The sequence below is a fragment of the Corvus kubaryi genome, unplaced genomic scaffold, assembly GCF_017639235.1.
Source record: "Corvus kubaryi isolate FWS band 111438036 unplaced genomic scaffold, C.kubaryi_AGA036_p1.0 65371, whole genome shotgun sequence".
Lineage (NCBI taxonomy): Eukaryota > Metazoa > Chordata > Aves > Passeriformes > Corvidae > Corvus > Corvus kubaryi.
In genome coordinates this window covers 1-62140 of record NW_024581952.1, presented here as the reverse complement: position 1 = coordinate 62140, position 62140 = coordinate 1, and the positions used below count along the sequence as shown (strand labels likewise).

Genomic DNA, 62140 nt, shown 5'->3' with positions numbered 1-62140 from the left:
AGGTGGAGTGTATGAGTAAGTAAAGTGCATGAGTAGAGTAGTATGTATATGTATAAGTAGTATAAGATAAGCAAGTGAAATGTATAAGTAGGTAGAATGTATAAGTAAGGTATTATGTCAAAGTTGTGAGATGTGTGAACACAGGGGTATTTTAAACAATAAGATGTTTCTGTGTAATCATATTGATCTGTTGATGAGAAGGTGTGAGTTCCCACAAATATGGTTAGGAACTAACACAAGAAAAGGGAACTCACAAAGTGGTATTTCATTCTCTGGTGATACTTCATACTTGAGTGATAGTCACTTTCCAGAGACACAGGAGCTTCCAGTGTCCAACATGGTGTATCTTTGTCTAGTAGTTCTTGATGGATTTTTTTCTTGCATGTCTATTATATCTATTTTCAAATCTGTGTATAGTCTATCATTTACTGCCTGCAGTAGCAAAGATAAATTTACAATGCACTATGTGAAAAGACATTTCATTTTCAACTAATGAGTCTTCCACTTGTTTTTGTTTGATGCCCTCTAGCCTCTGATGTACAGTATTCCAGTCAAATACTTCCTCAGAGCTCTCTCTTTCCTAGAGTGCCTGTTATTACTTCCTATGTTTTTCTGTCTTTGTGCACCTGTAGATGTAGCTTTAGAATCAGATCAAAGTTTCTTTCCACTGAGTAGCTCTATTTCAAGTGATCTCCTTTTGCAAGAAAATGTGGCAGTTTAACTAACACATCTTGGAAAAAGTCATTCCCATTTATATTCCTTATAAACACCTTTTTTTTGTTGGGTTTTTTTTTGGTTTTTTTGAGGTCAATAAGAGCATATGAAGTTACTAGGATAGAATTTCTGTAACATCATTTCTTCGAAGTTGTTTTCTTGTTAACAAGAATTCAAAATATCTAGGCCATATTAGAAAAAGCACTAGGAAGTCAGTCCTGCATGCAGCTAGGTTGCTGATGCTTTGCTGGTCCTGTTTTTCACAGATTTCATTTTTTGTTTCCCCTTTGTCTTCATTTGCTCTCCACAGACCTCTTTTCTGGTGAGGCAGCTTAGTGTTTGAAAGCAAGGTGTTTACAGGGGAAGTCCAGGCCAGCCAGATACAGTCCTTATTCACCAGAAGACAGTTCTGACATTACTCCTGTTAATACCAATGGGTCTCACTGCCCTGGTAATGCAAATATCATTTTGGCAGACCTATTAATAACTCTTTATTTAGTGAGGAGCAAAACTGTACTCACACTTTATGACCCAGTATTACTTTTCAGTGGGATGAAGCTTCTCTTCCCCTCTGCTCCCTTCTCCCCTGATTCGTGTTAAGTAGAACCAGAGCACATGGTTGACTACTGCTTTTAATTGATACCATGAACAATGACAGGTCAAACACTGGTAACTGGCTTTTCAAGTACATGGCTCCAAAAGCTATGTTGAGTGATACCTCAGAAGTGGCATTTTGTCTGTCAGTAGAGGAGGAGTTGGAAAAGACAGGATTTGGGATGCTGAACACGTTTGGTCAGAATACATTGCCAGAGCCCTGTGCCTTTCACCTAGCACCTCCAGGAATTCAAAAGATCCAGGAAGATGCCAATGACAATTTCAGCAGTTGCATCATTTCCAAATTATGTGTGCTGAGGCTTCAGAATTAAAGTGGGAGTTTCAGCATGGGGATTTTTCTTGAACATATTGTGTGAACAAGGTGTTATAATGGGTGTATCTAATTTAAACACACTTGGCATAAAATTTTATATATGTGAATTTGTGTGTGAAAATCAAGGAGCATTTTGAAGCCTAGTTAGAGTTACTTGCCTCCGGAGTATTTTTATTCTGAGAACAGTGCTTGAGGTAATTCTAAGTGGGAAATAACTATAAAATGGAATAAAAATGAAAAATTACCTTTTCATTATATCTGATTCCATGTGAATGGATTTTTAACAACTGGCAGGAAAGATAAGTGTCTAGCACATTTCATTAACCAATGAACAGTACACTAATGGTTCCACACTGAAATTTATGTACTACATAAAATGCATAAAATCCTTCTTTTCATCATAGAGGGAAGATAGAAATGTCACAAAATTCAAGTTGGTTCCCCCATTCCTGGGACATATGCAGAACATTTAAAGAGGCATTATTTCAAAAGTAGTAGTCTTTACGGAGACTATGTCTATTTCTAGAAAACAAACCAGCCTTTCAAGACTGGAAAATACGGTCATCTGGAAAACCACTCATGCTAGACTATTTCTTTTTTAACAACTAGGAAAGTTTTGAAAGTCTCTTGAAGGCTGTAGCTTCAAGACACCATTGTTGTTTGAGGTTTTTTTCCTACCTCTTCCCTCATCTGTCACATTTTTTAAAAACAGCATCAATGGATCACAAATTCTGGGTGGTATGTTTTATTTGTAATGGTGAAATGAACACCTGACTATTAATTCAGAAGTTGCCAATTCCTGGTATATACAATATGGTATTATCTGTCAAAAAATCTCAAATTCAAGAGAGTTTCTCCTGGATGAAGTTTTTATGGTATAAAATAGGGACCTTCGAATATTCTAGCCAAAGATCATAATCAAAGCAGACATTTTTCAAGGAGGAGGGATGGGAGCCGTATTTGCTTTGAATGTGTAAATAGCAGTAACAAAAATGTAAATGTAAGCTTCTGCTGCTTCATTTATATCATCAGGGAATAAAATGCTTACCTAGCTTTTATATCACTGGGAGATCATTTAATCTTTATTTTTTGTTTTATTTAGTTGATAGCAAAGGAAAATGCAAGTGCTTGTCAGGGCACACAGATGATTCTAGATGCTCCATCCTCTGAACTAAGGGAGAGTCCTGCAGCAGTTTGGAATGAAGGGCTTATGTAGCATTGCTAGTTCTTTTCTTAGCAGTTGGGAGTCTTGAAAATCCATGCTGAGTTTGCCTTTGTGCCCTTCTGTGTGGCAGAGGTCTGCATTGCCTTTTCTGAACTGTGTTTTAGGCCCATGGGAGCTTGTGAATCTTGTGTACACATGCTAATTAACTTCTGCATTCTTGAAAAAAAAGTAGAGGCCTGGCCTTTGCATGAGAGTTAATTCCTGTTCATTAAAAAGAGCTAGCAGCTCAGAAGAACTAATTAATTATATTTTTACTGCATTTTTTTGGTACCTGAGTCTAAGACAGTCACTTCTTTTCCACTTAGAATTCAGAGAATGTCTCCTTTTTATAGTTTCTCAAGAATGAATCAGGCACTCTTTTAAAAACGTGACAGAAGATGAGGAAGCCTGCAGGATTTTCCTGCATAATATCCAATGAGTGGGAGCACTATTTCAGAGTAAAGGGAAAATTCTTACACATTCCTCTTTAAAGAATCAGCCCATGACCACAAGGACACAAAGAAAACAATCTCCATCCCTTGTGAAAGGGAATAAGAGAACTCAGGAATCTAGCCCTGGCTAAAATTTCATCAGCAAACTTGTGTGGGAAAAAGGGCAGCCAGTAACATCAAATTATTTCTGTTTTCATCTAGTCCAGCCAAGAAGGTTTCTGAAGTAGTTTGGATCAGCCTTTGTGATCTCCCGATTAGCACTTGTATAGGTTTGCCTCTGTGTGTCCTTTAGTAAAATAAATCTTCTATCTGAATTTCTGTACTGGAAAAATACTGTGAAACTCCAATGCATCTAAAACTCAGGCCACTTATGTCAAATTAAATGTTCTGCCTCCAGTTCAAAATGAACAAACCAACCATCCACAAAAAGGCTAAGGGGCAGCTAATTTGTGCAAAGACAAAGTCTCTCCTGTTTAAAGAGATGTCCTGGATTATAGCCTAAGCTACATCTGTGAATTTTTTCTCAACTTCAGTTATGTTTTCTAAGTAAGGACATCTGATTGTAGAAATTACTCTGCAGTGTGGATGGCAAATACTCAAATCTAAGTTATACTAATTATCTTCTCAGAGAATCTAATAGAGCCCAGTAATGATTTGAACAAAAGTAGAAGTTATTAGGAGATGATGTATGCATTTGCACAACAGTAAAACTGAAGAGCATAATTATCTGTTGTCCTGCAATTAATAGTTATCACCAAGTCATAGAACCATAGAAAAGTCTAGGATGGAAGGAACTTCTGAAGAGCACCAGGTCCAACCTGCTATTGAAAGTAGTCTGTTAGATGAGGTTACCCTCATCCCTATTAGGTCAATTCCTGAACGTCTCCAGTGATAAAATTTCCTTGGTTTGTCTAGGCAACTTATTCCAGTGGTTGTCTTCATAATGAAGAATTGATTTGTTCTATCTAGAGAAAGTCTTTTTTGTTAAACAAGTGGTATTCTTTGCCTCCTGTCCTGTGACTAGGTCTCCTTGTGAAGAGTGTTCCTTTATATTCTCTAGAACTACATTACAGATAAAATTTCTGCAGCCCTTCCACAGACCCTCTCCAATGTGGCAATCCCAAACAAACCTGATTACATGGAGATCAGATCAAGTGTACAGCCATGTGCATATTTAGCTGAATACATTTAAGGAAACAAGTACACATGATAATGGTGTTTATAATAAAAGCACTTGGAAGAAAGTTTACAAAAAGTACTGTGCACTGTGGTTGACATTTGCCTACCTCTGTAAGACCAAGAATAATGAATTCATTATCACATTTAGTAGTTATGTTATCAGATTCTTAGGAATATTTATCTGGTGTTTCAACTGAATTGTGTTCTGTGTTTCAAATGAAACATCTTTGTCCTGAAAACATGTTGTCCTAAGGATGTAGGTCATCCTTTTTGTCTTTGTTGAGATCATTTATGTTAGAATATACTGTAATATTGGCCTATGCCAGCAAAGTATCCATTCACAAGTGTCTAAACACACTGTAGCACACCTAAAAAGAAGGAAACACAGGCTTGCATTGCTACAGCCCGCAGAAACAAAATACCGTCTGCTGCACAAGCACTTGCATCACAATCTGTGACAAATATTTTTCAGCATCTACACATAATTGCTTCCACCTGAGAGAGTGCTCACAAATTCATATGGATTGCATAGGTTTGCTTTGAAATCTGGAATTAGGTTCACATAGCAAAGGTGTTTGTCAAGGTTTAACCCCAACCACACAGTTGCTCCCTCACTCCAAGAATCAAAAGAGTAAAAGCAAGAAAACTCACGGGTTGAGATACAGACAGTTTAATAGGTAAAGCAAAACCCATACATGCAAGCAAAGCAAAACATGGATTCGTTCACCATTTCCCATGGGCAGGCAGGTCTACAGCCATCACTAAGAAAGCCATCTTCCATCACGTGTAACAGTGACTTGGGAAGAGAAACCCCATCATGCCAAACATCTGCTCATCCTTCTTCCTTCCTTGGTTTTATATACTGAGCATGATGCCATATGATCTGGAATATCCCTTTGGTCAGCTGGGGTCAGCTCCCAACCTCTTGTGTATCCCCAGCCTCCTCGCTGGTGAGGTTGGGTGAGAAGTAGAAGAGACCTTGACTCTGTTGAAGTGCTGCACAGCAGTAAGGAAAGCATCCCTATGTTGTCAGCACTGTTTGCAGAGGGAATGCAAAACACAGCCCGATGTCAGCCACTACGAAGGAAATTAACTCTATCACAGCCAAAACCAGCCCAGTGTTTCCTACCCTGCAGGTGAAACTAAGTAGTAAGTCAAGCTGGATATGCCTTCTGTCCCGACCAGTTTAGAGGTGATCTATGTCATGTAATACCCCATACAATGCATAGAGCAGCCTATACAAATCACATGGAATAAAAGTTTTGCATGTATGGGAAAAATTTCAGGCTTTCTATACTTAGATACTAAGAGGACCTAGGTAAAAGTTATTTTCCTTTGTTAAACTATGGGTAGGGATGTACACATTCTCTGCAGATTGAGTCATTTATTCCTATGATCTCTCTACTCTTCAACATTTTAAATATCTCTGGCTATCTGTATCCTGATAGATAGTCAAGATGATGACTTCCTCAGTTAATCATGACCATCAGGCTCACTGAGTTTCTTCAGCTCTTTTTTGCATGAATGGGAGCTGCCTGTGGTGAGAACCTTTGAAAGTCTGCCCATAATTATAATTTCCCAGACTGGCTCTGTTTTTTTGTGATCCTGGCAAGGCAGATGAAGATGTGTGCCTCAGCTACATTTAGGTAAAGGACCATTTGCAAAGCTACCTCTAGAAATCTTCCTTTGTGTAGAAAATAGAACAGGAAAGCAAACATTAAGAGTCTCTGAATTGTCTTGCAATGGTAATTCCTTTGCTTCCCATGCAGAAGCACCCTTTCAGGTTGTAATGAATTCACCCTGAATCTTGAAGATGAATGCATTGTAACTAGTCAGTATTGAAAGTTTACATTTGTGCAAGAGCATAATTCATGCATCTTGTGCTTTTGTTCACTTGAAAATATTTTAGTTACTTGTTGTTCATCGCAAATGTAGTTCATAACAAATAATGATACCTAGTTTACATGAAGTTTCAAGCAGTTTCCCCTGGTGAAATGGAGCATGTAATGCATTTTTTATTATAATGGATATTCTTTTGTAACTCACTAACCTTTGTATGGAAACAAAAATGTTTCTGCTACTTATCCCAAGAGAAAAATAATTAATATAAAAATGGTATTTTTTCATATTCATTATGTCATTTATACGTGAGATGGCTATGAAAAAGAGTTATGCATGTTAGCGTAAAATTTTCATTTTCATTATCTATTTTAAACTATCCATCAAAATATGTACCTACCCCTGAACTGTTTTAAAATAAAGGGGGGTTTATCTTATCTAGCGTTAGGTTAATGGTTTGACTCTATGGTCTTAGAGGGCTTTTCCAACCTAAACGATTCTGTAAATCTATTATCTATTTCATCTTCCTTACACTAGAGCATCTTCTCAAAGATAGTAATTTGGCCAATCTGTATCAAGAGAGAAAGCTCTCCAGGACATGCTGTCTGTCCTTAAAGCTGGCCAGCTGCCACAGCCTGGCTTGTAAATACAGCAGTTATTTTCCCTTCCCAAAACTACCTACCGTTTAAGTAGGAAGGGTCCATACTGCCTACAGGGAATGTACCCAGTTGGGCTAAGTGCCAAACTGTGCTCAGGCATGATCAGGGGGAGTGCCAGCTGGCCAAGGCAAAAAGTGAAACTTGGTCTCGTTAACAATATAACACAATGGGCAATCTTATTCCAGTTCTTAGGCCCATACCCCATTGCTGGGACAGGTGTAGCTGTACGCTGCACCTGTATTCAGTGATGGAGTTACCCTGAGGTGACAGTCCATCTTGCTTGTCTTGCTTATGTGTTGGTATGGGATGATTCAATATCTGGAGATAGCTTTTCCAATTAAATATAAGAAGTGCCTAGATGACTGTACAGTTTAGTTCCCATTTGGAGAACTGTCATTAGCTGAGATGAATGCCATCGTAGATGCTGTGGCTTGGATTCATCCTGCCACTGGGAGTCAGGTATCTGATTTGAAGAACATACTGGATTCAAGTTCCCAGTTTAGTCAATGGAAAAAAATAAGCATGTGTGAAGTATATAGCCAACCCAAGGTCTGAACTGACCTCTACAAGTGTCTCTTCCTCCCTTTTGGCTATGAAAGAGACCCGAACTAAAGTAATTCAGGTGGTTACTTCAGTCTAAAGGCAAGAAGGTTGACTCTAGTCTGGTAAGCACACTCCTGGGGCCTGATTGCAGACACAGACTGCACAGAACCTTGGATTGCCCATTTTTTAAAATTATATAATACTTGCCCCTGCAGAGGCAAAAATATTTGGAAATATGGCTAAAGTGTAAACCATGTAGCAATGCTTGCCAGTTTGTAGTCAGTATGAAGTAATACCTCTGAAAAGTTCTTTTTATTTATTTCAATCACAGGGAAACTATGAAAATTTGGATTCCTGTCTTCTTTTAGATAAACAGACTATATCTTAGCCAAATTTTGCTAGATAAGTTTGAATTGGATTCATAGCTTGTCAGCAGCATTTGTTCCTGAAGAGCTGATAGGAGCTACAATTATTGGAAGGAAGCTACTAAAAATCCCATATTTGTGAAATCTTCCTCAATATCTGTTAAATTTGGAAGACTTAATGCAAAACTAAGAAAAAGTTATCTAAATGAACAACTAGGGAATAGCAGTCACAGCACCAAACCGTGCTACACACAGCTTATAAACCCTGTGACAGAGAAAAGTTGTTTATTAAAAAAACAGATCTTGTGCTTATGAGAAATGCATGTAGTCTGGTTCCTCCATCTGTCAGGAACTTTTGCAGTTTATTTTACTCTTATATTATCAACAGTGCAGTTTCTACTCTGAATGCCAGCACCACTGTAATAATAGCTTCTGGTATATTTCACTGAAAATTCCTCATGGCAATGCTGATTGTGGTTAAAATCAATTTAGGTTCTGTTTTACCATACCTACATGGGAGAATTTTTTACTGCTTGCAGTGTCCCCTTTGTTTAGGTGAACCCAAAGGGCAAAATTCACTACTGGTACATCTAAGCAGTTAAAGAGGACAAGAGAGCAAGTTCAGACATTGAGCCCTTGTCTGTGCATGCTGCAAAACTCATGCTGGGTCTCTCCTGTAGCTCCTGCTACTTTCTTCCAGACAATACTTTGATATAGTTCAAGTAATATTTTAATTGAGAGACTGCTTTCAAAGAAAGAAGAGAGAAGGCTCCACCAGGTTGGACTCTAAGACACTGTAGTGCTCTCCCACCTCCTACCAAACTGCCTCTCAATTAAGCAATGCACAACCCAAATGTCATCCTACAGAAGTGCTGTGCAGGAGAATTGCACGCAAAAGCTCACATGTTGTTTCAGATGCCTTGAAGAATTGGAAAACCCATAGAAAAATAACTGGTGTAATTATGTCTCAGGGCCACCACACAGGGCCTAGAAGAACCAAGAGGCAAATATTATGGCTTGAATTCACCATGTACCATGTGACTTTAGGCAAGGGATTAGGCTTTTGTCAGTCTTTTATATAGCACTGTAGAGATACTGATAAGATCTATGCTTCATAAATACTTCTTTTTAACACTGCAAGTATTAGTTTAATTACCCAAATTCTGTTTATCCAATTTTTTACACTAATTTCCAGGTTGATTTTGCCTTCCCTTTATTTCATGATGCAGAGTGCTCAAAGAAAATCAACATTTTTCTTCATTGCAAATGAAATTGCAGGTGTAAATAATAGTAACTGAACATCTGATTTGTGTTTAATTTTAAATCAAATGCAGGTACAAAAATGTTGTTACAATTTGATGCCAAAGCTGTGTGTGGGATGTGACAGCTTACCCATATGCATATCTTCTTTTAATATGGCTCATTCATGTTGAAAAATCTGCCAGGTCCTTAGGATTTCAGAATAACAGGAAAAAAGGGGCTCATTTAATCTGCCTTTCTGATTTTTAGTTTTTTAATTAATGTCTTATACTGCTAATTACTTAGGTTTCATTCAAAGCTCCTTTTGACAAGCCAAAGGTGATGGCAAATCTGAGAACTTGGATAAATAAAAAATTCTGCAAAGCTGTTGGTTGGGTGCTGGTATCAGTTTTTAATGTCTTTCATCCACGTGCAGTCTTGTGCCCAAAGTGTTTGGGGTTGGAGCACACGGCATATCCTGCTAAGCATGCAGCACAGATTATATGGTCATTTTATTCTTCAAAAGCCCCTAAAGAAGATTTGCAGTGAAAAATGTTCATATTGCAGTGCACTGTAATGTACCAAACAATATTGATTTAAAATCATCCGCTAGTGAGGCCTCCTGAACTTTGGCAAAAGGTTTGAACTTTTCAGTCACCATGAAATTATTCTGGGCAGCTGGCCAGGTCCTAAATAGGTTGTGTGTACATCAGTGGCAAAGCTTTTAATTTGGAATGATTTATTTCAGTCCGTCAACTGAAATGAAAGAGTTAGAGCACTGCTGTAATTTTTTTAATAATTTGATTTCATTGAAATGGAGTATTTAAGTGAATTTCACATACACTTGCCTCACAAACTCTATGAAAACGGCATCTTTCACTCTTTAAGTTTGGCACGTTACTGGCTCCTCTTCTGTGATCAGAACTAAATGAATAGAGGACAAAACAAAAAGTTAGGATGGGTAGGTCTTAGCCTTTAGACATTGTTAATTCTGTATCTCCTTTGGCATGTTCACACCAAAGATTAATAAATAAAACCTAAAAATCATAGAGAAAAATTTCCCAATATTTTGTTTCAGTTTATTGGGTTATTTGGGTCTAGCTGTTGCTAGAAACATTCTGCACCATCATAGCCCAATTTCAACATAATCCTGTACCTTTAAAAATGTACGTGTTTGTCAAGTGTTAGAGAAAGTTGAAATACAAAGGTTCTAAGCAGCAATACAAAACAGGATGTGTGTCATGTGGAGCAACAATTACACCCTAAGTGCATGGAGAAGAACTCAGGGAAGCTAAATGCCTCATGCTCCCCAATATGTAATATTATCACAGCATGAGTAATTGGAGATATTCTGTAGAACTGCCTTGACTTTAAGTTATTTTAAAGCCTATTTTAAAACATTCCCCTATCCCCTTCTTTACCTTTTGAACTATACCGTTTCCTGCTTTCAAGCTCTCCCTGTTCTGTTCTGCACTAAGACTTCAGACAGCATTGCAATGCTCTCTATTCTGTATACACTGACTAATGAAAACAGGAGTTCATAGCTGTAAGTGACATTGTCTGTGCTAAAAATATGCATATTTATGCAATGTTTTCCTGTTGAAAAACAAGTCTCGGAAACTGGAAACCTTTTTTTTCCTCTTAAAAATAATCCCAAAGCTTTCAACAGTACAATGTTGCAGAAAAGCCGTGTTAGATTATCCAATTAATTTCCTTGTCAGTGAAAGACTTCTTTTGGCAACGCTCTGACATTTCAGGGGTTCTGACTAGTCTGATTTTGAAATGATGAGGCACTTCCCTCCGGAGATCTCTCTGAACGCTTAGAGATTTCCCCATAAGGCTAATAATCTTTATTCTCATCCTAGAAATCCTATTTCTAAATTTCGTTCTCTCATTCCTTTATTTGGTGTACACTATTGTATACTTGAAATAATTTGTTTTCAAATATTTCTTACATAAATTTACATCATCCCCCCTGCTCTTACTTTATTATCAGGTATGGTAGATGTGGAATAAATATTGGGACCCTTTAGTCTTTCTCTTCTTATTTCTCCCTTGTCCCAGTTGGTTTACACAGCCCCTCCGTCTTCCCCCCCTTCCCCCCCCCTCTCGGTTTCATGGCTCTCTTCAGCACTACTTTGGCTTGTCAGTGAGAAAATGGTAAAATGGCATTTAGAAATTACTGCATACCCAGATATGTTCTCCTCAAAGCAGCGCAGAGAGGAGCTGTGGACTTCCGTATCATTTTTCGTACCTCTGTAACATCTAACCAACAGAGCTTGGTTGTGAACATAGCCTTTGGCTGGTAAGGTAATTGGTGCCCAAATTGGCCTTTTGATGCTGTATTGAAATCCAAGGTCTTGTTTAGTTTCTGCTCTTACTCTTTATGTAGAATTTTTTCAGTCTGTTATTTCCTGCCACTATTTCTAAATGTGTCCTCATCCTTGCCCAATGTGGTATTTGCAATTCTTCACATTTTAATATCGTGGGTGCTAATGTCATCATTTCTTCCTTTTAAGAATCATTAATAAAGCGATGAAACAGGACTGGACACAATACAGATTTATTCAACATTTCCCTTTTATTCTGAATCAGCTTTGCCATTAATCATTAGTCTTTGTTTGTAGCTGTTCAGTTTTCTTCAGTTTTCAGTCCACATGACAGCTTATATCCAACCAAATATGAATTGATTTTCAGTTTAAGCTGTCCTGTGGCTGGAAGTGGTGATGTTGCTGATAGCATGGCAGTGCAGCAGAGCAGATTTTCTACTATAGCATGCTGTGGGAGCATGCATTTCACTAGGCAGGGCAAATGAGAGTTAAAGTTCTGTTTGAATTCCTGGGCAATTGTCCCTGGTAAAAATCTGTAGCTGATGTCTATCAGCAGTATTCCCTGCAGGTGTTGATGGTGAAAATGTTTTCTAAAATTTAAGCTTCTAATCCTTTGCTTACAAGCAGGGGTGAGAAGGATAATTGAAATTTCAGTTGCATGCTTGTTGAAATAGTATACAATACACATACAGTTTAAAATAAATGTGAAAATTAATTTCATTGCTGCTTTTTGACTTGGTATTTTGTTGCAATAACACAACTGAATTGCTAGGTAAGGTAATCAGAATTCAGGAATCATCTCTATATCATATCTTTTTATCTTATATCATTTGATTAAGCTATCATCTGTCCACATAGATTTATCTGCCTTTTCTGTATTTGGATGGGTGACATTCCATTGAATAACTGTTTGTGGATAATTATAAATGCAACATTTGTTATATGATTTGCCATAGCTAAGTATTGCTGATGTAGATGGATTCTTTTGAGTTCTGTATTATTACTTATGATACTCACTTAAATGTAATTGTCCTGTTATTTTGTGTTCTGGGAGATGGATTCTCTTAAAATTTCTGCCTTTGAAATTGCTGTGTTGTCTTCGAGTATGAAAGAGCTGTCAGCATATACAGAAAGATGTGCCTAATAAGAAAAGACCATGGGTGGTTTTTCGACAAAAGTGTTAAAATCTGTGAAGAAAACATAGAAATAAGCATATTGAATAGGACATTAATATGCTTTATATTTTAAAATTAAAATTATTAGCAATCCTCCCATTTTATGTCTTGCAGTTAAAGGCACGGTATTGTTAGGTATTTGACATCTTCGAAGACAAGCCTTTAATGCGTATCAAATTTACCTTCTGTAGGTCTTTGCTGCCATCTTCTGTTTCTTTAAATGATTGCCATTGTTATTATTTGGATTCTGAAAAAACTAGTGGGATATTACAGAGCAAAATTTCCTTTTCTGTATATTTTTTATTTCCTTGTTTTCAGCTAAAGCAAAGTGAAGCTAATGCAGATACAAAGGAGAAGCTTCCATTGCGTCTACGCATCTTTGAAAAATTTCCAAACAGGCCACAAATGGTGAAAATCTCAAAGCTTCCTTCAGATTTCACAGTTCCAAAAATAAGGTATTGAAATATTTCCTTTTCTAGTATGCTGTAAACTTTTCTGGGGCCATATAATACCCAAAATATTTAACTTTTTTTTTCTTGTCTGTTAGGCAGGTAGTTCAGAAAATAAGTGAAACAGAAGTAACATAGGCATTCAAAAGATGTGGCATTTTGGGTTTACCTCATTTCCCTCATTTTGGAAAAAAAAAAAATCCTAGCATTTCTTATACCTTGTTCATGAAAGCACCTAGATTGACCAGAACTGACACAAGTACAATATAATTGAAAAGTGTATTGTTTCTCCTCTTTCATTTGGCTTTTAGTTTCTTGACTCACATAGACAACTAGCAGTCTAATGGATTCTCATGTAGGTTTTTAAAGATACGGGTGAACTGGCAGCGAATCATTAGAGGGGGTAAAACAGACCATCCAATACCAGTTAGTCTGTGATGACCTTGTCCCTTATTTGTATTTGCATAGTTACCACTTTCCTGTGAAACTCACCTTAACTAAAGATCAGACGCTCAGTGATCTACTAGATCAGATCGTTCTTTACTGTGGGGGTGGTGAGGCACTGGGGCAGGTTGCCCAGAGCAGCTGTGATGACCCATGCCTGGAAGTGTTCAAGGCCAGGCTGGATGGAGCTCTGAACAACCTGGTCTAGTGGAAGGTATCCCTGCCCATGGCAGGCAGGGTGGAACAAGATGGTCTCTAAGGTCCCTTCCAACCCAAACCATCCTATGATTCTGTGATCATCAGTTACAGTAAAATTATTTTTGCTTGGTGTCATAAAAACCTGACAGAAATCCAAGGGCTTCTCTAGTATATACAGGCTGCAAAGTCTGCTGACACAGCACAAGCTGGCTGGTCAGGTCCTCTCCAGGTCTGTTTCAATATCCTCAACAAGCACATGCCAGAAGAGAGGATGATGTGAAAGATTCCTGCCATTCTTCTGAGTCTCCTGAGGTTACATTTCTTTTGATTAAATTCACAGGAAAGGTAAGGCAACTGGTTTGACCTGTTTGTAGTACCTTAGCTGAACAAAAGGAATAATACTGGTCAGAAAGGTCAGGAAAAACAACCTTCCAAACTTCAAGGAAACAATCCTAGATGTTTTACTTTTAGTATCAAAGTACCATTTGGTTATATCTGGAGGGCATTCTTCTCCTAGTCTTAGTCTTTTTTTTGGTATTTCTTTCTAGTTATGTTTTTCCCAGCATATTCTGTACTCGCTCATGATCCTATTAACTACTTCAGACTAGCACTAGCAAATCATACCTTTAAATCTGAAGCTATTGTACTATGTAGTAATACCTCTCCAGAGAAAAATTAGCTGTGACATAGTTTACACTAAAAAGAGACAACTCTACTGAACTTAAAATATGGCAAGATGAATGTATATTTGTTTTAAACAGAAATGTCTCTGTGTTTTAAACATGGCATATGTGAGGCACAGAATTGCTGAAGTGCCTTAATACTGACATTCAAAGCAGTTATATGAACAGATGTTGTTTGAAATCTTCAAGAGAATTTCATGCAGAGGGTATGTTTCCTTTGGATTATATCAGGATTTGATTTACATTGAAGTAACAACTTGCTGTTTAATGAGCTCAAAAGAGCTGAAAACTGCAAAAGGCACTTCAAATATTTAGCACCTTAATTGGTCAATAAATAAATAATAAAAGCAATAGAATTATTTTATTTGAATCTATGTGCAAAAGATCCAACTCTCAATTCAGTTATGGATTTTTTTAATAAATGCATTCAAGTGTTATCAGTTGTTCTGGCACTTCGTTCATTTATATATCTATAGCCCAGTACAACTTTTTCTCAGGAGTTTATCTATCTTTGCGCTAATGGATTGTGATATGTTATAAGAAAAAACAGATATTAACTCTTCTTGGGGTTTTATTTGTTCACAAGGGAAAGTTTTATGAAGCAGTTTATTGATCGCCAGCAACAAGATACCAGTTGCTTGCTGCGAAGACTTCCTTCAGCATCTTCTTCCTCATGTGACCACTCTAAAAGATCAGCAATTGAAGAAAACAAATATATTGATCAAAAGGTAAATCAAGAGTAGAGAGTTTGTTTTGCTTAGAGTATTGTGAGGAAAGGCATCAGATTATTCAGTTTGTCAGACTACATAAAAAGTGAATGAATAAAAGCTAGGATGATTGAACATAGGCTAAATGGTTATGTTTAATTTAGCCTAAAAAAGACATCATAGCACATCCTCTTCTGGTTTAATTTTCCCATCTCCTTTGAATTCAAAATTCAAGATTTGATACATTATTTGTTTAATGCATGCATCACCTGAAGCAATTTTTTTAAGTAGTTTTGCTGTTAATCACTGAGCAGCTAGTGGAAAATTAAAGTTTCTGAATATCACATTGGATTTTTGAGTGCCTTGATACTATTGCAATCTTGAAAACACACTTCACCAAAGGAAGTGTGAAGGAAGTCTGAAAGAAGGAATCGAACCTAAATGGATGTCATCTGCTTTAACAAGCAGAGCAGAGAAATTGAATAATTTATTAAGATCTCTGTGGAATCACTGAACATGAGTAAAAATTTTAAAATTATTCTAATTGTTTAGAGGATATTGACCTATGTGTAAGCCTGGGAATCACTAGAAAACAGACCTGAACAGATATGTTTGATACTCATTGTGCTAAAAGCTGCTAGTCTCCCATGGATGGTTGGATTTGAAAACTACTAACCCTGCTTGGAATGATGACCATGATGATGATGCAGCAGCATAAGTAAATGTATGTGACTTCTGACACCTTATAAAACTAAAGGGGCAGAAAAAAATGTTCATGTGCATCATAGAAGATAGTGGTTTCGCAGATTTCTAGTGGCATCTACATAGATATCAGTCCTTGATCACTTGTAATCTTGCATAATTTAGTGGCATTTTTATAGACAAAATTACTTTCAGTATTGTTATGTTTTAGTATTGTTTCAGTATTGTTCATTGTTAAATCCTCTTTGAATATTAATATCTGTGGGTTTTAAATACATTTTAAGTTACAGAATTGCAGACAAGAAAAAAAAAAAGTCTATGCGTTGCAGTTACATAGTACAACTGGCTTTCCTGTTGTGTGTTTGCAACCATAACCCAGGGCAGCATTCATGCACACAGAGTTGCAGAGCTGGGAATCAGAACTGGGAAAAGAGAGTTGGGAAAAAAATTACTCTTCTGATAATGAATAAAAATATACAATTTATAAACTAGTGTTAATTGCCATCCCTAGTTCTGTGCAAGAACCCATTCTTGTGGCTGATGTATTCTATGGCAGCAGTAAGCCAAAGCTGAGCAGCATGGCCTGAGAGGGAGGTCTGTGGCAAAATATGACATATCAGGCCAAGAAGGCTGTAGGAAGGAGTCAAGCCTAAATGGACATCATCTGCTTTAACAAGCACAGCATTAAAACTGGATAAGTTATTAAATGATGAGCCTAGGGGCTAGCAGAGCTATACCAAGTATCACTAATAATGGATCTCAAACACTATGCCAGGGTAATCAGAGTACATTTCTACCATGTAATGAAGAGATGAACAAAGACCTTAAAGTTCTCTCAGCCACACAGGTAAGTCCACGGTCCGCAATGCAGAGCTGTGCAGTGGCTCAGTAGATCTGTTTACATGAATATAATTTAGGTATATTAAATTCCATCTTAATTCCTTTTGTTTGCTGTTTACAAAAGTGAATTGTTACTGTGTTTGAAGACAGATGAATACATGGCACAGTTCATTCAATGAGATATTGCAATATGAAAACAGAATGCTGCATTCTTTTCAAATTTTCAATTCCCTTCAAAAGCAAATATACATTATTTGACTTTATTTTTTTAATTTAAATAAGCATTTGCAAATTGGTTTTGCGCTATTCAACCTGCTTTAAGCATATACTTTAGGATCCCCATGCCTCCAGGGTACAAACAATAAGTAACATTTCTCATAAATGTAGCTTAAAACAAGGTATTTACACATTCCTATTAAGAGGTGAAAGCATTAAGAAGGATTTGTGGAAGTAATTACTCTAGCTTTCTATAGTTACAGTTGCCAAGGCAACCTCACTTTTGTATGAACAAATCTTCTTTGAAGTATCCTTAAAACAAGCTTGGAATGACTGGTTGTGCTTAAGTATAAACCTTACATCCATACTTTACTTTTCTTTGTGAAAAAAGAAACATGACAAAACATTTTACTGATCTCAGTGCCTGGTAGGATGCCTTCTCACTGCTCCTGGTAGCAGTAGGATGGCTTCAGAAACTTTTCACATGCTTTTGCATTGTAGTTGATGGAAAAAAAAGTGGAATTAAAAGGTAGAATCAAAAGGTGAGATCCTGCTGGCAGATCTGACTCTGTCCTTCCTTTGTGGGAGCTGAACTGTGGCTAGTTCCTCCAGTTACTCCTGGACTTAAGTCAGTATCTCTGTGTTCCAGAGCTGCCGAAGTGATAGGAAGCCTTTAATCCGTACATTCCCCTATTTTTCCCTTATTTCCACTTCGGCAATATTCTTTTCTACTTTCTCGAAAAATCTGCCACTATAATTTTTTGTGTTCAGAATCAATCTGCCCCATAATGTGTGATGATCAATAAAGAAGATCTTATGTATGTTCTTTTATAGAATGGATTTAGTTAGTGCTTTCAGTGTTATAATTATTATAATTACCAAATTCCTTTAAAAGTTGTTTTAAGGTGTAAAGGGAGAGTAGATTTTCAGTGCATTCTTCCTTTTTTTTTTTTTTTTTTTTTTTTTTAAGGTATTCTACCTTCTCAAAAGATTTGGAAAAAATTATTTTTGGTGTATATCACTGTAACCATGACTACAATCCATTTGATATTATTTTCATCTATGCCAAATCAAAAGAATAGCTTTGGAAAACAGATTTCTCTGCTATACTCTTTTTTTCTAGTGAAATCTGTGAGTTTCATAGGTTTTTCTAATTCCAAATTTTTAATCAATTGTGAAAATAATAAACTTATCAAACACTGATATAAAAAATCGCTTTTGGATACCTAAATGCCCTTTACCTTTTATACATCTCCTAAGAGTTCTCTGTCAGTGTGTGGAGTCTGAGTGGGTATGTGGATACAGATTGTACCATGTTCATCCTTCTACATCCAATGCCAGCAACACCTGGGCTCTCCCACATGCAGATGCTTGATAGGCAGCTTAGCACTATGCTTTGTTTGAGTTGTCTATTATTATCTGTAACATTTTGTGTGTAAAACTGAGATTCTCTGGGGTTTTCTGAACTTAATACAGCTGGAAATGGAGGATCATTTTTTGATCTCCACTTGAGGTCCTGCAGAGCAAATTTACTTAAAACTCAGTGATCTCACCACAGACCTACTCCTCCTTCATGCTGATCTAGTCTGTCCTGATGTGGTCTGCAGCCCATGAGCTGAAGAACCCACAGTCAAATCAGAGAAACCAGGGCTGGTCAGATTGGTGAGCATTCCCCAGTTGTAGTAGAAAGCACTGTGAAGGTATTTTCTGATGAAAGAAGGAAGACTTCTTGGAAAAAGTACGAGATTAAAAGAGGGATTTAGGGTATTAAATGTACATTGTAGATTAGGAAAAAGGAGAGTTTAGGAACAGAGAGGGAAGTGTTCTTTTATACTTCTACATTTGCACGAAAATTATTCACAGTGTACTGAGAATTTCCTTATCTAACCAACATTTCAGTAAATTCTTGGATGGAAGAACTGGATGAAGTATGGAAACATAATTTTAGTGTGAGTGGGTGGATGAGAAGAAATGTAGTTGGCAGAAATTAAGGACATCTTAGTGGCTCAGTGGCCTTCACATAGCCTGAGGTATAGTTGCAGCAAGTTTCAGGGGGACAAAGAATTAAATTAACATGAGATTTACAACAAATCAGGTGTCCAGTGAAATACATCTGAGTTGGCTGTAGAGCATTGGCCTTGCCTTCTTAACTTCAAGACTGGAATCAGATAGGCACAGAAACCCTTCAAAGTGCTTTCCAAAGAGACATACAACTTTTAGCAAACCTTGCAGAAAATTATTGTGAGATGGACACTTTTGAACTGGTTACTTATCCTTGGCCTTACAACACAGCACATGGCTGTTAGAGTAAAGTTCAAAACTGACAGACTCGTGAGATGAACTTTGAAAATGCCTATGGCTCAATATGTAGAGATAATACAGATAACCCGTGTGCATGTTTACAACAGTGGCAAAGCAGGAGTGAATTACAAAAGAAAGCACAAGAGCATTTAATATATCCATGTATTTTATGGTTTAGACTTGGACCTCTCCCATTTAATTGAAGGAAGATAAGCAAGTCAGCTCCCCTATTTCTCCGTTTGTAAGATTAACTGGATAGTAGCAAACATATTTTCTCTTTTTCTCTCCTTTCAATCATCCTGTTTCTTTTCTGATTCCTTTCACATGTATGGGTTTTGTTTTTAGTTCTGCAAGCAGTGCAGTTAGTAGCCATTCCTTTGTCCAGTAGGAGCCAGATGAAGTATTAAGGTCTAGCTCCTGGGAAAGCTTGACCTCCCACACCACATGAGAGTCCCATTGATTTCCTGCTTACAGCAAAATGTACCTTTTTGATGGGAGGTTGTGGTCAGGAAGCAAGAGCCAATCTCAGAGGTAGCCAGAGTCATTTCCATGGAAGATTGTGAATATTAAGCAGCAGATGTCGTGCTGGAATCTGTGCTTAACGCATTTTGTTAATATCATAGATACTGCATTTGTGAGCTGCTGAGACATGCCGCCTAATCTTGATGGTTTTGTTTAATCTGGCTATATTCTGTGTTGGGTTTTTTCTGATCTGTGCTCAGCTTCTTTAACTATTCTGTTTCTTAAGGAAAAGAAAAAACAGTCTTCTGAGAGTATTCCAAAAGGACTTTTCCTTGCAGAAAGTATTTGTAAGTGTAAAAGCTGAAATAGCCTTTTAGCTTTTCTAAGGCATAGCTTTTAGTATGGAAGACAGGGTGTCCCAAGATACCTTTCAGAAAACCAACAGGCGCAAAGACATAGTCATACAATTTATTTGCATTTTTTTTCCTTAGAACTAAAGGGAGAATATTTATTCATAAATTCCAGTTTCCAGAATTTGTTTCTTACTGTAATAAACTTATGTCCCAAGTTAATCAACCTCTCTGAACTTTATTTTGGGCATTCAGTTGTGCAAAACACAATTTTGGCACAAAAGATACAGTGGTGGTGTGTTCCTGATTATTCTTTTCCGTAAGTAATTTGAAAGAATAATCTTATCACATTAATTTTGAATATAGCAGAAACGAATAAAGTGTAATTGCACATGTATTCCAAGTATAAAAGATTATTTTTAAATACTAATAAATACTACTTTTTTTTCTGAAGTAATTTTTGCAGAGTTTTGTGCATATCAACAAAAATAATTCAAACTTTTTCTTCATTTTCTTAGTTTGTCTGAATTGAACTCTGTCCTACCATTTCAGTTTCCATATACCACTCATTAATTAAACACAGCCAAGTGCTTCAAGTCTTACCTATTTATGTCATTCACAGGATAATGCCAAAATCAATCTTGTTATAACATTCAGAAGAGTCATTAAAACAATGTACCTGCTGGGATGATAATGGCTTATGGAGCCAGCATTTTTGTGCTCATTACCATTATGATTTTCAAAGAAGATAATTTTTGTACCATGTCTGTTCTCATCAGTTATTTCTAATGAAGTTAATATATGTAAATACAGTAAATTTCAGGTTTATTGAAAATCAGCTGACCTCTTTTTCTCTTTTGCATTTTAAAGAATTTTTTATATATATATAAAATGGATATGTAAAAATGTCCCTGTACCTAAATAACCAATTTATAGATTTCTTTATCATTAAGCATTTTACCAAATACACATTTGAGCTGGTAATGTTTTACTTCTCTGACCATGTTTGCCTTCAGAGTGGAGAAGACACTTCTGCAATAGTATCAAGACTGTTCTTGTTGTGGTCTGTCTCTGACTTCTGATGATTTTAAATTGCTTTGTCACTCTTGCCTATGCATAGTATGTTCAAAAGTCTGCCTGAAAAAGTGCCAGTTTTCTGACTTTCTGAGAGAAAGGAGGCCAGGGACTGGATACTTGGCCATTTTCAAAAAGAACCATAATTCAGGACTTCCTTCAGGCATTTGCTTTCTACTGCATCAGTTTTACACTAAAATATTTCAAGTGTTTGATGCAAAGGCTGTGAAGATGCATTAAAACACAAGGGGACAATCATACTTCTCTTTTTTCTTCAATCAAACAAAATGCAAGTTTTAGTGCAGTTGGGTCTCAACCAAGAGCACACATTAGTTTGGCATGAAGGAAAGAGGCAATGAGGGATTGAGTTACAGGAAAGTCCTTCTGTTGAGCCTTCTACATTCCCTGTTCCTTCTTCTACCAAGGAATCCAGATCTCCGTCTCCAGGCCCTTCAGTCTCCTCCACCCACTCACAGGACTCATTCACAAGAACTGATTAACAGTAGTAATGATTGCTTTTTTCCAGTGAAGGCAATTAACTGCCTGTGCTTGTACAACCAGAAGTAATAGTTTTCTTCTCCCACTTGAAACTCCCTGTCCATATCTTCCATTCCCAGTCCAGCCCCGTCTGACAGTCCCTTCTTCCCTAGAGCTTCAAGATCCCCAGCTCAAAGTGTGGAGGGTAAGCCTTCTCCCCCAGTGCTGTACACCCAGCTGAATGTATAAAAACCCCACATCAGCTTGGCCAGGAGTCCTCAGTTCCACCTGCTGTTGGCTGCCATAAGTAATCTACCCAGCCCTCTTTATCAGCTTCTCACAGGGTCTCCCTGGCCCCTGCACTGAGTAGATAGAAAACAAAAGGAAACAAACCTATCCAAGGCTGCACTTGCCAAAATGATCAGAGGGATGAATTGTCTCTCCTATGAGAACAAGCTGAAAGAGGGTTTTTCAGCCTGGAAAAATAAAGTTCTGGGGAAACCTTACAGCAGCCTTTCAGTAGTTAAAGGGGGCTTATAGTATGGGGATAGACTTTTTTTACAAGGGCCTGTAGCAATAGGATGAGGGGTAATGATTTTAAACTAAACAAGGGTGGAGTCAGGCTAGATATAAGGAAAAAATGTTTTTATGATGACAGTGGTAAAACACTGAAACAAGTTACCCAGAGACATGGTGAGTTCCCCATTCCTGAAAACATTCACTGTCAGATTGGATGGGGCTCTAAGTAACCTGATCTGGTTGGAGATGTTCCTGCACATTGCAGGGGGAGTGGACTAGATGGTCTTTCAAGGCCCCTTCCAACCAAACCAGTCTATATTTTTATGAAAAATCTACCCATTAAACCTATGAAAGTTTAAAACTCAGGTATGCTAAAGGGGGAAAAAAAACCCACCATGTTTTTGTAAGGCGTAAAAAGAGAGGGATTTTTCTCCCTCCCCAGAGCTGCTCCCCCGTGTGTCTGAGATGCACTATCCCCCCACTTTAGGTCTTTGGAGATCTTAGGAGTGCTAATATTAGCCTTGTCCATGATCTCAGACTTAATTGAAAAAGGTTCTTGGTTATGAAAAGACATGTAGATTTTCCAGACCAGTAGTCAGCTAATTAGAAGAACTACCTTCCTTAAAAGAGAGGCAGCAATCAAGAGCTACAAAATGAATCAAGGCTGTTTCAGGTCAATGACTCCCAAGAGTTAAGGAGATTATGCCCACTTCTCATTCTAGACATCTGATCCAAAGGGACAGCCTTTGAGTCCTTGTGGCACTTACCTAATGCTAGACCACTTTCTCTACTGTGTAGTGAGCCAATTTCTTACATAGGACAACCTCACAAAGGGCCAGATTTTCTAAGTCCAAATGAAAATACTTCTACTTTGAGAGAGGGAGATGGATTACTGATCTCTAGCACTCTCTCGTAATTGCAGCCTTTTTGCAGAGTTTTCGAAAGAGCTTAAGAAATTCCCCACTACCTATAGGATTTAGTCACTTAACCTGCTTAAGTGTTTGTGAACATTTTGTTAGGTATCTGCCAAAAACTTGCAGTCTGGCCTTCCATCGCTCTTCATATGACTTTTGTCACATTCATTTTGAAAGAGTCCAATCTCTTCAAACCAAAGAGGCATAGGCAGAATGTTGTTGAATTTGCATTTGAGAGGCTATACAGCAAACTCCTGTGGGCCAGGAATATCTTATGTTTTACGGAATTTTATGGAATCCTTTCAATTCTCTTCCCAAGTATTTCCTCGCTCTTTCTTAAAAATTATTCTGATATATTGCTTATTGTACTGACTCTTCATATTTTCCCTAGAAGCTGTACATGTTTGAATAACAATGTAAAACCTAACAATCTGTTCATTCTGCAAGTCTACATAAAACATCCATTGGCGTGCAACAAATTCTAAACTGTAACAGAAGCTTTGGATGTTTTTTTTTTCCCTTCCTTGGAATTTCTGGCATGGCACAGCATAGTACTCCCATATGGTCCTGCAATTGCCTATAAGAGCATAATTAACAGCACTAAGCTAAAATTCCTAATTTTAATATAACACTTAAGAAATTGCCTTAGAAAAATGGATTACATGCACTTCTTTTTTTTTCTACTGTCAAGCAAACATTTCAGATGTTTGTCTCACTTGTGTGTGTCTCACTTTCAGATCTTGTCTCACTTTGTGCTCCTGAACACCCACCAACACTTGTCTCTTCTGCCAGCTCTGAAGTAGTCTGATGCAAAAATAATACACTACATCACCACAGATTTTACCTGTTGATAGCATACAATTCTTTATCAAATTCAAGTTGAAAATTATTGCTTTATGTAGCATTTGTTGGAGTCTGGGCATGCAAACATGTTGCTAGAAAAATACATCAAACCTTAGTAAACCAAAATATACAGCATTTCTCAAAACTTAAAACCACTCAGCCATATCTTAGCTGGTGTAAATTGGCACAGATCCCCCTGAAGTCAGCAGTGCTGTGCCAGTACATCTAGTGTGTAGGGCTGGTCCACAGTCATTTCCTGACACTTCACAAAGGTATTTTCCTGTGTTGCTTTGCTTTTAATCTTATGCCAAGGATTTTCTTTTTCCAGGGTAGAAAGCCTGGATTTTTTAAATACACTATTAAATAAACATTGTTGAAAATGTCTGCAGTACCTTTTCAAAGCAGCGGGTGGCACTTGCAGAGCAGCAATGTTCTGCGGTTTAGCTTATTTTACAACAGTTGCTTTGTCCTTGTTGGCAAATGGGATTTCATGGGCTGTGGCATTTAGACCAAGTTCACTCTGACTGAACTGAATTATTTTGTCTGCCTGAAGTCTTTCCTGCCAACAGCAGCAGAGAAGAGTGTCAACACTTGTGGAAGAGAAGCACTACCTGCAGATTTCCTAATTCTGTGGTCATATCTGTGTAAATAAACTCAAAGAAACGTGGGAACCAAGACACAAGCTTTATTCATGGTTTAGTAGCAGCAGGTATTTTCCATCCAAAACCTTTTCATTCAGGAAATACTATTGGGAATTTGCTGACCTGCCACAGCAGTTTAAAGTAATGTGCAAGAATTCTTTAAGGTGTGTTGCTGAAAACATATTTTAATCAGATGCTATTAGGTGATTTCGGACATTGTCATATGCTAAAAAATAATGTTCTGTAGCAGAAAGCTGTATGGCACTGTGATTTCTGCATTGAGTGTACTTATAGGTGGCTTAGAGAAGTAAATAAATTAATAAATAAATGCTAATAAAGATGCACTGAGGGTGTTCTCACAGTACAGTGCAATCTGTAATAAAAAAACCCAGCAGGCTAAACAGATATACCCTAAAATAACCCCAGTAGAGTGTACTGTACTTACTTAATTTCACATTGTCTGATTGAGTAATGTCTTTTGTATGTTAACACTGCTTATAATTTCCTCTGCAACATTCAAGAACTCGGCAGGTATCACAAGTTTTAATTGCCAGTGTCATTCTACACCAGCATGAGGCATCCAGACATTATTAAACAAAACACTGATCATCAGCCCCATTTTCTGTTTGTACACTCCCACTGCGTTTGCCTGGTGTGCTATGCAAATTTGGAAAATTAAATGGGAAGTAGTTTAGTTCATTTATCTAATACAGAAATAAGGATTCTAAAAATTCTATTCTAAAAATCTATAATAATGTTTGATTTTCTTCAGCATGCATATTGACATATGTGTGTTGTTACTTGACTGACTACTGACTCCTCTAAATATGAGAAATGGATCAATTGTGCTTATCTAAAAATATTTTCCTGTATTGCTTCTTCTGAAAGAACTCATGATAAATTCACCAGTGTTCTGCTGAAGGAAGGACTCCTGATTCCTAAAGAGAAAGGAGGACCATTATGTTCAAAAGTCATAATCCTTGGAAGTGCCTAGGTTGTTTTGTGAATTCCGTTTTGGACCACTGAGATCCCTAGGCACCGAACTCTAGGATCTCATATATGCCTATGTATTCCTGGATTAAAGAATGGTTACCTGGCTGCAACCTAAATTCCATCACAGTCCAGACACAGACAGGATTGTAAAAAAACCTTCCAAACTTCACCTAAGCTGCAGTTTCATTGGGTATGCTTAGACCAAGGTCAGTGCCCAAGAATGTCCTGTCTCGGCTGCAATTTTCACAGCTAGTCCTGAAAATAAGTGAAGGAAAAGTAAATGCACTCTGCATAAATAATGTGATGCAACACCCTGTTCTGATCCCTTTCTCCATTACTATGACTTCTTAGGCATGGAGGGGAACCATTTGAGGAGCAACTGAGGTCACTTGATCTTGATCTCTTCTACCTGAAAAAGGAGTGAGAGGAAACCTCATCAAAGTCTACAACTTCCTCATGACGAGGAGGGGAGGGGCAGGCACTGATCTCTTCTCTGTGGTGACCAGTGACAGGACCCAAGGGAATGGTCTGAAGTTGTGTCAGGGGAGGTTTGGATTGAATATTAGGAAATGGTTCTTCACCCAGGGGGTGGTTGAGCAGTGAACAGGCTCCCCGGGGAAGTGGTCACAGCACCAGCCTAACAGAGTTCAAGAAGCATTTGGGCAATACTCTGAGGCACCTGGTGTGACTCTTGGGGTGTCCTGTGCAGGGCCAGGAGTTGGACTTCATGATCCTTCCGGGTCCATTCCAACTCAGCATATCCTGTGATTCTATAGTCCTTATTTATTTGTTCAAGCATCGCTAAATAAAATTCATGAACAGCTTTGAAAATGCGAACAGAACGCAGTCTTTTCTCTCCCATCTTAGTGGCTCCAGACGTGCGCTCCTTCTACAGCTTCCCTTCATCTCTCTGGCTGATGCACCTCTGGCTCTGTGACAGCCAAATACCACAGTACAGCACTGTTCTTGCACAGCCCCAGCAGACAACTACAGCATTCGTTGAAGGCATCAAGCACAGGGGATCAAACCATTTCCAGCTGGGGCGGCAAAGGGATTTAGCAGTGTTTTTATGCAAAACATACACCACTGTCTCCTTTGTTAGTCTTGCTGCCTAGAGCGAGGCTTCAGCAGTCCCTGGTAGTGTGTAAGTAGCCCTTGTCCTAGATCTGCCAGCACCTTTTCTTTAGATATTCTTCTTCTTGCTGGCACTAGGTAGTTTAACATTTGGCTTGTAGCAGCACTAAGTGACTGCTCAACATCCTTGTGGAGTCTTTGGAAATTCACAGACTCCTCATTCCTGCTTTCCCAGGGCATGCTTCCTTGTTGATGACCTGGGTGAATTTCCTTGCTTGAGCCACAACCTTTAATGCCAAGGTGTTTTGTCACCTAATTTAAACACTGAAAAGAAGTGGTCTATGACAGATAAGGAGCTGTAGAAAATTTCAGGAAAATTTGCATGACTCAGCTTTTTTTACTGAGATCAGATGAGCAAGAACTAGAAATTTGGTAGAAAATTAATGTTTCCTATGTTTGAAATCTTTTCAATTTCTAAGATGCTAACAAGAATTGTTGTTAGAAATAAATGGACATAACACATTACTAGGCAGCACACTTTTTTTCTCTCTGATGTTTCATGTAGTTGCAGTTATTCTAAAGCATTTCTTTTTAAAAGGAAAAAAGAACTGAAACAAAACTTAGGAGTTTCCACCCTCATTATTCCCATAACCCTGAGCCCTAAAAAAATTATTAGCTGACATCTTGTAAAATAGGTGCTCCTGTGGTTTAGAAGCTTCTTTCTGCAATTCTGCTAAGGGAGAAAAGGTTACACAGGATTCCACTGACATTAATTTCATTGACATTAGAAAAAGAAAATATGTGAAAGAGTTGCCATTGCTTTCAGCATCATCAGTTATATCTAAATCCATAATAAAGTACAATGCTGATAAATTCACTAAACCTGTGTCAAGATACTGCAAATGAGTTAAAACCTACACAAATATGTTTCAATGTATGACATATTTATACCTACAGTATATTTTTTATAATGGTATGTTACTTCCCTGTCTGACCATTCAGGAGCCCCTCTAGTAGTCACTCTTCCATCACCTGAGCTGACCCCAAGGCCCCTTCACAGCTACACACCCCACATTTACACAGTCACACCAGGTTCCCTCATCAGGTCCACCCCAGGTTTCCCACAGCAGAGTCTCAGAAATTCAGATCCTTAAAATAATTTAATCTTGCTACAATAACTGAATAACAAAAGAGCAGCTCGAGCTTGGTGCCTCCACGGAGAGAGCCCAAGCAAAAGCACCCCGGACGTTTATACACTCACAGTGTAAGCAAGCTAAAGTCTGGAGTCATCAGCTCCTGCCATGTCTTTGAGTGCCACAGGTCCCTGTGTCCTTTGTTAGCCAAAGGGTCATCAGTTCACAGCCTCTTGCCTTGGGCTCGGGCTCCTGCACCTGCACCCCCAGAGCTCAACCTGCAGCTCACACTGCAGCTGCACAACCAGCTACCTGCACTGGATGTATTCCTCAACAGATATATCTCATACTATGATTTTCAGTTTATTTTTATGTTAAACATATACAGCCAATGGAAGTTTTTCTTGTTTATATTCAAATATTCTACAAGTTTATTACTCTTTCTGTAACCTTAACTGAAATTCCAGTACCTTATTTTCCAAACTACATTCTGAAGTGTTGCATACCTCATTTCTGTTTCCAAGTTGCAGGTTGTTAAGGAACCCCCAGATTCTCAAAACAGGGGTGTTTTCCATGTTATTACTTCTACAGGCTGTACAGAGATGGTCTAGGACATGAGAAAGGTTAAAGGGGCCACACTTGAAAGGGCAAGGGGTAGGAAAGGGATTGTAGCTTGCTGTTACAGTTGTGGTTTAAAAAGCAGTATCCATTTTATTCAGTACAGCCAGTATAATTAACAAGTTTTTAAGGTATTTTCTAGGCTTCTGTTTCTCTACAAAGTAAGATCTTACTGTGACCCAGAGTCAATATGAGTCTTGAGAGAAGTTCTAGCAAAATTATTTGTCAAATTACTCTGGATTTGAGCTAGTGTTTTAGAAAATTTAAAGAACATTTAAAGAAATGTGCTTAAAGATTCCATTTCAGATTGATCAAAACCAGGACACAGATTGCTAAGAGTTTTCCAAATCTCTCTCAACCATTTTCTTCAAGATAACAATCTCCAAACAGACAGATTTAAGTCTTACAGTGTGCCAGAGGCTTTCTGTTCATCACAGGTGCAATTCCTGAGCTAAATTCTTCAGCTATGGTTTGCTCCTTGATTTGCTATGTTTGTTAATCACTTGCTTGTTTTTTCATGTATCTCAGTCCTTTCCTTTTACATTCAGGAAGTCCTGTTCACAAGAAGATTCCTGAAACACTGTTCATGACCAGAGTCAAGCATAAGCATATTTTGCTCACCATATTTTTTCTCTGCATCTGTGGGAAAAAAAGACATTGAAATGATACATCTAAGCTTTGTTAGCTGGCTCTTTTGTACAATCAAGGCATCTCCAGAGTGTGATCCAGCCTAGTCAAAATCCAAAGTGGAGAAGGAGTAGCAAAATGGTGTGATTTGGCCAATTGGAGAAGGAAAGAAAGGTGTAGTAAATTAAATTTGTGCTAGCCAACAAAACTATCTGCTTCTTTCTACACAGAACTACCTAAGGATTAGGATTGGAAGGCCAAAAGATGTACATAAGCATTTTGGTTTTTTTCCCACCATCATTTTCATGCATTCAGCATCATAAGATGTAATTGGTCTGTCCGATACACATGCTATATTTTAAGACAATTAAAAAGTATGCTGTCTTTTTCTTAATTTTATAGCTCCGTAAATCTGTTTTCAGCATCAGAGCAAGAAACCTTCTGGAAAAAGAGACAGCAATCAATAAAATTCTAAGGTAAGAGTCAGATGTGATTTGATATTTTTTCGAGTGCCGTCTGATTTCTCACAGCCTTGTTTGTCACGAATGTTACTGGATGTGTAATATTCATAATAATGTATCCCTTTGTAGGACATCTGTTGCCTTCATCATTAAAGATATATTGCTCTTTGGCTATTTTATATGCTTGAACAGCAAAAAGAGAGGGATTGTAATTCTTCAGTATGTATTTGAATTGTGTCATGCAGAAAGATCATGTTTCAGCTCTTTTCACTTCTTCTTTCTAAATTAACCAAAACATGTCTCTTCATAAGGGGTGTTATTTTACCTAAAGAATTCCAGCCTGGTTCTTGCAAATGTCTGCACATAAACATTTGCAGGGATTGTGCACTAGAAAACATAGACTACAGCTAATCATATTCCATGTACGAAATGGACAGTGAAGATTTCCGAACTATGACTTCTGTAGAAGGATTTCCTGAATGTTTTAATAATGATCCATCCTTTTACATCAAGTAAGTACTCAGCACTGTAAGTGAATAATGCAAGCCTCAGTCTCCAAGACTCATTTCTGAAGTTATCACGTAGGTAACTCGGTGCTGCAGTTTTTCATGCCACTGTTGGTTTTACATTAGAATGACTGTTCTCAATATAAGGTGCATTATTAATGCAAACAATGTATAGGTCACTTTTTTTAATATTTATATTAACATTTTATCAGTGAGAGGTCCCAGGCAAATACACAGTATCAACAGGAATAACTGATCTGAAATGTACAGATTAAGTAAGGCAATGTTTTATGAGGAGCAGTGAACTAGGGGTTCAGTGTGAGTTCTGAATTTTCAAGTTTCTTGAATACCATTTGAGAAGTTTTACAGCTCTGGTTCTTCTTAATGCTCTATAAGAATGCAGCACAGGGAGAACTTTAGAAATTAATGTGAAACTTTTTCTGTCTTTAAACCCATGTAATGACAACATAAAAAATCACTGATTCAAATGAATACTCATTGTAAAAATATCAGTGATAAATGTAAATGCAATACCATAAGTATTCAATCTTAACAAAATTTAGTGCACTATTTGTAAGCATTTCTTTCAGTTGTGTGCCTTGATTTTACAGGAATTACTGTTACAGATAGATTAAGCAAAATACTTTTAAAAATGCAGGTTTAGATATGGGCATCCTCACAGCATTTCAGTAAAACATTTGTAATGAAATTCTGTGTTATATGAGAACTGTGAAATGTTATTGATGCCTCCAGGGTTACACAAGTGTCAGGTTTTTTGGTGTGTTTCATACACTGAACTGCAGAGAAAAAAACGTAGACAAAGGAAAAAACCCTACTTTTACATATTTAAATTTTTTTTTTAAAAACCCTGATATTGTAAGAGTTCCATTCTTTCTTAGATAGGAGAAAAAAATTAAATCCTGGAAGCTGAAATTCAGAATTCTCCCATCTGCACAGAACTTTCACCTTTTCAGGAGCAGTCTGAAACAGTGGGAGGATAATCCAAGCAAACCATTGAACTTCACTAAGTTCTCAGAGTTACAAGGACAGAACCAGAAATCAATCCTGCCAGTTTCAATCCTGCTGGATTCCACTTGGTCCTTCAGATCATGGCTTCTGCCAAAGTCTCGTGTGTAAAAGGACTTCTCATCAATTCACCTGAGTTCCTCTGAAAAAAAATTTCAGAGGCAGAAGAATAAAGTTTTCATTTACTAATCTAGTATTTTATTTTTAATTATCTATTTACTCTGTTAATTTAATCTACATTTACTGAATTTTCTAATCTATTTCCCGGATCATCAGCAATGAACTTTGAGAAACAGAAAAGGAGAGAACTTCTGTCAAGTAAGAAAAACATGGATCGCATGTCCTCTAATGCTTTCTTGAGCTGCTTGTAAGTCATTTACGAAGAGTCTTACTGTCCTCCTGAGAAAAAGAATAAATACTGTTTATTGTTCCTTGTAATTGCCTCAAAATTGTTACATAAGCTCTGATCTATGACACTTGCAATGCATCTGTTCCAGCATAAGAAAACTGTGTTCACGGCATATCTGGTGGGCAAACTGATAGAGAGCATTGCCAGTGATGTGCTTGACTGGTCCTGAGCACTACCAGTGTTCCCACTGTTGATTATGGGGAGTTTTACAAACAGGAAAATTCAAACTCTCAACATGAGAGATTTTTGTTCTTATTTTTGCTTTAGTTGTAAGTGCTGTAAACTCCTTCATAAAATTAGGTGACTTTCAGCTACTCAGAGTATCTGACAAAAGAAGAAACAGCATTTATGCCAAAAACAATAAGAGATAACTCAGAATGTCACTTCTGAAAAGATAGCTTCTAGCATCATTTTAATTTTTCATCTACCTGAATTAAGAAGCATTTATCTAAGGCAATACCTCTATGTAAGTAAAGCTGCCCGTGGGCAACTTCAACTTGATAAAATTGCTATGATGAAAGGGTATTTTAAGTCTGTTCTAACCTAAGTCCACCTCTGACCTTTCCCCCCCACACTTTTTAAACCTTGCCAAATTATTTTTTAATCAAATTGTGAATGTTTCAATATAACCAACTGTATAGAAGGACTGTGCATTACACATAGGTACCTTCATGTCTCTCTTGTGTATCCTTCTCTATCCAAACCTCATTTTTCCCTTTTATATGCTGAACTGCAGCTTGACATCTTCTTCCCCAAGAGGAGGAAGAAGGACATCAATAGCCCTTGACCACCAAGAGAGACAGATCATGCACTCCTGGGTGTCTCACCTGCTCATCTGGTGTTACATTCTGCAGGAAAACTGATCTCTTGGGTCTCTTTGTTTCCTGCAGCTTTCTGGGTCTCTTTGTTTTCCTGCAGCTTTCTTGCCACACCCCCAGGGAAGTATCTCATTTCTAACCATCCTTGTTTAGAAACCAACCTTCACCTTGCCTCCTTTAGGTCTTTGTGCAATTAGGCATGGGAACCAAGTCAAGCATGTAGCAACTACTGTCCTGGTACTTTGACTCTGATCAGTTCTTTGCATCTGACACTGCCAGTGTCAGAGCAAGAAGGCCTTAACTCTTCACATAAATCCAATCTGAGGTGAGGTCTTCAACCATGAAAAATGAAATAAAGTAGAAGTGAGTTAGAGACAGTTAGAACAACTTTTTCAAAACAAGATCCCATTTAATAGTGCCTCTGAATTGCAAACGGCTCCATTCCTTTCTGAAAATTACAATGCATTTCCCTCAGCAGCAATAACCACTTCTAGCAAATTTACTTTCTCCTATATATCTTCAGTGCTTCACACTTTTCTCTCACTCTGCATTGCTGTGAGCACTGCTTCTCTTAAAAGCAAGTTTTGTGCCTGTGGTTCTTCTGACCCTCATTCCTTGCTCGATCGTTATCTACAAATGGGGTCTAGTCCTTTATTAGTCCCACTGGCTTTCTGAAGTAGAGAGAGTAGAGCAGGTCCAGTCAAAATGTTGAGTATAAATCACTTCATTCTCTCCAGTGCTGAGGATAAGTTGTAAACAGCACAGAATGGTGGGGAAAATGAGCAAATTAAAAGTAGTCTCACATAGTCCAAAATATAATCAAAGTGTCAATAGTGCAAAACCTCATTCTGGTCTCCATTAAACTGTGCTTCACAGAATCAGAGAATGGTAGAGATTGGAAGGGACCTCTGGAGGTCATCTGGTCCAATCTTCCTGCTCAAGCAGGACCACCCAGAACAAGTGGCTCAGCACCACATCCAGACACTTTTTGAATATCTCTACAATGCATATATATAAAACATATTTTGTGACAGGTTGGGAAACTGTTTTTTTTTTTTTTTTTTCAATGGGCAGCTTTTTATTTGCTGTTCATTACAGCTGATGCTATAATCAAACTGTAAACTGATGCTAGAGGTGTGCAATAGGATTTTCACTGTTCTAGACAAGATTTGTCTGATGTGTTTCCTGGGCCTGAGGGAGTAGCATAACTCATGCTTAAGTGGAATGTTCAGTTTCATAAACAACTAACTGAATGCAATGCATTTATCTTTTGTTTGAAACTAAGACTGCCATGGGGGAGGGCGGGGAGGGAGGAAGGGAGAGAGGGAAGAAAGAATTGCTTGAATTAAGTATCCTATTCTAGTTTGTTAATATGTTAGAAGATAATTCAGACTTTGTTCGTACAAGTATTTCTGCAAAATACAGTGATTTCTAGGAAAGCTATAAATTTATCTCTAAATAAAAGTCTCTCTGAACACTAGTACAGAGAATGAGCAAAGATATTTTCCAACCTAAATGATTCTCTGATTCTATGATCCTAGAAGATATACCTTTGGTACCCTCTATTAGAAATTTGCCTGTGTTAAATAACTGACTTGTATTAGTTAGTTCTGAATCACTTGCAACAAATTTATTGGCATATATTTTATGTTTTCTCTCTTAAGAGTATGAGTTCTTTCTTTGTAACTTTGAGGGTTTGACCCCATGCATTTCTCAGAACAAATGTTTCAGGTAAGTTCCATTGATGATTGTTGTCATCCAGTGAAAAATCCAGACTTAGTCACCACCTTCCTAAATCTCTACGAATGTATGCCATGACTGAATTTCACCTGCCTGATGCAAAGACAAACAAAAAGAAATGCTGCAATGCACATGTCCATTGGTAAGAAGTTACTCTGTTTTATGGGGTTTGTGCCAAATGAACACCATGTTATGGATCACTGCAAAGCACAATTGTGGAGTTATTGGGCTATGGAGTCTCCAAAACTGCAGGTATGGAATTGATCCCATTTTGAGAGAGGTGGTAGACTGGATGCCCACTTGAGGTTTCTTCTTCTGCATTGCTTTTATTGATTCTTCTACAGTCCAATAAAAATTGTTATTATACTCCTGTGAGAGGAGAAGCTTAAACAGCAAGGCAAGAATGACAATCAAGAATAAAAATTGCTAAAGGAAAGTAAGTCTCCTGCCATAGCTCAACTGCCTGAGCAGTCACTAAAGAAAATAAGTGACTGGGTTTTTTGCTTTAGAGACATATGGAAGGAAACAAGAAAAAACATGGAAAAGAAAAAAACTGACTTAGCCAAGTTGCATTAATAATCCATTTTATTTCACCAGGCAGATTCAGATTTCTTTAAAAAATAGTATCTTTTTCCCCCAAAGAACAGTAGTGTGGCTGTGGTGAAAATGTGCATTGTGCTTGCTATTCAAAAAGTGCCTTATTAAATTAAATTTATAAATGAACGAAAGAAACTCTACAATGCCTCTCAAGTGGATTCCCTGTGAATCTTAGGCTGTCACATTTAGCTATATATTCCAGGTTAGATGGAATTATAATGAGAGCATAGAAAGATTTAGTAAGGATAGAGAGTCATAGAGAGTGACAACAGTGCTGAATGAGGCTGATAACTACACTGAAGTGCACCACACTACTGAGGCTTCAGTGTGAGCACGTTTCAGGGAGAACAAAAGTACACAGCAATATATGCAGTTGCTACCGTTACTACATAAATACTCACTCATTAAAATAATACAGAAAAAAACCCCAAATCAGTGTTACACTGGAATGCAGGATGAGTAAATACTTGTTGTGGAAAGGATGCCTGACTTAAAAATCCAAGCGTGTGCCACATGCTTACCCTCTGCAAGAGATCTCCAAATTTTCATTAAAGGTATGGTATTTTGAAGTATTGATCAAAACCTTTAACATTTTACATTTGGTCAAAGAATGTTATGTGAACACTCTGTTCACGACTTATTTTTCAGGAATTCCAAAGCATGAAATAGTTTGAAGGACTTCAGAAATGTGGACCTCCTAATTGGTTGCAGGTAATACAAACTATGTGGTACAAGCTATGTGGTATTGCAGTATTGTCTTGTTCTGTGTGATCTTCACCTGGCTTTCTGGTAACCTAAAAAATTGCATTTTCTCTTTCAGGATACTTTATTACATTTGCACTTTTCAAGACATATTTGGAGCATGTGGTTTGCAGCTGCTGAATGGTGTTCAGAGTTCTGCAAGGTGAGTACAAAGTCCAGAAGCTTGACATATTTATTTTCTTTTCTCTTCTCCTTTGTTTCATACCTTCCTTATTCCTCCACAAGTGAAAGTGAACCTATCTAATATTTCAGAGGAGTAGTATAGGAAGATGAAAAGGGCAATTTTAGCTAAAAAGGGTAATTTTGCCTCTCTTGTTTGAAGAAAGATCAAAATATTCTGACCAGCTACAGTTACATAAAAATGTATCAAGGCAAGAAAAACATTTTTTTAAACTCCAATTTTCAAACCACATAGGACTGATTTTTTAACACTGTGGCACACTGATTGTGCCTGGTTTGGGATTCAACTCCAGGCAGCCAAATCTGCCTGTGAGCTAAGGGATGAACTCTACCATCTAGTTGACAGAGCTGTAATCAATAAAGGTTATGGAGCCCGGTGAGATCTTCAGCTGACTGCTTTGTCTTTAGATGCCCACTTTATGGTTAGTTTAATACCTTCCAAACATCATTAATTAAATTAACTGACCAAGCATTCAATGAATTTGTTCACATATGGACATACAGTAATGTGTGGGATGCCAGAGGATGTCCAAAACATCCTCTGGAAGATGGCAGGTAATATAGAAGTTTATAGGTGTATTGTACCCTGCTGGAGCAAGGCAAAACACTCAAAGGCATGGCAGGTGGTGCTGGCCACCTCTGTCCAACCAATTTAATTGAGTCCTACATCTCCATTGGCCGTGAGTTGGCTAAAGGCCTGCACACGTGGCTCACAGGCAGGCACTGAGAGTAAGCACATACATGTACATGTCTAAAGTGAGAACATAAACCCTACTGCAGACTTTAAAAGTGGCAACTCTGCAATTCTGAAAAATTTATGGCACCTGCCATCTTTTTCAAATGTCCCCAAAGATCTGCAACTCTAGGTGTCTAAGCAGCTGAAAAATATCCAGATTCTGAGTCAAAAGGATAACTAAGCGTGGCTTTTACTAAGAGTTCATACAAGGAAGATTAACTCCCATGGCACTAATTCCCATGAAGTGGAGAATGCCAGGAGAGAGGCTGTCAAAAGTAGACAAGGCCTTTTCAGCACAACATCTTTTCCTCTGGAAATACAAAAAAGTCTCTTTGGAGTTACTTGATAAAAATTTCTGATCTCTGTGCTAAACAACTAGTATTTCATTATTTCTCTGTTGACTTCAGAAGAGCTGCAGGGCTTCCAGAGGTAATGAAAATGAGGCAATGGATATAAATGCTAAATATAGATTTAGGAATCTAACTTAGAGCTCATAAACAATACTAAGCCTTTCTACAGGTGTTACTCTTTATGCATGCCCATTCTGCCATAGTATGCCCGTAGTATATGACTATGTCTATTTCATAATATTATTAATAATCAAATAAGCCATCTCGTTCATTATTCAGGTAAAGAATTTATTGCTTGAGCCTTTAAAGTTTTCTTTTATTATGGACACTAAGTGTTTATGCAACTTGGAATTCAAGTTTCTGTGTACAAGAACATGAAAAGTTTATGAACAAGTTACTTTTTGATGTCAAGAAAATAATTTTTAGCTGTTAAAAGCAGAGCATAATAATTTATATCTACAGGGGGAAAAAGAAATAAGTTACCCTCTTTGCCACACCAAGAAGCCTCTATAGAGAAGGCAGACCCCAGAACTTTTCATTGTCTCTGCTGGGAAAAACTGGATTTTAATTTTAATGGAGTTAGATAGGATCTATTTTTAGGATATAATTGTTTTCTTTTTTGCCTTTTTTTTCAATCAAAAATTGCAAAGGTATTCAAATATCTCAGTTGCTTTCAGACAGTGTTATGTGGTATCATCCTCCACAGTATAATGCTTAAAATCCTTTGGTATTAAAATGTTCATGATTTATCTAAGATGAGCTGTGTTTTATAAGACATGCAGTAATTTTCTTATGTGTCATGATGCTTTAGTGCAGTGTAGTGTAATCTAATGCTTTCTATAACAAGTGTAGCACAATGTATTTTTCTAGCATGCTAATCTGATTGGCAGTGGTGACACTGACAAGCATTTTAATGTTCTCATTTTTGTTCCAGATATCACTTTGCATTGCTGCTTGTATCATTTTTATGTGTTTAAATCCAAAAGATGAAGAAAAAAGTGGAGAAGAGTGAAAAACAAAGCCACAGTGGGGAAAGAACATGCCATGGACACCTTCTACCATCAAGCATGGTCATTCCATGCTGTCAAGGCATTTATCTAAGCCTTACAGTAGACTGGCAAATAGAGTGGTTACACAAAGAGCATATAGTTTTTTTCATCTTTTCAGAAAAAATGAAGATTCAGTTCAATAAAAAGTATGGAATATTACCAGCTGGGTCTTGTGTTTTTCTAAATGGTCTCATAACACAAAATGAGCAATAAGGAGTGTACAGTGTAAACTTCAAATTGAATCATTCTGGAAAGTTAAAATATGTTTCCAGTGTTGAAATTCCATTTCTCAGCCATCAGAGGGATCTGTGTGAGCTCTTTTATTGGAAACCTTTTCTTTTCTTAAGCAAATCAATTTCATTGTAGCCATCGAGATAAAGATACGTATGCTCTGTTCAGCTGTGGCAAGCTTACTGGCCAACAAATACTCATTTCTGCCAAAATGTGTAAAATGTGTTTCCCAAAATTAAGCAAAAAACAAAATGAACCATGAGCAAACAAGTGAGAAAACCCACACAACAAAGTGCTACAAGTTGAATGCATTCCCAAAGAGCAGACACTTCGTATTACAGAATATCAGCAATGTGCAGCTTTTCATTTCATACCATGTATGGTTCCAGTTATTTTGAGCACTCCAAGTTATGTTGTAGGTCATAAGTATGTGTGTGCAGCCCTAAAAGGGACTAAAAATGCTGTTGTGCTTGTTCTATTCCCTTCTTTATTGCTGAGAAACTGGTTTTACTGATGGTTAGTGCATTGCTTGACCCCTTTCACACTTAGTGAAGTCTTGAGGGATGAAAAATTCTACAGCAAACTGAACAAAAGTCATAGATGGCCCTTGCTAAGGCATGGAGAAGGTTCATTGGATGACCAGTTGTGTTGCAGAGCGGGGGTCCATTGCTTTGGACATATTTTCCTGGAAAGTCGATTGCTCTTGTATTGTTATTCTCTATTGCTCTTGAAGTCCTTGCTCCCCACAAAGCCAAGATGATTTCTCTGAATGTGCTACCTCTGAAATTATCATTTATACTGAAAACTCTGTGTCATCATCTTTACATTTCTTCGTAGGGCCTGCACTAGACAACGCATGCTGAGTGGATCATTTGAGGGGCAGCCAGCAAAGGAAAGGTCAATACTTAGTGTCCAGCATCATATACGACAAGAACGCAGGTAAAAATGGACAGAAGGGATGGTTTTAAAATATTCTTAAAATAAAGGTGAAAAAAGGAATTAAATTTGAGCAATCCCTAACATATGTAAAGCCAAAACTACTGACTTGTACAAAGAACTGAATTCTACATTCTTCCTTGTAACCATAATGAAATTCATTGTACTGTATAAATGGAAAAAATGCCTTTTTATTTCAAATGTCATTTCCTTTGCCAACTACAAAGCTATCAATTTAAAGATCAGAAGGACAGAAATTGGCTTATGTTAGACCAGATTGAAAACAATTGAAGAGCATATAAGCTTCTGATGTTAGCAAGAGAAAAATGATAAGAATTTGAGATATTGAGTGGCTGAAGAGCAGTGCTTAATAATGGTCATCTTATAAAGGTCAAAATTTCATCTTGAGATGTATTGTTAAATTGATTATGATTGTTTCAGGTCACTGAGACATGGTTCAAATAGCCAGCGAATCAGCAGAGGAAAATCTCTTGAAACATTGACTCAAGATGTAAGTCCTCATAGAAATGCTGGTTTCAATTTGAAAATATAAGAAATAAGAATAGGTACTATCAAATAAATGCTTGTGTAAGACTCACTTCTGTTTATGAACTTGCTTGCAATTTGTCTTTTGAAATCTTGAAAGGAAGTCATAAGACAAATGCCGTAACTGCTTTAGAATTATCCTCAAAATAATTGACATGATTATTTCACTGATAGACTTACTGTTTTTGGAATGCTTGCTGAGAGAGTCACTGAATCTGCAGACACTGCATTGGGAACACAACGATTGCTACCCAGGACACCTTAAAAAGTGTTAACTCTGAAATTAGACAAATCATTCAGGCTGGCAAAATAGCACTTCAAAATTTCTGATGGAAGTTTAGCAATATTTTCCAAGCAGCAGAACTGTCAGACAAAGGGACAAAGACTAAAAGGGAGAACAGCAATCAAGGATTTCACTGTGGTATTATTTCATGTAGTTAAGTGCATTTTCATTTCTGCAAATTCATATATTTTGTGGATCTCTGTGACAATGAAAAGTCAAGGGGCAATATTAGTCACCCCATTTCCAAACTATCTCAGTCTTTAAAGGTAACTAAAGCAGATGTGGCTTTGCTAGTATACAATAGTAAGGATAACACCCAGCATTACCCCACCAGGGGTGCTTCAAAGACTCACATAACTCAGAACAGTAGTGCTGATTGTTCCCTCCACTCCATGAGCTCAGACAGCATCCTGCCTCGCTCCCTCCCTCTCCCTCAGCCCTGCACTCAGCAGTCACTACCTGTATGATCTGCATGCCTCTCAGCCTGGCAGCCATGCAGCAGGCTTGAGAAGCTGAAAGAGTGTGTAAAGCCTTTTCTTTCCTTGTCTTTGCCCCTAGTAACTTTGATGGTATTCATTCCAGTTCAGAGAGATTGGCTGGACTTACAGGACCTCTGTTTTTTAAGTTAAACGTTAGATTGGATGGAGCCTCAAGCATGAAATTAGAACTGAAATTAACCTTGATGAAAATAAGGAGCCTTGTGCTGTAGATAGAAAATACTGTGCAATATGCTTGACTGAGTTGATGTGCATTACATTTGGAAATAAAGATCTTTCATTTGAATATTTCTATGTAAAATACCATATCTTGCTTTCATCTGAAACATTAAAAAACAACCCTCAGACCTCGATTAAAAGGAATCATTTTGCTTCTAGCACTCCAACACAGTGAGATACAGAAATGCACAGAGAGAAGACAGTGAGATAAAGATGATCCAAGAAAAAAAGGAACAAGCTGAAATGAAGAGGTATTTAAAAATCAAAAGTCTGAGTGCATATTTTCTGTATTAACTACTCTCTGTATGAAGTTAAAAGTATTAAGAGTCAACATGAAAAAAGGAACAAAGTGTAAGGGATAGTTTTGCCAGGCATAATGTGTAACACTTAATAATTAACGATTTTTCAAAAGGAAAGTCCAGGAGGAGGAGCTGCGAGAGAATCACCCGTATTTCGATAAACCCCTTTTCATAGTTGGCCGTGAGCACAGATTCAGGAACTTCTGCCGAGTGGTGGTACGGGCTCGCTTTAATGCGTAAGTTCATTTCATAGCAACATTGGCTCCAATGGGTGTTTACTTCCATGTCCTTAGAAATCAAGTTCTAACTTGATTTTCATTTACAAGGAAAACTGCATATAGTGTGGTCACCAGACAAGCTGGCAGCCAGTTGTCTGTGGTGTCGTCTTGCTGTTGGAGGAAAGGAAGCAATAAAATGCTGTGTAAGGGCAGATGTGTTTGAGCAGTCTGTGATGCTGAGGTGGACAATACTGTGGGGAAACTGCAGGCATGAGCTGAGAGGAAAGGCTAATGTTTCCCACTTTTAGACCTTTGGGAATCAGCTTGCTATTCTCTTCCTGTTCCTCATCATAAGGTGAGAAATTTTTATACACCAACAGTTACTCATAGAACAGAAGGTGAAGAGAAATGAATTGCACCTATGCTCACCCAAATACTCTCTAGCCCATAGTTAGGGACCCAGAATGGAATGGGGAGGTGTTCAGCTGTGGGAGATAATAGGAGAAAAGCTGAAACCTGATGAAAACCAGGAGGACTCAGCAAGTAAGCTGTAGGTATATGTGAGTGTGGCATGTACAAGCCATGTACAAGCAGCTTGATATAAAATCATCTCACAGCTCTTCTTTTAAACCTCTGTCTCTTGCTGGCGCCCTGATTTTAAAAGGTTAATGCATGTCATCTTGCAAAGAGACAGTGTAAGATGGCTCAAGGCTATGAGCTTGGCACTTAGAAGGACTGGTTTCAGCAGCTGCTTTACCACTGATTTTCTCTGTGCCCTTCAACAAATTACTTTTAATTAGCGTAGCAGGATGGTTAGATACTCAGTTTTAACAATACGTGTATTTAAGTTTCTGCCACCTTTGTAGAGACGTGTCCTTGAGTTACATCCCCACTTTTCTATGCAGCTGCTAACTTGATTGTGGTGCACTGGTCCATGAAGCAGTTGCAAATTAAAACAGAAAAACAAAACACACAAACAGTCAATCAAATCCACTTAGCAAGTGGATTGCCTCTTAGCATTGTGGAGTGCCCAGTGGTAACAGGATATTTATATTAAAACAGTTTAAATAAAATATTTGCAATTACAAGAATAAACTGATTTTCTTAAACAGTCTTTTTTTTCATTTACTTATCCTACCTGCTTTATTTGTTTTCTCATCTAGCTTACCAAGTAAGATATTTTAGATACCTTTTTCAAAATTACAGGATACATATTTTCTTCTAGTAAAAAAGGCTGAGGAATGCTGCTATGTACAATGTAGGGAGAGGCATGAGTCTAAGAAGCAAAAGTCATTGGATTCAGTGGAAAGGCACCTAATCCAGTATGTTCTGTGTACTTACTGGTGTTAAGTGGGTGAACCTGGCCTGTGGAAGATGTTTCTTGTTCTCCTTGTATGTCTTGTGCATTCCTGTAATTCATAACCATGAAATCTGTCTGGTGGTAATTCCTCAAGTGTGTTCAGTCCATTTTTCACTTTAAGCTCAGCAAGGAAGTATTGGCAACTTCACATCCCAATGGCTAGAGCCCTCCAATGAAATATAGGATATGTCACTGCAGATCCTGTCTTGGCATGATTTCCTGTGGGAGTTGGAAGATAAGTAAAAGTGCCTATAACCAATGGGCCAGGGGAAACTTCTTGGAAAGTATTCTTGTAGCTTCTCCCACAGCAGTCATTCTACTTTGTATGAAATTGATAAATAATTGCTGCAGCAAGAACTTAACTCATGTCACCTAGATACGTGCATATTACTTACAGAGTTGTTCTCACTCTTTGACTGCCTAGTGGTGTTTGGATATGGTAGGTGGAGGACAGCAATTACATGGGAAAATTCAGATACAGAGAATATAAAAATATTAATCAGAAAAAGATTAAAGAAATAATAAAAGACGAGAGCTTGTGGAAGGATTTTTGTGAGAGTGTGTGTGTGTGTATGTGTGTGTGTGTGTATTTTAACTGGGGATATCATACGATCACAGAGGCATAGAGTGGTTTGAGTTGCAAGGGGCCTTAAGAATCACCTAGTTCCAACCCCTCTGCCTTGGACAGGGACACCTTTCACTAGGCCAGGTTGCTCAGAGCCTCATCCATCCATGGTCCAAGAGGTTTTGAAGTAAATGTGAAGAGCATTTTGGTAAATAAAATTTGGTACATAAAATAAAGCAGGTTATCCCCCTTATTCCCAAGAAAATTACAAGATTAAGTCCTTGTTTACAAATTCAAGACCCAAAAAACTGTCAGTTCAAAGAATCTTAGGGGAATTACAGGTATGCAATGAGTTAAAGTGATACTATCTATGTTGATAATATGACTGAAATTGCATAGAATTAAATGAAACTTATACAGACATTTAAAATAAAGACAAGATAAAATGGAGCCTTGATTTTGGACAGAAATTACTTTGAGTTGACGGATGCATGGTATAATTATAATGCAGACAAAAATAAAATGTAAATTACTGTATCTTTTCTTCTTTTTATAGTTCTAAAACAGATCCTGTTACTGGAGCTGTGAAAAATACCAAATACCATCAGCTTTAGTAAGCACTGCAAAAGTAACTTTGCTTGATCACATAAGCCTGCAGTATAAGTGTGTGTGCACACATGCATGGATGTGTGTAAATGTGCATGCACATGTGTATGTCTCTTCCCCCCCCCCCCCCAAAAAAAAATGTTTTTCTTACTATGGAGTTGTTTGGGGAGAAGGATGAACAGGAAGAGAATTTTTTAATCAAACTTTTCTTCTTCACTTGCATGTAACTCCTCTAGTTTCCTACATGTTTCTGAAATACTGAAATCTTTGACACAGCTCAATTTATTTTTCATAGGAAAGCACTTAACTGTAGTGTAGGCACAAAACAGGTACACAGAGCTCTGGGCATTTCTGTAATGGCACTTCCTTATGTATCGTTCGCAGTGACTTGCTGGGTTTGGTTACTTACCTGGACTGGGTCATGATTATTGTTACGATATGCTCCTGCATTTCCATGATGTTTGAATCCCCTTTTAGAAGAGTTATGCATGCTCCAACACTCCAGGTACTGCCACCGAATCGTTTTACAATTATTGAACCCCAGTCACCTTGCTTTTCTCCACTGCCTATTCCTAAACTATGATTGTTCTCTGCTTTGATTTTCAGATTGCTGAGTATGTTTTTGTAATATTCATGAGTATTGAGCTTAATCTGAAGATTATGGCAGATGGCTTGTTCTTTACACCAACAGCTGTCATTAGGGACTTTGGAGGAGTTATGGACATATTTATATATCTTGTAAGTTTCTATATTTATTGAAGTTTGTTGTGACATTCTTAATTTTTATATATTTGGTTATATAAATGTTTAGTAGTGTGAAAAGGTTTGGCTCTGTACTATGATACAAATGCAGTAGTGTACTTTGTGTTCAGACACCATTGTTTTCATGTGCAGTCCTATCAGTTATCTGTACAAATACTTGTTTAGACGTCTAAAAATACACTGATGTGATAAACACCTGGCAACTTAGTGTGGGGTCATTGTATAGCCCCTTTTAATTCTTTATTTGTTGATATGTTTTTACTATCAGATCTGATGTTCCTTCAGAGTAAATTCAAGATCTCTGACATTGCTTCAGCATTTTTATGCAGGAGAATCTTTATTTTACCTGTTTCATAGATACTAGTTGCTTCTTCCCCTCTCAACAATATTCCTGCTTTACTGAAGGTGTTTCAAAAGCCTTTACCATTTGACAGAGGGCACATCTTTGTTGCTGGTATTGCTGTAGAAGAAAGCAAAGCAACATTTTTCTATATCCTATATCTGTCAGTCGTGGTTCTCAGGGAAAAGTTTCTCAATAGTGCCCTTTTTTTCTGGGAAATCTCTTGCATTTAAATACAAGAGGATGGTGTCCATTTCCTCTTCACATATGACAGTAAACACCACAGAATGTGTCAAAAACTGTGCTCAGTATAATAGAGTATGAAATAATTTCTAACTGAAGAAATTACTGAGAAAAATGGCTTTGATGGATTTAGATTAAATCTTTCAGAGATTAATCCACCAGGCAGATGTGCTGCATAAAATTTGTCATGACCAATTTGTATCAAAGATTCCACTGTTAGCATAAATAAAAATATGCATACTTGTACAAAACCCTGTGCAAACTGTAGTATGCACAATTCCTATGTGCTTTAGTTTCTTGAAATCTCTCTGAATCCCTCTGCTTGTCTGAAGGAAAATTTAGGTGGTGTAGTTTGGATATTCCAAATGTGACTGTGGTGATGTTAAAAGAATGTGGAAGAAAGTCAGAAGCACTGGCAAGTCTGTTTGTTTTGGTGGGGTGGCTGTCTTTTAATTTTTTTTTTTTTTAATTATATTCTGTTTTAAATCATTGGTGATATCATCTTGATCCTTCATTTTTTTGTGCACTTACTTCTTTGTCATACTCTCACCTCTGTCCCCCTATAATAACACTGGCTTTTAAAAAACAAGAAGCACTTAAGAGACTTTAAATCAATAACCATTTGTCAGAGATTGTTCAGGCTACATGACACAACTATGCTGTTTGAAAACACTTTCAAATACATAACATTCGTGTGATGAAACCACATGGTGATAAAACCGCTTATGCCTGTAACAATGTAGTAGGAAAAACTGTCAGGAAAACTGTTAACAGACTTTCCAGGTGAGGATTTCTCAGTTTCAGGGTAGAATGTCTGAAATGAGAAGGAGGGAGAGGCATAATGCTGCCTGCTCCAAGAATATAGTTTGTGTCCGTCTTTTAAATCAGCCTAATTTATTTTTCCTTTGGGAACTACTCCATCTGATTAAGATTATAAAACTGATTTTGAGTCAAAGGGGGAGACAAAGACAAGCTGATTCCATTAGTTAGGACAATAAGCCAGGGCATAAGAGAGCTAAGCCCTTTTTGTAAAAAAGATTTTTTTTGCCTTATTCTTTCCTCTAATTTTAAGATAGAGAAGTGCTCTTTGACCTTCTGTGCTGTGTCTATGCCAGGTAAGACATTGTAAGCCTGATCCTTCTTTGCCTCTTCCTGTCCTGTTACCCCCAGGTGAGTTTGATATTCCTGTGCTGGATGCCTCAGAACGTCCCTGCCAAATCTGGAGCTCAGCTCCTAATGGTGCTCCGCTGCCTCCGACCTCTTCGAATTTTCAAACTGGTCCCTCAGATGAGGAAGGTGGTGCGAGAGCTGTTTAGTGGCTTTAAGGAAATTTTTTTGGTATGTGCCAATTTTTTTTTCTTGTAAAAATGTATGAAGGTGTAATAAGTTAATATTTTGATATAAAATTCATGCTTTCTGTTCTTTTCACTGCTGTTGTCTGTTTATATTTCATTGTGGCTGTCACTGCAAATGACCACACAACAGGCTAAAAATTAGAATATAAGTAACTCATACTGAATAAAGCTGCTGTAATAATTCTTTTATAAATTATATTACTTGCTTAGCATATATTTGGTCATAATTACATAGGACTACTGAAAAAAAATCTACCTCTTATTCACAGTTCTAGTTGGTCAAGAAAGATGAGTAGTAGTGGATGGCAGCTCTGCAAGAACAAAAGTAAACCTGGTTTCTGAGCTGCAGATCTCTACCTTCAAGTTTTTTGAGAGGCAGCCAAAAACAATACAGTTGTTCATTACATCTTTTTTGTTATTATTATGATCATGGTCATGCACTTATAGTAATAAGAACAACAGTGGAGTCTCCAATTGCTTGATCAGAACATAATCTATTGTCTTGGGACCCTATGTGATATTGGGCAGCCTAAGCAACAGCCATTTTATTCCTTAACAGAATGCTTTACTAGGTCAGGTTGTTATAAAACACTAAGCTACAGAATACTTGTAGACAGCAATAGAACAAGGACAAAAAGTAAAAAGCTAGTGGGCATTCCATAGATACTGTATTCTGTTAAAGATATTTACATTTTAATTTGCCCATGCTTATCTTTATTGGAGCTATCCTGGAATTAAATACCCAACAACGGCTTAATCAGCTTAATTAGCCTGAATCAGCAAAACAGAAGCAGCACATATGCAAGTACTCAAACAATGTATTTAAAGTGAGTGGCAATTCTTATGCATACAGAATTTAGCAAGGTAGTACACTGAGTGCAAGAAAGCTTTCATCCTTATCTGCAATTCTCAGATCCTATGTTAAAAATAAGACTAATATAACACAGCACCTGGTTACTGGATCAGAACCTAAAGTAACATGTCTGTTACAAAAGCCATATCTCCAGGTTTATGCCACAAAACAATCCTCCCTGCAGTTCACCAAGGGAGCTGATCCTCTTCTTCAAGTCTGCAGAAGAAGAGGTTGACAAGTACAACTTCATTTTTACAGGTTTCTATTCTTTTGCTGACATTAATGCTTGTTTTCGCAAGCTTTGGAGTGCAGCTATTTGCTGGAAAACTGGCTAAATGCAATGATCCTCACATCATCTCTAGGGTAAGAACTGCTTTTCTGCTTCCAAATATTGGTACTTTGTGCCATTTTTACCTGCTGGGGAAAGCAAGTGGGGCAATCAGAGCTATCATATGAGAAACAGAGATCTTGGGCTCTTTCTTCTTCAGAAGCAGGATGATGGAGGGAAAGGTGATAGAGGAGTCAGCAACTGAGGGTAAGGATGGGTTTCCACATAAAAAGTAAAGCAGGTCCAAATATTGGAGACTGTCTTAAAAAAAAATTGTCAAATGAATGCCATGTTATCTGCAAAAGACTGGCTGGCACATGGAATTAATCATGGAAAATGACACCTTTGCATTCCTAGGTCCGCAACTGAAAAACAGGTTAGACTGCTAGAGGTCTACATCACTGGGGATGCCATGTGGGTTACATGGAGAAAGTTAACTGTGTTTCTTACTTCATTTGGAGAAATATCATCATCACCTAAAGGGAGCAGTGGTCTTTAGGAAAGAGGTGAAAGGCTATGTAGTCTTGCAAATTGTACAGCACTGTCAGTCCTGAAGGAAGGATGTATTTCTCATGTGGGTAAAGGTCCATGACTATTAATCACAGACTTATAAATAACCCTTCATTTCTGTGTATATTGCTTTCCCATCATGGCAAATGTGCTATTTATGCTGCCATGTTGGCATCTCTCACAGGGTTCTGTTTAATCTCAGTCTGTGGTTTATTTCACTATAGGAAGATTGTCATGGCATCTTCAGAATAAATGTAAGTGTTTCCAAAAATCTCAATTTAAAGTTAAGACCTGGAGAGAAAAAGCCTGGATTTTGGGTGCCACGAGTCTGGTGAGTTGCTACACTTTGGCCTGTCTTTCTTAAAAAATGCAGCTGTTGGTGTAGAAAAATGGTTCAAATGTGATGACATCAAATTACTTGTGGAGGGGTTTTATTGTAACTCAAATGATATTAAGTGTAAAAATTCTGGCATATTTAGTAAAAAGCCAGAAATATGAAATTTTCCAGACTTAACCTCCACTTCATAAACAGAAAGGAAGAAAAAAAACCTGCTAGGTACTGAACCTATATAGGAATTAGATTTGATTTGGTTATTATTACAGCAGGAGCTATTTTCTTGAAAAGTATCATCACTTAGTTGTTCTTTAGGACTATTATGAAGGCATCCTGAGAGCCATAAAGCAACAATAGAACCTAAGAATAGATAGGAAAAGATGGGAAGAAAAAGAAATGGAAATCAACCTGCCTACAGCTACCCATAAAAACAAATGATCATATCATGTCTAAAAACAGCCTTTCTCTTCTATGGCCATCAACCATGCCAGCTAGCAGTTTCTTTTTTTTTCCAGTGCAGGGAATCCTTGTGGTCTATCTGGTGCAGAAGTGCAGTCAAAATTATTTAAAAGCTAATGTATGTTTTTGATTAGTGTTCTGATGAAGTCCAGTTAATATTTTCCAACACCTGAACAGGCAAAACTCACTCTTTTTAATTGTTTATATTTTTCACTTGGTTGGCATTTTGCAAAATCAGCTTAACAGCTACAATTATTTTAATTGGCCATGTCTGTGGATAAAGAATGTACCAGCAGTGGTAGATTCAGAGCCACCCTACACTAATGAAATAGTATGCTGTGATTTGAACAGTCAGTGAAACTCTGACATCTGCAGAAGTCTTTGTTTCTGTATACTTCAGAGAAATTCTTCCTCGAGTAAGCAAATCCAATCCTGTTCAGCTTGATCCAGAAATAAGCAAAAACTGTCTTAATCAGCATAACTGTAAACTTTGGGGAATGCTTTGTTATTGCAGAAAAATGTTTTACCGCAAAGACATTTATACCACCTGTTGGTTGTCAGGCCAGATTTTCAAGAGCCAGATCTTAATATAAGGACTGCATTAAAAAGAAGTATCTACATCTGAGAGTTCTCTTTTCACCAAATGGTTGGATTCCAGAAGCACCAAATACTTAACAACTCTTCTGGAATACAACTATTTACCTTATAAACTGTCGAAAACTCATTGGGCTCCTTGGATTATCTGGCTCAGATTGTGGAGGCAGAGCAAAGTGCTAACCTAGCCCAAAGAGAGTACTTTTAATGTTAAGCTGGAAACATTGTCTTGAATCTCAACTGATAAAAAAGGTCAGAGCAGATGGTATAGGAAAGCCAAGAAGATGTGACGTCCTCTCAGTAAGTTTTGCTTTATACTATCAGTTCCTCGTGATAATGAAATAGAGAACAGCATTTTCTAAACCATCTCACTGACCTTGGAGTCCAGATCTTTTATGTGTGTTAGAGAATTATCTCCTGCAGGTAAATTTATTTTAGAATCTGGCCAATGCCATCAGATCGATTGTTTTCTTGAATTCTGTATTTTTCTTACGTCACTGGCAAAAGCATTAAAATGCAGCAACATAGAGTCAATAGAATGGTTTGGGTTGGAAGGGATCTTAAAGATTCTCTAGCTTCAACCCCCCTGCCATGAGCAGGGACACTTCCCACTACACCAGGTTGCTCAAAGCCCCATCCAGCCTGGCCTTGAACATGTTATAAGCTTTACTGCTGTGAGTCAGATTCTGAGTAAGAAAACAAAACATACACAGGGATCTAAAATGTTATGCTTTACATATTTATTGCTGTTGCTATTGTTTTCTTATTCCTGATATGAAACTTTGATATGTTTCAGAGAGGTTTCACACCAACTTTGCAAGTGTTAGACTATGAAGAATCAAGGTAAGAAATAGAACAACTTTACTGCTGAAGTTACACCTATTTGTGTACTGCATTTCAGGGCAAATCCTCGGAATTTTAATTTTGATAATGTGGGCAATGCAATGCTGGCACTATTTGAAGTTCTTTCGTTAAAAGGCTGGGTGGAAGTCAGAGATGTTATTATTCATCGTGTCGGTCCGGTAAGGAAACACATCAGAGTCTTTCAATTCTACAACAAATAACTATGAATTTTTTTGACTATTACTTATTTTTGTCTATTCAGATCCATGGAATCTACATCCATGTTTTTGTATTCCTTGGCTGCATGATTGGACTGACCCTTTTTGTTGGAGTTGTCATCGCTAATTTTAATGAAAACAAGGTACTAAGTGAGGTGGTTTATTCTGAGTGAGGGGGGTTTATTGAGTGGAGAACTGGCTCTGTAAGAAATCTGAAACTGATATTATGCTGTCTACGTTACCTGATAAGGCTGTCTTTAGTACTGCCTTAACAATCTCACATTTTGTGAGACTGCAAATATGGCTTCAGATACACTTGATCCATACTTGCTACAAAATTGAAGCCTGTGATGACAGCAATCCATCACACACTCTAACAAAGCTGTTAGAGTTTATTTATAGTGCAGCTGTGCTGCTAGATGGAGATTAAACATAAAGCAAGATGTATTTACAGATGCAGCTGTTTAGCTTGATGTAGGCACACATGGTGGCAGATAAAAAGACATTATGCTTCCATGTGTTGCAACTAAGGGGTCTCTTTAGAACCCTCCCATTGCAGTATTTCAGATCCAAAGTAAAGCTGAGTGGCTTTTTCCTTACAAACAGCAGAGTACATTGTAGAAATAATTGTCCATCACTCAAATAAAAAGGTAGCTAGTGTTCTAGGCAAGTTCACATGGGCTTTTTGGATTACCCTGAAAAGGAGAAAAACCTGCCCCCAGAGGAATTGTTTCCCAGCAGCTCATGTCTACACTTGTTAAAAGGTAGAATCCTCTGGATGGGACTGCTGCACATACACTGCACAACCTTTAATCTGAGGGTTTTTTCTGAGCCTATTATGGTGCCTCTGAGGCATCAAGACAAAATTATTAATTTTTTTCATCTTTCAGTTCAAGCTCACAAAAATAATGAGATAGGATATTTTTATCACTTGTGGCATGGGAGGGAAAGGATGATTACACGCTGTGGGGTGTGGAGATGTGTGACAGCCCAGTGTGCTTGTGCTGGAGCTGGGTGCTGGCTATGGCCCTGACCTGAGCTCAGCAGCAAACACAAGAGTTGAGTTTGTCCATCAGGGAAACCACTTCACTCCTTCTGGAAAGGAGCCAAGTAGCACTTTACTGTGCATTAATGTGGGCAAGCAGGGCATCATGAAATGGGGTCAAGAAGATTGTGAGCCAAAAAAATTGCCTAAAATCTCTCCTGTTCTGAATGTATTTTTATGTTTACGTAATTTTGGTGAGATGAAGTGCAGTCATTCCTGTTAAAATGTATCTGTTCTAAAGAACAAGGAGCAATGTGCTAATAATTTTTTTTCTTCTTCACTAAATTTTGACTGGTGAATTAACAAAACTGAAATTTCTACAGTATGAGAATTCCACTGGATTTTTATAGATGCTTTTGTCACTTCTTGTACAGCTATGCAGTATTACTCTTCCTTCAAATTTGTCAATACACAGATGAATACAAAAAGCTTTATGCTTTTTGTCCTTGCTCACTAGTAACAGTTCCCTGTAAATTACACTGAACAGGCGCATCAGGCAGTATTTCTATAGAATTCACATGATACTTAAAGTATAAGTCTTTCATATGTTCTGGTTCAGCTTCTTCAGTTGTTTCTTAGTAACTGGCAGTGGCATGTAATGTTTGTTTTTCTTTCTTTTTTCTTGACTTCTTGTTACTTTTTATGTATTTACTATAGGGAAAAGAAAATGTTTTCAGATTTGAGTTGAAAAGATTAATGTTAATTAAGTGGGCAAGAGTTTCAACCCAATTAATATTCAAATAGAGTGAAGAAATGCCCAGAAACTAAAAAGAAGATTGTAGAGAGATGGCTGGCAACTAGCCCAGAGAGTGAGAGCAAAACAATCCACAGTGTGAGATTAGGTTGCATTTTCTTAAAACTAGTTACTTGACCAATATATTAGTGTTTAAAGTAGATATTTTCTTTAGAAATTTCATGGCTGACATATGGTTAGAACAATTACAGGAGTTGTTGACAAGGATCGGAGTTGGACAATTACTGAATAAACTATTTTACATGAGAACAAATTTCTAAATTTTCTAAAAAGAAAAAATATTATAATTTCAGATATGCTCTAGTTTTTCATATGAGTTGGAACTGCAGCTGTAGAAATGCTGGACTGGCAAGTACTGCAGCAAGCTCTGGGCTGTGTCCTTGGTTGTACCAGTGACTGGGCAATAGCCCAAATTATTCCAACCCCCAGCCCCATTTCAATTCCCACCTATCACTTGTCACAGCTCCCAAGTTCCAGGAGTTCAGTCAGCAGTGAAGATGTGATCAACTAAAATATTAGCTAGCACTTTGAGCTGAAGTCCAAATGCAAGCACAGCTCCTCCAGCCCTAGATCTGCTTGCAGTGCTCTGCTCTGTGGTTCCCTTATGATGATCCTGCTTGTAGAACTGGCAGTTTCTGAGCAACAAAGCAATTTGGCACCATTATTTCTAGATTTTACAAAAGTCCACTCTTTTTTGCCACCTTTTGTCTTGTTTGCTGTGAAGGCTCTCCAAGAATATAAACCAGACATGCTCATTGAGGTGTTGTCTTTTAATCTGTGTTTCTAAATGGTGTCGTTTGGGGTTGACAGGAATAACCAGCATCTTTACATCTGTCACTTTGTCCACACTGTGTTGGAAGGCACCTCTTCCCAGTGTACCATCTAGGAACACAGCTCTATAAAGAGATTATGATCACTAAGAGGACGAAATCCTGACCTTATCAGTTGCACAGCCAGCCACAGTTCCAGCATCTACACAAGCCTATGCCCAGCAAGCCCCAAAGATCACACCAGCCCTCACCCAGCTCAGTGCGGCTCTTTTCTGACTGGGACAGGAGCCAAGTGTCTGGGAGACAGGCTTTTGACATTTACCTTGAAAAGGTCTCCTTTGTTTTTGTAACTCTAGAATCCTTCTATGAGATTTTACAGTTCTCTGAAGTGATAAGGAACTTACTTTGCTGAAGGTCATTTTAGATAACATTGAATTGTGTTTGAAGTTTGCTATGTTATGTGAACATTTACACGCATTACTACCACCCGCACTAAAGGTGTGTCTTCACTTCTCTTTGAGCTTCCTCTGTGGAGAACTCTTGTAGATTCATAGCATACTATTATTTTATTTCAATTACACCCCAAGCAGAAGAGCTGTGGAGAGCAGCGGTGGTGTCCTGGAGGGCTCCTTCCCTGAAGAAACTGTAGTAGCACTAGCAAGCCACAGGATTTTCTGCTGCAAAGTCCAGACAAAATCCACCATTCTGCTTCCTGGCAAATGACATTCAGTCAAATGGAAGACCTCCTGCAGTGTTTCACTGCCCACACTGGGCTGCTGCTACACAGGGCAGCAACTGTGCCTGCTGAGTTGAGGCCCAGAAACTCACAGCTAATGCATCCAGAAATCCTCTTGAGTAACAGCTGATACTTCAGACTTCTTTCCCCAAACAGTGTGTTATTTAAGGGAAGTTGTGTATGTAACTTTATCTCAGCCACCAAGGAGAATGTTGTTTTCATGTTGCAGTGTTGAACACTCTAGCTGTTAAATGACAAAAGCTTTTATATGCTTCTCTTTGTATATTAAGGGGACAGCTTTACTGACTGTAGATCAGAGACGATGGGAGGATCTGAAAAGCAGACTGAAGATAGCGCAACCTCTTCATCTCCCACCTCGTCCGGGTATCAAAGATATTTTGATTTTATTCATGTTGAGCCCTAGTGTTCGTAATTCCCCAGGAGTCTGCAATTCAAATTAAAACTGTAATCGTGAGGCCACTAGGAGGTTGTGCATAAGTTAATGTGGAAACAGGCTCCAACTACAGATCTCTCCATAAGGCTATTAAAATCAACCCAAAAAAGGTTGTGCTTCGATGGTTTTAGGATAAGCCTTAATGAAAAAATGAATTTCTAAATGAAAAATATTTGCAGTTGGCTGTAATGATATGAATGGAATGTATTAACCTGACAGCAGTTGAATGATACACTTGCCGTAAAAGTACCAAAGCTTTCATGCAACACTGGTGTTCAGTATTTGAAATTATATGTTCAGAAGCCCTGTTTGATATGGAAAATTGTGTCAGAAAATTAGAAATGTATTTTGAAAATGGGAAAGGATTATTTTGCCTCTAATGAACATGGAAAATATGTCAAGAAATAAGGGGGAAATGTCATTTTGTATTTTAGCTCTCCTCCTCAAACTCTTTCTTTTTCAGATAACGATGGCTTTAGAGCTAAGATGTATGATATAACGCAGCATCCATTTTTTAAGAGAACTATTGCTGTACTTGTTCTGGCCCAGTCTGTGTTGTTATCAGTTAAGGTAATTGTGTCTCTTTTAAACGTTTCATTACAGTAGTACAGCATGTGTTGCACATTTCCTAACACCAATTAATGATCAGTTGAGCCATTAGTGTGATGAATGCGAGGAAACATGATTCCTAGATACAGCAATCTCTGTTGGCATAGATCACTGTAGATTAATTGTAATGTGGAGCTGAGTCAATTTCTGCCTTTTTGTAGTGTTGTCCACTGTTTTTAATTTCTAATTAAGCTGTAAACCTGAGAGAGTACACCGAGATGCCATTCCTGTCTGAGTATATTTTAAAGTGAAATCTATTCATAACAAAACCCTCAAGAAAAGTTAAGGCAGTGAAGAGGCATTTATTCTGTTTAACAGCTATTCTTCTATGAATGGATTATGTTTGCTTTTCAGTGGGATGCTGCAGATCCAGTGACTGTGCCTTTAGCAACAATGTCTGTTGTTTTCACCTTCATTTTTGTCCTTGAGGTAAAGTAGTATATTTATGACTTCTTGAGAGTAAGACTTGTATTTATATATTTCATTTTGTCTTTAGGGATGCTTCTCATTCTTCACAGTGGTGTTTATTTCTGAATGTGTACATTCAGGGTTCTCCGTGTCACTTGTCTTTAAACATGTAAGAAGAAACTTTTAATGTGTTGTAGTCATACTTCTCTACAACCTTGAGCTTTGTGTCTTTTGATATATATTCAAGTCTGAGTATTTAACAGTGTGCTTTGGTGAACCCAGTGAACTCTTTTCTTGCAGAACATCTCATGTTACCTTCCCTCCATACAACAAAAGGTCTATGTTGTCTAATGGAAGTTCTGCTTCATTCATTTATGTTTTTCCTGATGTGTTCCCCACTATTCTGTAGCTGTGAAAAAATCAAACCTTTCTCCATTTTGTTTTAAGTATCGTACTTCATTTTAATATCTTTTAATAAGCTGCACCCCAGCTCCAGTATTGTCTATCTTTTGTTGCACAAGTCTGGCTCCTGTGTGGTAGCAGCTCTCTATCTATGAGAATATTGTTACTACAATCTCTGCAAGGTGTATTTAGCCTATTTTCATAAGACTGGAATCTAATGATTTAAACACATTTTGAAAAATGTATATTTTTTAATGTATAAGGATATCCATAGTGTAACAAAGCACACACTTATGATGCTAAAGAAGATGTTTCCTCTGTGGTTAGGTTAGTACACAATTCTTTATAAGTTTTTGGTTGACTACTTTTCTTGTCAGTCCCCACTGAATAGCTGACACTGACCACTATCAGAAACAGGATAGTAGACTATGTTTCCCACTGCTCTAATCCAATATGACAGTTCCTATGTTCCATTGATAGGTTTTGCCAGCAGTGATGAATAAACAATGAAGTGAAGACCTTGTAGCAGCTGTAGCTAGAGTATGTCCATGTTGTTGCTTCTCTTTTCCCTACCCAGGAGAAATCAGTATCTCTGGAGAGACTGTGCAAACACAGAAAAGTTTTATTTGTGTCATACTCAGGCAGGTTTTAATTTACCTAGTAACTATGTCTTTGGAAATACTTTTTTCTCTTATACTGCCAGGGGAAACAAATACACTTCTAGAATTTCAAAGGAACTTTGTCAGAGCCAAGAAAAATTTGTTGGCTGTCTCAACAGGCAAGCTATCACACTGTGAGTGCACACACAATTTATGGAGAGAGGAAGCAGCTTCTTGACCAGGATCTTCCCTAATGCAGCACAGTCTGGTTTCAGAGTCTGCTGTCTGCTTTCTGCATAGCTGATGGTCCCGTGTCCAACCCTACACCTCCTGATTCAGCCTTAAACCTCTACTGCTTACATCCTAAATATGTGGTATAGAAAATAGGAAGAATTTGAAGATCTCACTTTTGTTACCACACTGATGATGACAGAGTAAAGGGAGATGTGATTTTTTTTTATTTCCATGGTGTGGTATTCAGTTCAAGTTTATGGACACCTGAAGCTAGGTGTTTAAATTCTACATGTGAGGTAGGTGTTTAAGCTGTTACTGTGATCAAGGGAGGTGAAGGGTGAAATTCAGTTACCTCCACTAGCCACTCCAGAATGCCAGGGATGTTTACAGGTCTTATGTCATCCTTGCAAGTCCCATCCATCCATCCATCTTCAGTTCCCTAGGGCATCTCAGGTGACTGTAAATCTGGTATAAGGAGTCAAGATACCTTAGGTAACTCAAATGATAATTAGAGATTCAGAGACTACATTGTTCACTTTGTAGTCAGGCTTCAGAAAACATTATAAGGTAAAAAGCTAACTGGAAAATCAGCCTTTTACCTCAAGCTAGTGTCTTCTTATATCTGGTTTCATTTTCAGAAATGTTAAATGGCAGGGTTGCAAGGTGGGATGGAAAAAATAATGTAATGAATGCCTGACATTTACAGCCTTTTTATAGTGACTCTTAACCTGCTCTGAGATTTAATACAACTTGTATATGAGAAACTCTTAAGCGTTCCCTTTACATGCATCACTCTACCTTGGTATCTGTTACCTGATGTGACTATTTCTGTGACTATTAGTATCTATTCTTGAGCTTCTCATCTGCATTCCTGTAACCTAAATTGGAAATGTCAAGCACTTTGGAAGCTGTCTTTTACCAGGTACATTGTAAAACGTACTGCCTTTACTGTTCTTAGCTTTTTTTTTTTACATGCTGCTGAGTAGAGATGATTCTGAGTACAGAATATTCCTTAAAGCAAGAAATATTTGCAATATATGAAAGCTTTTTAATTAATCCGAACTGTGGTTGCTGCAGAACACAATTATATTCCTGAGTTCAGATGTGTTTATGTCATTTTAGCTTGCTTACAGACAGTTAGCTAGCTAGGATACTGCTAGCTTTTTTAGCTATGTTATTGACATGACTTGTTTAACTTTAAGCTATCTGAAGCCCACATTCACCTCAGCAATCTATACATTAAGCATTAAGTCTGTCTTTGATACTTGATGGAGACAAGAGACATTTCAGAATGCTGTCCATCCCTTGGTCATCTGTGGTCTTACACAAGTGCCAGTTTTCCTTCATCCAAGGGAAGCTAATATTATCCAGTTAGTGCACGTGGGAATATTTAGCTGATGTGAAATCTACCCCTCATTGTTTGAAACTATTTCATAAAATGGACCCAGTCAAACATTTTGGGGAATGGAAGAGGATCTCATGGCAAGGAATAATCATTTCTTCATTACAAGTTAGAATTTTTTTTATCCGTAGGTCACGATGAAGATTATTGCCATGTCACCTTCTGGCTTCTGGCAAAGCAGAAGAAATCGGTATGATCTCTTGGTGACATCTCTTGGAGTTATATGGGTGATACTTCACTTTGCCTTACTGGTAAGATATACAAAATGCAATTCCAGTGATTAAAATTATTTTGTCTTTAAGCACCAGCAGTAGGATTGCTGGTATATATTCAGATAAACCTTTGAGAGTTCAATAAGGCTGAAATATGTCTGAAAGAAACTAAGTTTGATGCTAAGAAGAATGAATCATTGTCTTGGACAATCATGTAGTGCAAAAATTGTCTTACTGGTACAAGTTAGAGTGTGTAAATGTGGTAGAAAACAAGTCTTTTGGAGGGATGTAAGTGAGGAAAGGAAGGAGACTGAAGAGAGTGAGAGTTCTTGCTAACAGTCTTATGAGCATGAAGGAAGAAAGAGGCAAGGTACAGAATACAAACAGGAGCAGAGGACTGGAAGAAGACATAGGTTCAAAATTGCTGAACTAGACAAACCCTCCCAAACCCAACAGCAATTCTATACCACTGGTGTTGGTTAAGGGGCAGTGTTTAATTCAACAAGACACATGAAGGAGAGCGGAGGAAATCAGCTCTCCCTTCATTTCACATGTTTTTTAAATTTGACTACACTCCTGGTTTCTTTATTTACAGGAGAAGGAGAAGGGGTGGTTGATACTTGTCATCAGTCACAAGTTGTCAAAGTCACAACCTTATAATGTCTGCAGGATTCTCTCTTGTCTGCCCCAAGTTCTGTTTGTTTCTGTTCTGTTTTGTGTGACTAGTCATTTTGCCCTGACATTCACAGTTTGCTCAGGGAGCTACTAAGTAGCTTGGAAGGCCTGAGGAGTTTCTGTAACCCAGCAATTGCCTAGATGAGTACACTGGGCCTGATGGACATAATTAATAGAGGACTGACGTTTCTTTGGCTTGACGTGTGAGGAGGTTGGGTTTGTGTTCTTTATATTGTTGCTACTAGTTTATGATTTATTTTATATGGGGACTGCCCTACATTACTAAAAAATCAGTTCTTGTGATCTGTTCAAGAGATTCCTGGGGGACCATATATTAAGTCTTCTGTGTTTGTGTTCCAGAATGCATACACATACATGATGGGGGCATGTGTAATCGTCTTCAGGTTTTTCTCCATTTGTGGGAAGCACGTAAGTACAAATTAGGAACTACAACTATTGCAGTGCTCATGTATAGATTAAAGGACTGGATGCTGTGCGTCTCTAGTGAAAATTCTGTAAGGCTCAGTTTTCTAGGAGAAAAAAAAGGAGATTTCAAGCAGCAGTCTCCAACTCTACATGCTGTCTTTAAAATGTCAGGATTTTAAGTATATTGTATAATAATGCGATGGTTACTGGAAAAGTTAATTTTTTTAAGAAAACAAAATGCAGCTGCAATACTGCAGCTTTTAAAAATGCTCTCTACCATTCTGGACATACACTATGCTACTTTCAGCCCTTTCCATTTCAGTGAGGTGTGATGGGCATGCTCTTTATTTATTTTCGCTGCAAGACTATTGTAGTGGTGGTTGAATGCACTCATTTTGATATGATAGTGCTCTCTTAAAAAAGTTTCTTCCTCCAGACTGCAGGTCTGTGTCTTATGTCTTTACGCTGTATGTCTTGTCACAGGAAAGGATTTATATTCAATTTAAAAACAATTTTGGGCCAAGATGTTCTTCTGGAAACACTGGAATGGTGACAAAGCAAGTCACTTCTCAAGTTTACATTTCTTTTGTGTTTGGATTTTCTCTGGTGTAATGGAGAGTAGACTGGCAGAATAAGCATAAGCAGAGAACAAACACATTTATTTAACAAGTGGTGACACTGCATTCCCTTGCTGTAGAACTTCTTAGACTATCCAAATATTTTCTGTGAAGTCTGACATATTAAAGTAAATGATAAAAAGACTGGTGTACTAGGTTGCCAGGGTTAAGAACAGTAAGTCAAAGGGTTTGTTCAGTAAAGATAAAAAGTTTTCTTTCAATCAGACTACACAGAGCCTGTAGAGCCTTGGAAGTCAAATGAAAAATCCTTGCTTCTCCTATGCAACCAGACCAAGTGATTGCCTTCAAAGCTTTCTGATTGATTGTAAAGTTTTTTCACGGTTTTAACCTATTGGTTTGTACTTTCATGTTACAAACTGTGTCAGTTTCACTAATTTACCTGTCCTGATCCAATGTGATGACTAAAGGTCAGCAGGAATTTGGCACAATTATAAAGAAAAATGACGCCCTCAGTCCCATTAAAGGGAATTTTTCATCGCATCCAGAGTAGTTAAGGGTGTTAGGACAATCTAGGGCAATAAATTTATCAAGAGTAAAATATAAAATATACATGCATGGGAAAGTAATACCTATTATCAAGGACTACAGCCTATGAAATTTTCATAATTATGTTCTCATCTTATGCTCTTTGGCCAACTTTGCAGAATCATAGACTCACAGAGTGGTTTGGGTTGAAAGGGACCCTAGAGATCATCTCGTTCCAACCCCCTTGCCAAGGGCAGAGACACCTTCCACTAGACAAAGTTACTCAAAGCCCCATTCAGTCTGGCCTTGAACACTTCCAGGGATGGGTCATCCTCAGCTTGTTTGGGCGACTTGTTCCTGTGCCTCAGTACCCTCACAGTGAAGAATTTCTTCCTAATATCAAATCTAAACCTACCCTCTTTCAACTTAAAGCCACTTGCCCTTATTCTGTCACTGCATGGTCTTGTAAAAAGTCCCTCTCCAGCTCCCCTGTCACCCCCTTTTTAGGTACTGGAAGGCTTCTGGAAGGTGTCCCTGGGCTTTCACAAACTTCCATGAGAAATTACTAGCTTAAAGAAGCTGTACTGATCTTAAGGAAATCCCCTTCTCTATACATGAAGACAGTCCTTTAGGTAGGCTGCAGTACATGTGGTTTCTGTCTAACAGTTAGGATCACTTTCAGATAAGCCCAGAGTAGTTTACTGCACCACTGTTCATGCATTGCTAATGCTGATACTTCAGGAAAATACTGGTCCTGGAATATTATAGTTGAGCTTATGCTGTACCATCACGGTACTATCCTACACTGTATATCCTATATATACTTCTTGAGGAGCAACATCTTGACCTTGTAAATGAGGGAGATGTGCTGATGTCTATAACAAATAAAAAGCACACACAGTTCAAATCACATTCATAATGTACCATTTTACTGAGCTCATCCATTAATGAATGTGTATAAAGGATTTGTTGTCAAAATGGCAAGTGTAAGAACTGTTTTTTTATCTTTGCTTTCCTGAATGCTGTCATGGACTGCTTTTTCTCTGTCCTTCCAGGTGACACTAAAAATGCTGCTCCTGACTGTGGTTGTCAGCATGTACAAGAGCTTCTTCATCATAGTGGGCATGTTCTTACTGCTTCTTTGTTATGCTTTTGCTGGAGTAGTGTTATTTGGTACAGTGAAATATGGAGAGAACATTAACAGGTACAGTATATAGTTCCTACCTCATGGGGAGGTTCTTTAAACAGCCTGAAGAAATCACATTCTGCTAGAGAAGTTTATCTGTGGTAAAAGCCAGACAGATCTTCAGGTCTGGCTGAAGAGTTCTAAACAGAATTTCTGATAGGAGACACGGTCGAGTCCTTGTGCATTGGGCCAAATGACACCTGATCCAACCCAGAGCAGACTGAGAGCTGTTCTTCATTATGCCAGCTGAAATATGCTTCAAAGCAGTACTGTGCTAGCCCACAAGCTGCTGAAACACAGTGTACCTACTGCATCTTATTAGCATCACCCAGGAACAGGATCCATATACCAGGCTGATACAGAAAGGAGACACTTCTTTGAAATGGCTGTTAGCTGGATTATTTCCCAGTCATCATCAGGCTTACAAAAGAAAATGGAGACAGGAAATAGGATCTGGCCTTGAGTTTTCTTTAGATCTCTGATAAAGTGAGCTAAAATACTCAGACCTGAGTATTGAGTGTCTGAGCTAGAGTTCAGTTATTGTATTTTAAGTCATGAAATAAATATTTCAATGAGCTCATTCAAATAATACTGTAACTATTTTTGGGTTAAAATAGTAGAACAGTAGAAAATGGAAACATTTTTTCTTGCCAGTGTTTTAATTCTGGGAAGTGAAACAATCTCTCATTCTCAATCTCTCTCTCTCTCTCTCTCTTTCTTTAAAACAGACATGCAAATTTTTCATCAGCTGGCAAGGCTATTACTGTACTCTTCAGAATAGTCACTGGAGAAGACTGGAACAAAATTATGCATGACTGCATGGTAATTACAATACTGCCAGAGATAAGTAGACAAGAAATGAGAGCTACCCTTCCATCTCAAACTGTTTTCCGTATCTTAGCTTTGTACAAGGAATGTTGGGCTTGCCTTTATCTCGTCAAGAAAATAATGTTCACTAAACCTCGGAACATGACACACAAATTGCAGTTCCAGTCTCATA

At 37.8% G+C, this 62140-nt stretch overlaps 1 protein-coding gene across 1 annotated transcript; it reads left to right on the top strand.

Annotated features, from left to right (window-relative positions):
* Window positions 1-12945: 12945 nt before the first annotated feature.
* On the top strand, window positions 12946-62136 carry LOC121673376 (sodium leak channel non-selective protein-like; the record flags this gene model as incomplete). Its single annotated transcript, XM_042046637.1, has 23 exons — window positions 12946-13082; window positions 14988-15129; window positions 16586-16657; window positions 29295-29368; window positions 38595-38696; window positions 39135-39204; window positions 40398-40489; window positions 40651-40773; window positions 43237-43293; window positions 43671-43791; window positions 43893-44024; window positions 45802-45969; window positions 47098-47202; window positions 47902-48008; window positions 49966-50086; window positions 50170-50268; window positions 53721-53814; window positions 54348-54454; window positions 54848-54922; window positions 57670-57789; window positions 58786-58854; window positions 61010-61158; window positions 61869-62136. Coding segments are annotated over 23 exons (2604 nt in total), but the record flags the coding sequence as incomplete, so codon positions are not given.
* Window positions 62137-62140: the final 4 nt, after the last annotated feature.